The 72,089-nt window shown below is 39.5% G+C and overlaps 2 protein-coding genes and 1 long non-coding RNA gene across 12 annotated transcripts in view; 2 read left to right on the forward strand and 1 right to left on the reverse strand.

Moving 5' to 3' along the window:
- Positions 1-7,201: 7,201 nt before the first annotated feature.
- LOC148854146 (uncharacterized) lies at positions 7,202-12,459 on the reverse strand. 4 transcript variants are annotated; one of them, XR_016094995.1, is made up of 5 exons: positions 12,375-12,459; positions 12,177-12,252; positions 11,485-11,935; positions 9,446-9,617; positions 8,718-9,289 (listed from the first exon to the last, which is right to left on the reverse strand). It is a non-coding gene; the product is annotated as an uncharacterized LOC148854146 (long non-coding RNA). The 4 variants fall into 4 exon arrangements; XR_016094997.1 differs by lacking the exons at positions 12,177-12,252; positions 12,375-12,459 and adding an exon at positions 7,202-7,503 and having other exon boundaries at positions 8,859-9,289; positions 11,485-11,955; XR_016094996.1 differs by lacking the exons at positions 12,177-12,252; positions 12,375-12,459 and adding an exon at positions 8,087-8,500 and having other exon boundaries at positions 8,859-9,289; positions 11,485-11,955.
- A 1,713-nt stretch (positions 12,460-14,172) lies between these two features.
- Positions 14,173-46,448, forward strand: LOC148854147 (protein CLP1 homolog). Of its 2 annotated transcripts, XM_088941793.1 has the most exons (10): positions 14,173-14,765; positions 17,846-17,914; positions 18,043-18,138; positions 18,704-18,945; positions 19,113-19,251; positions 19,361-19,417; positions 33,800-33,934; positions 35,061-35,296; positions 45,972-46,016; positions 46,089-46,448. In XM_088941793.1, the coding sequence occupies exons 1-10, from the start codon at positions 14,538-14,540 to the stop codon at positions 46,174-46,176; spliced, it is 1,335 nt and encodes a 444-aa protein (XP_088797919.1). In that variant the 5' UTR covers positions 14,173-14,537; the 3' UTR covers positions 46,177-46,448. The 2 variants fall into 2 exon arrangements, with proteins under 2 accessions (XP_088797919.1, XP_088797920.1); XM_088941794.1 differs by lacking the exon at positions 19,361-19,417 and having other exon boundaries at positions 14,286-14,765.
- An 18,489-nt stretch (positions 46,449-64,937) lies between these two features.
- Positions 64,938-72,089, forward strand: part of LOC148854148 (serine/threonine-protein kinase PBL34-like) — a 13,266-nt gene continuing 6,114 nt past the window's right edge. For 2 of the 6 annotated variants that reach the window (XM_088986522.1, XM_088986523.1), the window contains exons 1-3: positions 66,300-66,457; positions 66,801-67,138; positions 67,252-67,387. In XM_088986522.1, the coding sequence (XP_088842648.1) occupies positions 66,352-66,457; positions 66,801-67,138; positions 67,252-67,387 (580 nt within the window). In that variant the 5' untranslated portion in view covers positions 66,300-66,351. Of the gene's footprint in view, positions 66,211-66,299; positions 66,458-66,800; positions 67,139-67,251; positions 67,388-72,089 lie in introns of those variants that run through there. The other 4 variants (XM_088986521.1, XM_088986518.1, XM_088986519.1 and 1 more) reach the window with 4 other exon arrangements.

Consider the following 72,089-nt stretch of genomic DNA (forward strand, 5'->3'; position numbering starts at 1 on the left):
AGGAAATAGGCTGGCCTCTCTCGGTCTCTCTCCAATAGCAGACACCTCCTCCCCCAACCTAAATGCTCAGTTTGAAAAGAGTACAAATACTATGTAAAATCTTATATTTTTTATTCTTTTGTATATATTTATAATGTATATATTTGCATTTGCATTCCTTCCAAACTGAACCAAAGTGTCTAAAAATATTAGCAAATTAATTTGGGAAAATCTTAATATTTTGCGTATTAGTTTCACTTGAGATTTTAGGCTTGAAAACAGAATGAATAAAATAAATATGATTTAGTAAAATGATAAATTATGATAAATAAATATGATTTCTATCCTTCTAATAGAAATTAAATTAGCAGATATCGTCAGGGGTGCTCATAAACAACCAAAAAAATCATGCCAAACAAAAAAAATGCAATTAACCGAATCTATCAGTTTAGTATTTTTGAAAAATTGAAGGACTGTTTCAATTTTTTATTAACCTAAAAAAATCTAACAGTTAACCAAACTGACCGATATATATGTTATAAATACAAAAAAAAAAAAAAAAAAAAACTGTATCGGTCAACCAGTAGAACTGGTTCGATTTGATTTGGGAAATTGCAAAAACTAGTAATATTGGTTCGGCTTCAAAAAGCAACTCATGGTTTAATTAACCGAACCATTAACACCCTAGGTATCCGTGCAATGCTTAGTGGAATGAGCCATGCGATTCTGAAAGAAAAAATAAAAAACACTGGTTTTTAACCATGCGATGGTCGATAATACTAATTAAGGTTGTATTTGAACCATGCAAGAACAAAGAGTATTTTGTTTAAGAAGAAGATGGTTTCGAAGGGCTATATCCCTTCCCCCAACCCAGGTGCAGGTGGAATTTGACCCCAAGTCTCCTGGTAGGAGACCTTACCAACCCACTGATTACTGATTGGCACCTTGCAATCAAGAAGAAGATGATGATGGAGAAAAAAAAGAACGAAAGGAGGGAGAGAGAGAATTGCTAATAGACAAGCAAGGTCAAGCCACGTGTTATGGATGAGAACAAGATAAATTGACTTGTCCCAGAAAAAAAGGGGATTTGCTGATTCTAGAAGCCTGGGATTATTGATTTCACAACCACCACAAGGAAAACCAGGTGCACCATTTTAGCATTTTTTTTTCAGTTGTGCTTGGTTTGAACTTCGAACTTTGAATGAAAATATGAGAAAAACGGATGCAACATTTTTTATCGGTTGCTTCTTCACTAGGGGTGAATTCGAGCCAAGCCAAGTCAAATACTTGGCTATTCAAGCTCGGCTCACATTAATAGTGTTAGGCTCAAGTTTGACTGCAAGCCAAGCTTTTTCTAGAAAATAAAAATAATAAATATAAATATTTTTTTTTTTATTTTACATGCAAAATATTGAGAATTATAAAAAACATTTATTATTATACATAAAAATATTACTACATATAATAAAAAGTATATATATTATTTATTTATTAATTATTATATATAATAAAATTTATTTATTTATTATACTATGCCCGAGCCCGACTCAAAACTTGATTTAAACCAAGTCAAACCAAGCTTGAATAGCTAATAAGAAGCTCAACTCATGACCACCCATATTCTTCACATCAAAAGAACTTTCAAATTTTCAGTACACCCTACAAACTACCATAGCTTAAGTAGACTTTCCACATAACGGTGGGTTCTTCCTAGGGGCCATTTATACATTGCATATTCGACCCTATAAGTCATGTTTGATTTGATAGAAAATAAGAGAGAGAATTAGAAAGTTAAGAGATTTTATATCAAACAAAACAAACATTTATTTGGGTAGGCAAACAAAACAGCTTTCTTTAGTGTTTGGAATTAGACTTTGGAGTCAGGTTTTTATAACCTTGAGGGAGAAATAATTTGATTTTGCAAAGCGTTTGAGAAAAAAAAAAAACTATTTGTCAGTTTTTGTCTCTTATTTTAAGAATAAGAGCCCGTTTGGGAGGGGAGTGTTCAGCATTAATTGAGCTGGAAGCTATCAAATAGCTTATTGAAAAATTGATTTCTAAGCTCATGTATCGAATATTTTCGACTTTCCATGTTTTTCTCCAAAAATGGTTTCACGGCTCTGTATGATGCCTACCTTTCGATTCCAAAACAATGCATTAAAACCCTCCAAAAAGGCATTAAAAAAATTCTATTGGATTCCCCTCACCCTGAGCTTTTGGTAGCAAGAATAAATCGATGAGATAGAGAACACGGGAAACCACTGGTCTCATTTCTTTCCATAACTCATTAGATTATGCTAGGTTTTCAGTAAAGAATAAGGGACATAGCATTGGTTTTGCCTTCTTAGAACGCATTCTGTTCTTCCCATTTTTCCACTACCTTGAATCAAGGATCAAAGTATAGATACAGTATCAGACTTTGTAACAGAATGTATATATATATAAACCTGTTTCAAAACTTTCATTATTTCATGTAGTATGTTGGTCTATTAATACAAGCCAATACATTACGAAATTTTTATTCTTAAGCCCAGTTTGGAAGGAATACTAATACAAATTTATAGGGTGCAAAACCTTGTATTTTAAATTATTTTGTATAAGGGACATAGCATTGGTTTTGCCTTCTTAGAACGCATTCTGTTCTTCCCATTTTTCCACTACCTTGAATCAAGGATCAAAGTATAGATACAGTATCAGACTTTGTAACAGAATGTATATATATATAAACCTGTTTCAAAACTTTCATTATTTCATGTAGTATGTTGGTCTATTAATACAAGCCAATACATTACAAAATTTTTATTCTTAAGCCCAGTTTGGAAGGAATACTAATACAAATTTATAGGGTGCAAAACCTTGTATTTTAAATTATTTTGTATATATTTGTACAGTATATATTCATATTTGTATTTCTTCCAATTTGAGCCTTAAAAACAAAGAGATGACCGTTGGGTTCGCATGGAGCCTTAGATTGCATTTATTGATTGAACAAGGGTTCAATCAGAAAAAGACCTTGCATTTGTTTCTGTATCATACTTCTTTACCATGGAAGTGAAGCCACATCAATGTAAAGCAGAAGAAACCACCGTGACTAAGCTACAAAGTAAACTGGGGCATAAACCCTTCTCAAGGACCCTTGTGTGGGCTTCTAGTTACACCTGCAACCCAAAATGTTTCCATCGACCTATTTTCAAATGATACCTTTCTCCTTTACATTTTCACATAGGTTTGGCAAATTCTCCCATATTTCCCCCCTTTTCTCCCCTTATATTATTCGGTAGCAAATGCTATGAAACTCGTCGTTGGTAGGTAAAGAAAGTGTTTATTTACTAAATATTTGTATTTGATTAATTCATAAAACTAAAAAATAATAATAATGAATCTACTTATTGACACTTAAATGCTATTAGGCACAACTAACCATTGAATAATGAGGATGTGACAGCGTTTATTCAATAAACGCCCATGATTTCAAACACTTAGGACATCAATACTATCGCATAGAGGCTTCGTACCTTCGTCTTGTTGTGCAAGGAATAATATAAAAAATATATAATTGTTTTTTCAAAATAATTAACAGTACAAACAAACTAATAATTATTTAGAGAGAGGCTGATTCACACATTGCAGAATAGCCGGATACAGGAAAAAAAATGGCATGAAAATACAAGAAATGGCACCACCATGAAAATACAGAGATAGATACATAACCCAGGTCGTATCTAGCAGAGATGAAAATCAAATGGTCGATGATGCAACAACACTCATCTCGTGAAAACCTCTAGTACCTTGTAGCAAACAGGGCATTAACATTCATTAGCTTCTACCTAATGAGACTAGAAACAGAAAGCTAAGCAAAGCCAAGGACCATGTCAAGCCCCATCCATTGACCGTGCGATCTGAATTCTGGACTTCTTAAATATCACACCCAGAAAATTTCAGCATGGTGAACGACCGAGGCTCAACGTGGTCCTAGGAACCGGCTTTGCCATCCCATCCATCCTCATCTATTTAGACTACGTCCAGGTCCAGGGGTGAAGCAGGTTGACGAATTTTTGCGCTCTCACTAACTTTCTGAGAAGACTCCAAGGATTTGTTGTTCTTATCATTAACAAAACTACTATTATTATTTCTACTATCCCGATAGATGAAAAAGAAGTAGAAGCCAGCGGCGCTGCTCAACGTTGCTAAAGCAAAAATAAAAGTAGAAGCAACGGGGAAGAGCAACGGAGCAAATCGGATGGCAAGGCCGAAGTTAAGGACCGTGGAGAGGACCCAAATGGCTAATTTTAATCGATTCTTTCTGGGGGATTCCTCATGAAAGGGCAAGCGATCGAAGGCCTTGAGACAGTAGAACAGAGACATAAATCCAAAGTAAATAAAGAGAACAAACGCAACCATGGAATAATCACGGTGATTGCAGGCACGCATCACCGCTACGACGCAGTTAAACGTTAAAAAACCCAAAGAAAGAGCGGGTAATAAGTTGCCGTCTTGGGAATTAGAGCAGCTCTTATTATTATCAGAAGCAACAACAGTTTGCTGCTTCTGCTGATGGGTGCTGTTCATTTTGCAATCCATTAGTTTTCTAAAAAAACTAAACAAAAAATGGAAAACAATGAAAAAGCCCTCTTGATTATTTCTTTTTTTTTCCTGCAAAGACCAGAAAAGAAGAGATACAACCTTAAAACAAAAGAAAAACAGAGGGGAATGAAATCGAAAAAAAAAAATACAGAGAAACGAAGAGATGCAACCCAAAAACGAAAGAAAAACAGAGGGGAATGAAATCGAAAAAAGCAGAGCAACAGAAACCACGCAGGCTACATGGATTGCACTAGCCCAAACAGATGGTGCACTGATGCACGAAAACAATTCAAACGTCTCTATATAAAACTAGGGGCAGGGATAGCGGTTTGTCTTTCCGTTGAAGAAAAAACAGTGCGGTATGAACACACGCAGAAATTTCTTGGGGGATGATGGACCATTTATACAACGACAAATGCAATCATGTGGAGTGTTCTACCAATCGAAGGGAAACTTCTTGGAAAGTTACGTGTAGTTTGATAAATATCAAGTCTGAAAAGTTAAAAAATATTAAAAGTGTATTTAAATCTAAAAAGAGACATAAATGTTTTTCTATTTTCTGCTTGTTTGTGTTGGACCAAAATTTTAATATTTAAAATTTCCTGATTTTATTATTTTATTTTTAAAATAGACTATTTGGTAACTTATAATAAATAAAATTTTAATAATTAATAAAAACACAAATAAAAATTAATAAAAATAGCTACACATTAATAAAAACACAACTAAAAAATAATTAATAATTAATAAAAATAACTAATAATTAATGAAAACAACTGATCATTAATCATTAAAAAAACACAAATAAAAATTAATAAAAACAATTAATAATTCTCAACCCATGTCTGTGCTTGATAAGTTTCAAATAAATTCTAGAAAAGTTTTTACAAAATTTCTCAACCTTGTTTCATAAGCAAATAAATTCTATAACTGGGTATTTTAAGAAATAATCTCTAGAAATAAACTCTATATTTCATAAGCAAATAATTGGGTATTTTAAGACAAATATGTGTGTGTGTTTCATTGTCGTCAAAGTCACATAAACTGTGGCCATAGAGTTTGAAAGCATGACGAAAACAATAGGGTCACAGCAAAGATTGAAACCACGACATTGATGGAGCAATTTCTGAGGAGGAAGAGAGGCGTTAGTTTTACACCGATTGAAAAGGTCGATAGGTTTTTACATCGACTTCTTTGATGTAATTTCCACATCAATTCTCGATGTAAAAGTACATTTAAATGGTCATTTATATTGATAATCGTTCTTAGCTTACATTCAAACCAAACATGTACAAAATTGACCTAAAATGTAAAACAACACCGAACTGAGTTTTACACCACAAACAAACACAGACCAGCCCATAAATTGAAAAATGCCGATTCTAGATCACCCAAAAAAAATTAATTAAAATATTAGCAAACGCCACTTAATCTTCCTTATTGCCTAACTTCTAAGTGGAAAATTACGGAATACTTTTAATAAAGGACGGAAATCGAACATTAACACGTTTTTATAAGAATAATGTAATTATTTAAAGCAAGATTTTATTTTTTTTGGATTTTGCTTCATAACAAGACGAGGGCACATTCGGATTGGGGTTATCCGATTTCCCAACTCGATACAATATTTAATGGTTGTGTAAAATACATATTCGAAATTGATTCTTTATCAATTGATTCAATTTGATTAGTGGAAGTTTAGTGTGACAACTTCCGAGGACGGAGATATTCAAAATGTGCGGCTCTAAGCGTACTAAGTGCAAACTACAATCTGAAGGAGTGAGGAAGAAGATGACGAAAACGGTGGTGGTGAACGAATGAGACCTCTCTCTCTCTCTCTCTCTGAACTCAACCCGAGAGGTGAGACCGCATTTCGCCACTTGATAAATTCTATTCCTTTATCTCACAGTGAGTAACAAGAAAAAATGTTGGGGCGTAAATTCTAATGAATAATTTTTCAATCAATCAGTCGTTAATCTACTTGGCCCTTTTACTAATCCTAAATGCTTATAAAAGGGGTGCTTTTCAACGTGGTTTGTTTTTATTTCTGTGAGTTCCAACAAGAATCAAAACCATCTCCTTTGAAAATATATTGATTCTTAAAACAAAAAATTTTTTGCTTCCAAAATTGAAACCAAAGACTGGTTCTTGAATTTTTGTCTTGAAAACATGTTTTCATCTGTTGGTCTGTTATGATGTTTTTACAAATCGAACGATATTTGTACTCCAATTCATCAAAAAATTGTTCTTCCAATAAGTCAAACAAAATCCTTATCTAGTGTAGCCTTTTTCTGTATTTCAAACCAAAAATGAGTGAGGAGAAAAAGGAACGATAACACCTGCACCCCTATTTTATGATTAGTAGCAAAGCCTACCACTAGTGACAGCCTAAGCACTTGATATAACTGCGATCCAGACCTACATCTTGATTTTGCTTGGCAAATAATACTTTGCCAAGCTTCTACATTATGTATATTTGCTAATCTGTCAAATAACAAGAACTGAATGAAATAGCAGACCATTAAAAATAGAAAAAGGGAAAAAAAAATTGGAGCCAAATTTGGGATATGGTCATACATCCAGCTGAGAACGCAAGCAGTTTGAAGGATTAGATGGGTGAAGGTGGTGAATCAGCAAACAATCACAATTATATTTTTCTATTTTATTTATTTATTTTGATAAACTGGGAAGACTTACAAATCACGAGGGGAGAACCTTCCCCAAGCATAATTGAAAAAGAATTACAATTATGCTTTCTGTAACACGGACTCTAATAGATGATAATGAAACCGATGATGAAAGAGAACCATGGATTATCTGCTTAGGAGTTGATTGAAAAACTGGTTTTTCAGACAAGAATTTCCTTTTTTAGGTTCCAGTTATTACAAGACAAGGGCAAGACAACCAGGTCACCAAGGGAGTTTGAAAGTTTCAAAACAACTGCATATTGTATGACTTGTATCAGTTGCAAGATGAACCACCACAAAGGAAAATGTCCTAAAATAGTTGCCATATATCAAGGTTGGAAATTTTTGCTAAGTATATCAAGGTTTTTGATACACTTAATTGCTGCTGTGAGTCAGATCTGTGTGTAAAGGAAAAATGTGCAATCGCAGGTGACAAGGCATCACAGCCCATATACAACCAAACAACACGTCAACACCCACTCCACACCAACACAAATCAAACAGAAATTCACACCAACAGAAAGCGCTCAATAACAAAAAAAAAAAAAAAAAAAGGAACAGTCAAGATCCCTAATTCCCAAACCCTACCATCACACAAACCCCAACAAAATAAACACTTATTCATAACCAAAAGCCAAAAATCAACACTTAATTAAAGACCCAACATCCCTGAAACTTTTTCAAAAGAGAAACTACACCCCACCCACCATTTCTTTTTAACAAGATATTCAACAGATCCTATGGAAATATCTCCTAACCACCCAACAACTCCAATGGACTCCCACCCATCTCCTTAACTATGTTACCCAGATACAGCAAGGACACGGCTGGAATAGTGTCGAATACAGAATTTACACTAAACAATTATGGAACCCTTGTACAGATATACAAGTATTATAGTTCTGTAAACAAACTCTCTCCCCCCTACTTGATGGATTCTGATTTATATGTAATATTTTTTTTCATTCTCTCATTTTTTTCTAATTCCAACTTTCTTGCATTTTCTCAACTCCTAGAAAGAAAAGTTCCAAATTCTTTCCCAAATCCCAACTCAACTTCTTTATCAACCACAATACTGATATGCACTCTTATCTCTCTTGTGTACTTTATCAGTCATTAATGAATCAATTCCAGTCTCCTCCACAACCTCCCTAACCAAATTATACTCATCTTTAATACAATCCTTACTAACATTAAATGAAAATAAGGACAACATAGAGCCTTGGACCTTCTTCTTCTTGGTGGGGATTCTAAATTCAAAAAATAAAATAAATGCAATAACAAGGAGCTCTTGTTAGAAAGTAAAAATGTAGGAGAATAGCATGAACTAAAGAAGCAACTAAAAATAAGGATGCCCAGAGTAGGGAGATGTAGGTTGGTAACGTAGTATCAAAAAAGGATTTTTTCAAAAACAAAAGGCTACAAAACTACCAGGAAGAAACAAAGAAAATAAAGAAAAAACAATCAAAGAAAATATAAAAGCACTTTCTAATTAACAGTAATGAAAGAAAATAGGTCTAATGCACATAGTGCAAAACTTTTATGTCAGGTATATGATAACAAAATGAAATTAATTTGGAGACAAATGATGAGAATGTTAATGCTTACCTCCATGGGTCCAAAAAAAGGTGCTGCCATGAAATATCACATTTCAAACTGCACACAGACATTGTGCTGCAAAACCTAGCATTATCCGCCCTGGTGATTTATATGCTATGACAACATAAAATGCCTCTAATGGGATCATCTGAGTTATCATCTGGGCCATGAGAATAAAAATAATCCCACGCATCAACTTGCTAGAATGTACTCTTGCACTTTCTGGAGAGATTCTTCAACGCACATCCAACATATTTGAGCATGGTGGTCTCTATTGTTTTTTGATCAATAGATGGTCTCTATTGTTGGGTCTGGCTTAATAATGATTGACACCAAGGAAATCTCTGATATGTTTAGTGTTTCAATGTCTCCATCAGAAGAAGGTACATGTAATTCCAGTTATCTGAAACTTGAAACATTTAGATCTTGAGCCATTTTTCCTATAAATAAAAAAGTACAAATTCTTGTAGTTAGCAGTTTAGCACAATTCATGAAAAAAGAATTGCAAATTGATATTAAACTCTTAAATCTGCATTTTCCGTTTTCAGTAAGAAAGCTTCTTCCTGAATAGAACATTTTCTGCGACAAAATAATACCTTCAAGTTTCTGTACCTCTTCTAAGGTCAACTGCTAATATAAACATCAGGAAGCAGATGTGTAAAGATCCCATGCAACACATCATAGAACGCTCAAACTGAGAAAACACCATAGTAGATAAAGTTTTTCTCCAATCCTCATAACCCTTCCTTCACCAATCCAAGAGACTGCCTGCAGGGAAAGGTGGAAAGATTATATATAAGTAGAACCAATGAACAACATTCACAAATCAACTTGTTGTTAATGCAAATAACTGACTGACAGATTGTTCTAAATCATAAGAACCAATAAGACAACTTCTCCACCACCCTGAGGTGGAAATCTACAATTCTCAATTTTCACTTCCAATCCATTCAAAGGAAACCTACAGCGCTTATGTACATGTGACGTAGTTGATTGGAAAGTATCCACAGAGAAATCATTTGTAATTCTTGTAAGCAAAACCATGAACTTTTCTTTAAACTAATCTTTTTGAAGAGATTAACAGGCAATGACGCAACGACAAAATGCGGCATAATAATTCCATATAACGGAGGTCTGGGTTTTTGTAGGATGAATTCATGAATAAGTACCTCTTTGGGAAACACATTTGGAGGCTTCTTAAATGACCCAGAAGCACTGTGGGTTAGGGTCGTTAAATCAAAACATCTAAAGAATCATTCTTTATTTTACTTAAAATTTTCAAGTAGCGCCTCCTTGTGGTGGAAACAAGTGGTGAGTATTGCTAGGGAATTAAAAGCCGATTTCATTTAGCAACCATAAAAGGGGGAGTCGGGTATTAATTGGGAAGGATCCTTGGTTTCCCTTAATAAATGGCGGTATACCATCATTTAGAGAAGGAGTTCATCAAGAGCAATCTGATCTGAGAGCTTCCAACCTATTAAACTCTGCAGGTACGTGGAATAATGTTATGCTGCATTCCCCTTTTGATGAGAAAGTAGCTGATAGAATAAAGCAGGTGATGTTCAACAGGATGTTGGATAGGGATCAACTGCTCTGGAGGAGATCTAGTTCTTTTGTATACTCAGTCAAGTCTGCTTATATGACCTTCCTCAGGTCTTTTCCAAGAACCTCAACCCAAATAATAAGGTGGCAAGCTATCTGGAAAGCCAGAATTCCACACACATTTCAAATTTTCATCTATAAGGTTTACTGGGATGGAATTCCTATAAAAGAAAAAAAAACCCAAGTTTTTTAAAAGGAGATATAATTTCTAGACTCTGCAATTCAGGACTTAAAACATTACTTCATTTATTTTACCACTATTCCTTTTCCTGAGCTATTTGGATGCAACTTCATGTTGGTCTAAATCCATATAGAATTGAAAATAAAATGATCAATGTCATATTAGAGGACTGGCAGGAGAATTCATTAGCCCACGCTGACAAATCCGTCTGCTTGGATCTTCTCAGCAAAGCTATAACTGCTGTCAGGTTAATACTGGGGTGCTCGCAACAGGAAGTTGCATGACAATGTAAAAGCAGACCCAAGGAAGCTTGTCTTTTTTTTTTTATCGACAGTTACCTCTTGACATATGCTTCTCAAAATGGGAAAAAAAAAACAATTTTCCGTGCAGAATGCCCCACGAATCTACAAAAGGTTGGTTTCAGTTTTTATATTGATGGTTCCTTTATGGCTCAACTGAACAGAGCAGCTACAGGTTTTGTTCTTATAGACAAACATGGCGGAGTGATAGCAGCAATAGGTCAACTTTGCAAAGCTCTTGGACAGGCTGAAGCTGTGTGGGAGGCTCTTATTTTGGGTCTGGAAGAGAATTAAAAAGGAAGATATAAGATAGTTTTTTGTGATGCAGAAAGACTACCTCGGCTAATTGAGATAGCTCATGGTCTAGCTTATAAGAAAAGAAAGGAATGCAGAACCTTCAACTTCAGTTATTAGGCTCAGGCTTGGATGTAAACAAAGAAACATCCGTACGAAACGAGTGCTGATTGGGAAGAAATTTGTGAGAAGAAACAAATGCATGCCAAACAAAAACCAAGTTGAAATATCAATAACAGAAATATAGAATAACTCGAACCTTTGAGCCTAATCGAAGAGGCTTCTTTCCGAACAATCCAAGCACTGTTAACGGCTACAATAAATACCCGGAACTCTAAGAAAAAGTTCTCCCTGTCCAGAATGCTTATCGGTTCCGCTGATCTCTACAACACCTTCATCGCTGATCTTCTCGATCAACCGAAGGAATGAGATCCCGTAAGAACGCATGCCATGCCGTATTGCCGTGTATCGTCGGGTCGAATGTCATCGACGATGACCGGGATGCATAATAGAGAGAGAAGGTGCCTAATCGCCGGCTCTTCTTTAGCCGCATATACGACGCTTTCACCATCTCCCTCTCTGAGTCGATTCCCGGGATCTTATGTGTTCGACTTCCTAGTTTTCCGCGGTTATCCCTCGTTGATATCCGAAGTAAAGCAGCTGAATGGTGAAAATTGAAAAAAGAAAAAGGGAAATTTTCTGATCGGTACCTGTAATTTGGGGTTGTGTCGAGTCAGTCACTTAATTTTAAAACGTGTCGTTTATAATACCCTTAATTCTCAAATTATGTCTAATATATCATTGTCTTAGTTGGCCATCATTCAACAGTGTCAATATTAAGTGTATATTAAATAATTTCAAAATAATAAAATTATTTTTATAATATTTTTTAACCATTTTATTCATTTTGTCTGAAAAGGAAAGGAGAATAAGGGTAATGAAACAGAACACCATCTAAGTGCGGGAACTGAAGAACATTAACGAACTTAATGATTCTTCGCCACAATCACCACGTCTGAGTGTTCCTCTGCCTCGAAACATTGTTCTTAGAATTAGATAAAGAAAGAAATAAGATAAACTAAAGATTAATGGAACCAAAGAAAATAAATGAAGTAAACCCACAAAGATAAACCATCAAACTAAGCGTACCCGCTGAAGAGGAACTAAACGCACCAATTGAATAAGCCATGAAAACTAAATGCACCAATTGAAGAACCCAAAACTCCTTCCGACAATAGAGTCAATCCTATAAAATTCCCTAAAATCTAAAATAGTATTTCTTAGAATCAAATAAGAAAATAACGAAAATAAAATATAATTGAGGGCATTCAATTTTCAAACGCCATGGTGTTAAACGCAAAAGGGTGTTACTTTGGGTTATTTCAGATTAATTTCCAACCCAAGGTTTCAAACGCGGATGGATATTAATTCCAATGCTGGTTAACAGTGAGATAGGGTTAAGGTTGTTCTGCAAAAAAAGGAATTAGGGGAAAGTTGGGGTTTCGATCGCCAAAGTTCCGGTGCCAATTAACGACAAGTTATGATTTGGGCTGTTATGCAAAGAAGGATTTGGGAGTCCATTGTTCTGCCGGATGAGAGAGGAGAGGGGCTAAGAGCAGGAAAAAAGTGATAAACACAAATAGAAATAAGAATCCAGTTGCAACCTATGGATCTAGGACTTTCCGATGAGGAGAGCAAGGGAGGGAGATAGAAAGTTTTTTCCGGAAAAGAGAGAGGGGGTAGGGGGTAGGGGGTGGGGAGGCAGGAAGAGAAACTAGACTGAGAAGGGGGTAGAGGAGGTTTCCTGTTGCAAGATGGTATATCACGTGCATAAACAATGAATATTCTCACATGCATACTTTACGATTCACTCGTGGGGATGTCGTTTACTAAAAGCTGGTGCTGCCATGAATCACCATTTTCTAATAATATATATATCTATATAATATTATTTTTAATTTCAAAATTAATAAACGTTAATGACAAGAAGATTTTAAACAGTTGTCAAAAGATTTACGGGTATTTTAAAACAACAGTAGTTAGTTGATTAACTACACCTATAAGGGTGAAAAAGTACGGATTTGCCCAGATTTACATTGCAAGCGCTATAAACATTAAAATGGACTCATACCCACACTTTATCCATCCACGCCTGTCCGTGAATTAACCCGACCGTACATTAAACTTTGCATCAATTGTGACACTAGGGGTATTGGTCATTCTCTCGCCAAAATACAAGAAATATAAATGGGAGGGAGATGCAAAAATGTCTTGGATGAAGGGTTTATTTTTTGTAGTACCCTGTTGTTCGAACTACTTTCAGGAGGTGGTTGATGATTTAGAGGCCGAAGTATAAGGTTTTTGCTGGATGAGAACTTGGATGCCGAGTTAGGGGTAGATTGTGTGTCAAGTTAAGTTGATTGTTGAACTGAGCAACTTTTTAGATAAACCTACAAGGAATCAATGTTAGAGAACCCCCGGGTGATTAATCCGGTGACATTGCTCCAATTATTAAGTTAGTATTCTCGTAGTAGATCGCAAGCTAAAAAATCATAGCGTATGAGAACTATAATGTGCTTACTCGCCTCCTCCTATATCATTGGGGTTGGTACTTTTTATATAGGCATTGTTTGGTTTGGAGATATTCGAAAGTAACCGCCATGCATGTTGACCATCCCTCGGAACATTTGATACGTGGGTCAACTTTTGAGAAACCTAGGAGTGTTAGGATATGCATTCCAAACTTGTCGGTGATCACATATCACAATTTAAGTTATGGTCAAGGTCACTATGTTAACGTAAAAGCAAGTCACCAAGCTGGCGGTGAAGATAGGTCGCCAAGTCGGCGGTAAAGGCAGATCGTAGGTCAGAGTAAACACGATCCTCAATTTGAGACTCCAACTCATCACTTACGTGATATCTAATTATCATCTAACTATTTTGAAATATCATGTGTGAGAATGTCGAGGGCCAAATCCGCCTCATCACTATTCGTGGCGGAAATGCTCGCTCCTCCGTTGCGCGGATCTCCAATTCCAAATACACGGCGATTGTGCACGGTGGGCAGGGATCTGTGAAGAGGTTGTGGGTAGGAGATCACGACTCTTTGTTATTGCAATCCAACCGTGTTTGGCTCTTCGCCTCTTCCTTCCCGCTTTTCCTTCCTTCGTAAAGTCTCCTCTCTTTCCACTGGGTTTGCTACCCTCTAACAGTACACATCTAGGCCTCTAACAATACTTGTAAAAGAGGAAAAGTTGATTGAATTTGGCACTATAACTACATACAAGCAAGAGATTGAGGGAACTTGGAAGGATGGCATACTCAGGTATGGCCGGTGCACCAGGACTAGTAGGGATATCGACGCCGGCAACGTCAACAACAACCAGGCAGGTGAAGCTGGACAAAGAGAGCGAACTTAGGATCGAAGTCGGTATGGAAATTCCTCTCCGCCTCCGCCTCCTCACTGGCACTGCTGAAATTTTTGGCACTGAACTTCCTCCTGAAATTTGGCTCTCTTTCCCTCCAAGACACAAGTTCGCGGTAAGTAATCCCAGATCATGTTTTCTTGCTGTCCCATTGTCTCTCATGAAAGCAACCGGTAATCAGCGATGTCATTTGGTGACTGAATATGCTTTAATTTTATGAAAAGAAAGTGTTATAATCCGCATTTTCATAAATCCCTTTCAAGATATTGCAAATAATGTCAATACAGTCCTCGATAGCTGACTATGGTTCAGAATGGAAAGTGCTGAATTGTGTTTGTTGCTCAGAAAGATGAGAATGTGGGAAGCCTCGCTGAACATATGCACTCTCGCTTTCTCACTCTCTGCTTTTAACCCTGACGATTTAACTTTAAGGATTGTTATACTTACAGATCACTCTTCTAGTACTGGGAGACAACTGTTTCCGTTAACTTACCTTTTCTTTTAATCTTCATTTTCTCAACATTGAATATGGAGCGGGTTTAAACCAAAAACTCTTCTTTTTTTTTTTTTTTGGTTTAAACCAAAAACTAGGGTTACGTTCTTGTCGATAATATTAAAGCTATTCTTTTGTTGGAATTTTTTAATGCACACTATATATTATCCATGGCTAACTTTACATTCGAAAAGGGCGTTTCTGATTTTGCCTTTCATATACAAATTCATAGATGACATTTTAGGCGAATAAGCGAATGTAAAAATAACATCTTAGCTGCATGAGGTACGATCCTAGAGGAATTTTTTGAATCACAATTAAATCTTTAGGTTAAACTTTATTATGGCGAGAAAAAGAAAAGAGGAAGAATGACAAAAAATAGGCGATCGTTTTCGTATTCAACGTAGAAGTTTTTATTTTATTATTATTATTTTTTTTTTTTTATTTTTTTTTTATCGGTTCAATATAGAAGGACTTTATATTATCCAACTCTTCAATCATGCTCGTTTTGCTAGGTAGCTAGTGTTGTTTTGTTAAAATGCCCCACCCCGGGTAAAGAGTTTTCTTTTTATTGTTTTGAGGGCAAAGAATATCTATACTACTATTGCAAGCAATAACCCTTATAATTAGCTTTCTTTACCCTACCGTCCATGTTTTAAACCTCCTCAACAGGATTCTCATTAATCCAAAATGTTTCTTATAAAAGATGTTTTCCAATAGAGTTATCAGTTATGTAATATAGCTTTACAGTTTCATTCATTTCACCACAAACATCCTTATTTTCCTGAGGCTACAGTCTAATGCCTCCCTCATGCCCCCCAAAGCCGCTTCAATCTCATTTAAGAGTATTGAGCTAGGGGTCAACACCTATGGTAATCAGTGTTTTCAATCCATTGTTGACCTGGCTGGTTGGACTGACGATTCAGGTCAACATTTAACCTGCAAAGTTACAACATATTGACCCTGATGGTTGAACCGTTGACCCATCTGACCCATTAGCGGGTTACTGTTTTTATGCATTATTTTTTTTTGAATTTCTTTTTTATATTGATGGCATCACGAGTTGATCTGTTGATGGTTGAATTGCTGGCTATTGACCGGAGAAAAAATGGTTCAACCTCCAGGTTAGGTTTTAAAGCACTGTTGGCAATATTAGTGATGCCTTTCTATTAAGGCTGTTCATAAGAAGGCCCAACCCGACCAACCCAGACCGACCCAACCCAAGTCGGCCGGGTTTTCATTAGCATCGATCGGTTTCGGGTTGTACAAATTCATAAACCGATGGTTCAGGTTGGTTCCGGTTTTCTTGTGTGAAAACCGAAGCCGACCCGACCCGACCCGCCTTAGTTCCTACTTAACTAAGTTGCCTCTATCATAATTCCTAATTACAACCTAACCTAGTCTTCTAGTTCCTACTTGGATAGGCAATGGAGTTGTCTTTCTATGGTTCTCACTTTGACTTCTTCCCACTTGGATAGGCAATCCAAACTTGCACCACACAGGCACATGGGCCATGGGGGGCATGGATGAACTTAGAGCTGAAACCGACCCAACCCGACCCAACCCGATTCAAACCGACCAGGTCGGTTTGTCTTAGACTGGGTCGGTTTCGGTTTCCATCTCAGGTAACCCGACCAGGTCGGTTCAGTTGGAAAAATCCCAGTAAACTGACCCAACCCGACCCATGAACAGCCCTACTTTCTATATAGTCTATGGTCCCCAGGAATTCTCCACAACTGTAACCTACTTGTCAGAAAACCATCTTGGTTACATGGACATGGACTGAGTTGGAAGCATGGAATCTACCCGCATCCAAGAGTTTGACTTGGCAAGATGAGAAATAATAGATTCATGGACATGTATATGGAAAAGTATATACTATTAAAGAGTTCATATATATATATATATAATTCTAGCAAAGTATACCTGCAAAACTGGTCTTAAATGTTGCCTTTGTTACCAAGTAATGTTTTGTATGAAAATGGCTTTTATCTTGTACATTTGCTGTTCATTATGTCAAATAACCTAGGTGATAAAAAGAAAATGTTATATAGAAGTGTTCTCAAGAATATGTGGAGTATTGAACTCTGATGTGTGTCTGAGATGGACACATCATCCATTTAGGAGAGTCTGTGCAACACTGCTTCATCAATATCAGTCTGCATGCATGGACCAACTAAATTGAATGTCCCATTTCTCAGATCATTTGGGCTGGGTGAATAATTTTGGATTACTAATTTTCCCTGGTTAATGGTTATAGATGTCCACTTATTCAGTTTATTGATTTGGCTGATTCTTGAGTACCTCTTCTTTTCCTTTTATTTTTTCCCTGATCTGCAGATGGTAAATAAATGTACAGTTATCCATATTCCCAAGTTCTTCTTTTCTTTTTCCCTGCACCAAAGTGTTGTTTGTCCAATATGTGTTCCTACATCATAACTTTTTAAGAGGTTTCTTTTTCTGCATCTTCAACTTGCAGGCTCATTCTGGGCTCATTGAACTATTGAAGTCTTCTGAACACACTGTCCAACTAAGTTGATCTTAGCTTCCTTTTGTTGTGGTGCTAGAAAATTTGGTTAACTGTACTTTGTACAATAACCAGTTACAAAGCAATGCTTTAGGCGCTGAACCTTCATTATGAGTTTGATATTATATCTTACTTCTTGTTGATGTGAGTTTAACCTTCAAATATCTTGTACCAGGTTTTTACTTGGTATGGTGCCACAATCGAAATGGACGGGATTACTGAAACTGATTACACTGCAGATGAGGTATGTTCTAAATGTTCTTAAGTCTTCTAGGAATTGGTGTTAGGCTTTTGCTTCAAAACTGGTAAGTTATCAAGTGAAAAAGGGTTGTTTTTTTATGATGAATAATTTTCCAATAATCTTTGATTTAGACACCTATGGTGAGCTATGTAAATGTTCATGCTGTACTGGAGGGGAGAAGAAATCGTGCTAAAGCATCTTCATCCACCGATCCTGATTCTTCTCAGGTATCATTGTATGTTTGTCTTTAATAATTCTGCTATCAAGTTTTTCTATCACCATACAGATTACCAACCACTGAAGGTGTTGTGGAAAACAACGGAGACGCTTTGATCATTATGGTTGGTATATTTTTTTGGGACTATCAATTCATGCTTCAAAGCTGATTCTTTGGAGTGACCACATGTTAATTTTTGGGCCTTATCCTAGCATTTGCAGCCTATGATTTTTGTTTTTTTTTTTTCCATTTTTTTTGGAGGGGGGAGTATGAGATATAAAATTCCCATAAAAGAGGACTTTTTGCCATGTGATGGAAGGCTATAGGGGGTTGAGCCACATTTAGGGAGGGTGATGCTGCACAGAACCCTTCTGAGATGCTACCTTATCTGCCCTGATTAAGTTTCTAATAATCCAATCTCTTTTCTTCAGAATGAGCAAATCTGTTCCTGCATTGTGTTTCGACATATATACACACACACACACACACACACACATATATATATATATATAAGCTATGTTTGCTTGTGTTTTTGGTTTTTGTGTCTCAAACTTGTAATGCTTTTAGTGATACAGGGCCCCAGGGTGATAGTTGTAGGACCTACAGATTCTGGAAAGAGTACATTGTCAAAGATGCTTCTTAGCTGGGCAGCTAAGCAGGGATGGAAACCTACTTTTGTGGATTTAGATATTGGTCAGGGATCTATAACCATTCCTGGTTGTATTGCTGCAACTCCAATTGAAATGCCAATAGATCCAGTAGAAGGAATTCCTCTTGAAATGCCCCTTGTTTACTTTTTTGGGCACACAACACCCAGGTAACACTTATGCATACTAATTTAGGAAAAAAAATTCTTGACCAATCACTGCAGTTATAGATTAGCTACTCTATTTGGTTTTTTGCATGCTTAATCACTATTTTCTGCAACCTGAAATGTATAGTGTTTTATCCAATTCTGAACTGTTTGAAAGTGTTACTTCACAGTTTAAATGTAGATTTGTACAAAGTGCTTGTCAAGGAGCTTTCTCAGATCATAGAGAGACAATTTGCTGGCAATTCTGAATCTCGAGCTGCAGGCATGGTGATAAATACCATGGGATGGATAGAAGGTGTTGGTTATGAGGTATTTGTTCTTTTATCAATGCCATGTGATAAATGTCAGACATTTAGTTTGTCAATACCATGTTTCAGATGTTTTAATGTTCTTTTCTGCATTTGTGTTTTGATTACAGTTGCTTCTTCATGCGATTGATACATTAAATGCCAATGTAGTTTTGGTTTTGGGTCAGGTAATTCATTTTACAGTAATTTTTGTAAATCATTCAAATGCCAAGGCACCACTCCCATTGAAATTATCTTTGATTTCATCGGTTAAAGTTGATGGGGTTCTATGCTTGAGTCTTATAGTCCACGAGTCCATGTAGAATTTGAATGTATATCATGCATGTGATGGTCCATAACTCATACCTAGTATTTGATGCACCTCCTTGTAGTTTTCCTGCTCCTGGGTCAAAATCAACAAAGATGAATCAACAGTGGTACCTCATCACTATAATTTTCTGATTAGCCCTTTTCAGATGCTTCAATATAATAATTAACAAATGGATAAAAAAACCGGGTTGATCTCTGGGTTGGTTTTGAAGCATTGGTTCTACCTGAGGTGGAAACAATTTTTTTATTGGTTTGAATGATTGGTTAACAATGACTTGGAATCAGAGAAAGTGTCAATTTAAGCAAGTTGGTTGGTTTGTCAAAGATTGGCACCCTAGCAATAAGGCTGTCAGCAAGCTGAGTTTTTTCTCAGGTGTCCTTGATCTTGGTTCAGGCTTATGGCAATCCTAAGGTGTTCAGGCTTGTACTAAATTCTGTCATGCTCTTTAAAATGTGGTTTATGTAGGCAGTAGAAATCTGCAGAAATTAAAATCTGTAGAAAAAGATGAAGAAAAGAAGAGATATTGTGAGAAGAGAGAAGAATAGAGAAAAGAATGAGAGAGCAATCAAATCTGGCCGCCCTCTCCCATTGGTATTTATACTTTAAGTAAAAAATAAGTACAATGACTAATATGCCCTTATAGGGTGGATAACACATAAAACTGCATAAAAAACTTGAAAACATCACTCCAAAGGGTCCTAACAAGAGTGTTGTGGTCCCCACTTCCTATCTAAACAAATAATAAACAAAAACAATTACCAAATCTACACAAAATCCTCAACACTCCCCTCAAGTTGGGAGTAAATGTCACACATTCCCAACTTGCAAAGGTCGTGCTGAACTTGATTGTGGGCAATATTGACTGCAGCTTGGTTGTCACAATATAACGCCATGGGCTCCTTTGCATCTATCCCAATCTCACTCAGCAAGGATCCAACCCAAAGTAATTCTGAAACACCATGGGCTATAGATCTATATTTGGCCTTTGCACTTGACCTAGCCATCGCTGATTGCTTTTCATTCTTCTATGAAACTAGATTTCCTCCTACAAAGGTGCATATCCCTCATGTGAATCTCCTGTCATCTAGACAATCTGCTTAATTTGCATTTTTATAGGACTCCAATTTCAAATTCTCATGATCTGAGAATAGAATTCCTCTGCCCGGATGCTTCTTCAAGTATGCAAGTATTCAATGGCTTCCCATTGCTGAACCCGAGGAGCATGCATATATTGACCAACAACACTAACAACATAGTAAATGTTTGAGCGTGTTATACATAAATATAGTAGCTGGCCTACCATCCTTTGATATCTCCCAACATCCTTAACCAATTCACCATCCAAAGCACTAATCTCGTGGTTCAGGTCAATAGGAGTATCGGTTAGTTTCACTCCTAGCTTCCCAGTTTCTTGCAATAGGTCCACTACATACTTCCTCTGAGAGATGAATATTCCATGCTTGGATTTTGCAACTTCAATCCCCCAAAAATATTTTAGTTCACTTAAATCTTTAATTTCAAATTCCTATTGCAGTGACTTCTTGAGTGCATCAATCTCCCTAAGATTATTCCCTGTAACAACTATATCATCCACATACACAATTAGTATTGACACAAGTGCTTCTCTCCTCTCCTCTTCACAAAGAGAGTATGATCTGATCGGGTTTGTGTGTATATCCAAAACGGATCAATGCCCCCCTGAACTTGTCAAACCTTGCCTTAGGTGATTGTTTTAAACCATATAATGACTTTTTTAGCTTGCAAACTTTTCCCTTATTAGCATTCTCATAGAAGTTGAAAGAGTGGCCATGAATACATAGATGCTAGAGACAAGAGTATCCGAACTGAGCTTATCTTAGCTATTGGTGCAAACGTCTCTAGATAATCTATACCATAGGTTTGTGTATATCATTTTGTAACTAACATTGCCTTGTACCTCTATATGCTGCCATTAGCCTTGTACTTCATAGTGAACACCCATCTACATCTAACTGTCTCTTATTTTATAGGAAGATCAACTATCTCCCATGTTTGGTTCTAATCAAATTCTCCATTTCTTCTATCATAGTTGTTCTCCACTTAGGTTTAGAGAAAGCTTCACTAACATTTTTGGGTATAGACACATAATCTAGGGAAGAAAGGAAGACACAGTAGAAAGGTGATAAGGCACTATAAGAGAGATGGTGTGAAATGCAATGGGCTATACACTTTTTCTTTCCCTTGTGGAGTGCAATGGGAAGATCGAGATCAACTGTAACATTCGTCTAAGGTATAGAAGCATCATCAATGGGATCGGAGGCAATAATAAGCTCAAGGGAAAAACCTGGCACTGTATCAATCAAACTTGGAATCTCAGATGGATCGACTACGAGTGGTGCGAGTTCTTCCATTGGAGCATGTGTGGACTCAACCCTCTTGCGCTGGCACTAAAAGAACTCCGAGGCAGGCTGTGGGAATGGAGTTGATGGTGGAGCAACAGGTGAATTGTAGGAGCTGATGAACCAGATGAAGGAACAAGAAGATGAACAGGTTGTGAGCTCTCCTCCCCAAAACACTCCCCCTGAGGAGAACCACTAGAGAAAAAGAATGCAAACTCAAAGAAGGTAACATCCATACTGACAAACCTGTTTCTCAACACTAGATCATAACAACAATATCCCTTCTAGTTTTGAACATATTCGGAAAAAAAAAAAAACATTACTTGGCCTTAGGATCCCACTTCCTACAATGAGGAATAAGAATGTGAGCAAAACAAACACATTTAAAAACTTTCAAAGGTATATAAAAGATCTCCCCATTTAGAAAAAGAAGATTGAATGGCACCTTAAACCTTGGGATGTGAGAAGCTACACGGTTAATTGGGTACACAGCCGCGAGAATTACATCCCCCCAAAAACGAACTAGAATTGAAGCACACACCATAAGTTCTTGCCACCTCCACAATGTGTCTATTTTTCCTCTTTGCTAACCCATTCTACTATGGTGTATAAGCACAACTATTGAATGGCCCCATGCTCCAAAAAATATGTGGCCAAATCCTTATCAAAATTTTCTCTAACGTTGTTTGATTTGAAAATTTTAGTCATCACCCCAAATTGTGTGAAAACCATCTGGTAGAATTGTTGCACTAAAATAGGTACCTCATCACGTGATCTCGTCAAATGTACCCAAGAATACCAAGTATAATCATCCACAAACAAAAGAAAGTAATGGTATGCACTCATGGAAGAAATATGATAAGGTGCTCACACATCAGTGTGAACAAGAACTTTTTTATTACTTGGTTTAAAAGAATGTCTACAATGCTTTCCAAACTGACAACTTTCACACTACTAAATAGCTAAACAAACTCAAACAACTTGGGAAACTAACATCTCAATGAACTGAAAGAAAGATGACCCAACCGATTATTCTAGAGCATAATCTGACTTACCGACTCTGATTCACTACTATTGCTACTAACATGGTGGCTCTGATGTCTTGGAATTAGATCTGTAAAATAGACTCCATTCATCTCACGACCACCCTCTATCGTTCTCTTTGACTTTAGGGCCTTGTTCGTTTGTAACAGTGTAGCTTACTGGGTAAGTGCTTACCCAGGTAATATTTACGTGGGTAAGTGCACTTACCCATGCTCTTTTGATTTTTAAGATTCCCAAGTAAATAATAAAATGACATTTTTACCCACAAAAAGTAACTATTAAAATGGGTAAAATGGTCCCATCATGTTTTGTAAAAATTTCTCCTAGCCAAGGTTCAAAGTATCGGAAACGCCAAGTGTATCGGAAAGGCAATTTTAAGAGACGTATCGGGATACGCCTTGGATAAGCATGCGTATCGGAGAAAAACTAAGATACGCATAGATACACTTGAAAACACTATAAATAGTTCAATAAATCATAAAGATACATCAACAACACTAAATATAAGGCCTCAATGAGGTGTATATACATTAAATTAATATATTTTAATGGTTTTATGAAGAAATATATTATAGCTAATTATAACTTCATTAAAAATCCAAATCTTAACTATAATTTTTAAATTATAATTCTTAAGTTTTAATGTTTTATGGGATGAGAAAAACCCAACTCTCTTATCCAACCATAAAACATGCATTGGCACAACTTCTATTTGAAAATATAATTAATAATTATTATTTATTATTCATTTCCAAAAATTATAAAAAATAAATAAACATTATATAATTTATTCAAAAAATAGTTGTTAAAGAAGAAATTTCAATTGCTTTGTGGATATGATATATCATCCATAGAATTATAATATATTCAATCATTGTGATCAAATGATAAAATATAATTAATTAATTAATTATTTTTTTATTCTAAAAATATAAAATATAAAATAATTATTAAATAAGAAATTTAATTGGTATGTGGATATGATAGATCAATTATGGGATTATAATATATTCAATTGTTGTGATCAAATGATAAAATATAATTATTTATTATTTATTTTTTAATTCTAAAAATATAAAAAGTCAAAAAAATTAAAGAAGAAATTTCAATTGATCTATGGATATATATGATAAATAAATCCATAGATCTAGAGCATATTTAGTCCTTATAGGTAGAGAAAAAATTATATTTTCAATTTTTTTGTTAATTTATATTTTCCCCAAGTATCTTCATGAAACTTACACAAATCTACTGATAACACAAAAAAAAAAATTGTGATTTTGAATGTAAGAAATGTAGATCAACATAAATTTAAACATTCAAGAAAAAAAAGAAATCACAAGATATTATAAAAGATTGAAAAATTTACTTATTTTTGCCATATTTTTTCAAAATTTGAAAAATCTTTAGAAAAAATAATGATTCACACTTGTTTCTTGCAAACTTTTGCAAATCTAGCACTCTAGGAATGAAGTTTGGAGTTTTAGAGTCATTTGGGGGTGAAAGAAGGCTTACTTCGGGGAAAAAGAAGCTTGCTTTCCCCCTTAATTTTTTTTTTTTAGTTTTTAGTTGTATCTTTTTTGTCGATACGCTACCAATACGCCCCAATATGGGTCCGATATGCATGGAAAAGGATGAAACGTTCAATTTCCATGCGTATCTTGTATCGGCTTTTCAAAGATATGATACGATACGCCCCGTATCGGGTGTATCGTATCGAAATTTTAAACCTTGCTTCCAGCTGGGAAAGTTACTTACCCACCTGGGAGATGGGTAAGTTAACCCAGGAGGCCCATTGCTTAATGCAAAAAGAACATAAGAAAGTTGGTCAATGGGAAAAAGTTACCCATTGATCAACTTTCCCATGCATATTTACCTGCAAACGAATGGGGTCTAGATCTTGCACAATACAATTACCAGGAAGGAAAGTTAGTGAATAGTTCAAATTTTTTGCCAGACTACTCATAGAAAGAAGATTTGTATGAAGTTTGGGAACATGTAAGACAGAGAACAATGTAATACCATTAGTCACCCTAACTGTCCCTTGCCCAACAATGGGAATATGAGAACCATTTGATGTAGAGACTCGATTTCTACCAAAACACAACTGGTGAGAACTGAAAAGGGTAAACATACTGGTCATGTGCTTAGATGCTCTTGAGTCTATAATACAGGGAGGTTCCTCCTTACCTGAGGTGGAGGCATAATGTGCAACTACATGTGAACTACTTGTATGAGCAAAGGAAGTAGTGTGACTAGCCCCTGCACTTAGTTGTCTACTTAAAGAACCAAAACCATCCGAATCCAAACTTTTCCGATTCAGTTCTGAGTTATGACTGTTTCCATTGCAATGAATTTCAAATTGGCTTGAGTAAGAGTAGGGATACAAACGGATTGGATCGGGTTCGAATCAAGGTATATTCGAATCCGATCCAACATTGTTCATGTTGGATCTGATAGAATCCGAATCCTATCAATAAGTCGAGTCTTCAAATCTGATCCAATCCGACTTGTTTTCTGTAAAAATTAATAAATTGCTAATAGAAAAATAAAATATACTAATTTAAATAAAGTAAAAACAAAAAATACAAGTATTTTTAACTATTTTCATCATATATATACATGCTTTTTTTATAAAAAATAATATAACAATTTTATAAAAATATAATATAAAAAATACATTTATAAATAAATAAATAACATATGTATGTGTATTATATACATCAGATTGGATGGGGGATTTGAATCCGATCCGATCCGAAGATCCGAACAGGGGTGATCCAAATTTGACCAAATAGGATCAAATCATGGTCCGATCAATTTGCACCCCTAAGTAAGAGGTCCTAGAGAGTCTCCATTAACTGTCACATTTACATTTTCTTGTTCTCAACCCGAACTGGTATGAGATGTGGGTGGAGCTTCCAACAAGTGTCTTTAGTATGCTTAGTCTTATTGTAGTAGTCATACACCAAGTCCTTATCCTCTCTCCTGATTTCACTGCTCCCCCTATTTGGCTTGGGTTTGACTGTACTAACCATAACTGATTGGTCAACTACAAACAATTTCAGCATGACATTCCTCCTACTCTCCTCTCCAAACACAAAGGCATAAGCCTGAGAAAGAATCACACACTCTCTGGAAAGGATGTGTTTCCTAGCAATATCAAATTCAAGGTTCAGTCCAACCAAGAACTCAAAGACCCTATTCTTCTCTACCAACTTTTGATAGGTTGTTGCATCCTTCGTACTCTCCCAAACAGTAATTTAAAAGGTGCGCCTAGGCACACAGGTGAGACACATTTTAGGGTAGGTGCCTAGCCTAGGTCCTAGGTGTAGCCCATTCAAAAGGCGCATGCCTGGTGCGCATTGCGTACTGACTGGTCAACTACAAATAGTTTCAGCATGACATTCCTCCTACTCTCCTCTCCAAACGCAAAGGCATAAGCCTGAGAAAGAATCACACTCTCTTTGGAAAGGATGTGTTTCCTAGCAATATCAAATTCAAGGTTCAGTCCAACCAAGAACTCAAAGACCCTATTCTTCTCTACCAACTTTTGATTAGCCCATTCAAAAGGCACACGCCTGGTGCGCATTGCACCTTAGCCAAGGTGTGCGCCTTTTGAATATTTGACGCTTTTTCCATTCAAAAGGTGCACCCCCGTGCCACGCACCGAAGCTTTGAGAACCTCCTATTTGGTAATGTTGTCCGTTCATTCATCCTAATAAAATATCTTCTTAAAAGCAATTAAAACTATAAATTATTTGTTTGTGTGAAAACTTAGAATTTAAGACCTTAACATGGACATATTTGGGCTGGCCTCGAGGGGCGTGGCACAAAGGTGGCTTGTAGAATTAGGAATGTAATATGTCACATTAGTCTACTTGATTTAATTGGGAAAAAGAGATTGTGGGTTTTATATGCTTGAAAATGTTTTATATGTTTGATTTCATTTTTAAATTCTCATTTGAATATGCTTTACATATTATGTTTATGAATTTTAATTTTAGATAATAGTTTTTGTAAAACATTTATTTTTAAATTTAAGTTTATATTTTTATTAATATTATGTTTTATATTTTTAAAATTTTGGCATTTTTTGACTTTTTTTTTTAAATTGTGCGCCTTGCCTCAAAAAGGTGTGCGCCTCGCCTTGCGCCTCAGGCGCAAAATGGCCCTTGCGCCTTTCGCTTTTAAAACGTTTCTCCCAAACCACAGTCTCTAAATGATCTATCTCTTGCTAAAGTGTTTTTAGCATGATGAAATACATAGCAGGGGGCCTATCTCCTTGTTTCTTATTAATCACCGTACTCCCCAATTGATAGGCTCTGGCTGGAAGTGGTGTGGGAAGGCTAAGCGAGGCGGTCTCCTTGAAGGACGAAGGAAGGCTAGGAGATTCTATCGATAGAGTCATGTGTTCGTTATGATTCATGCCTCCTTTTATAGGGAGGGATCTTGAGGTCCTGAAGGGAAGGAGCCAAAAGGATTTGATTCCTATTTGGAAAGGGGATCTTTGATTGGGTGTCGGTTGTCAGGGGGACACTACTGCTTAGGGTTCGCCATGTGTCTTGTGAGATTTCTCTAGGACGAAGTTTCCTTTCGTCTGAGGATTCTCATAATACACATGTGCTACTTCCTATACTGACGTGGCGTGGATAATGTCAGTGCTAGTCTGACGTGTCCTACTTAATCCTATTGGGTGTATTGTCACAAGCGATGTTGGCTGGTCATTGTATTTTCTTTCATTGCCAATTTGTGATGGCTTTGAGCTCATTGCAGGCTCACGATAGCTTTAAGCTCATCGCAGGTCCATGGTGACCTTGAATTTGTCATAGGTATGTTGTGGTTTTGAGTTCATCGCAAGTTCGTGCTGAGTTGTGAACTCGTCGTGGGTGTCTCTATAGCATTGATTTAGTACTTTCGTTGCCATTGCGGTCATGGTGAACAATGTGTACCTACATTGGCTACATTCTGTTTTTGGGAATAGGTTTTAGTCACTCCTTCCCAAATCTCCTTTGCTGTATTGGCCTAGAAAAAATTCTTGCCAATATGAAGTAACATTGAATTACACAACCAAGACATCACCATCTTATACCAAGAGGAATTTATATTAGGTTTCTTCTCATCCCCAGTAAGGTATCCCAGTTTGCCATGTGCTCCAATAGCCATCTTGTCTGATTGTGCCCACTCTCAATAGTTTGTATCTGTAACTTAATTGTAGTAATAATCCCAGGTCCAAAATATTCTCCGAAGCTTGCTCCATCCAATCCCATGTCACTGGTTGAACTCTTCTCATTGCTCCAGCCCTCCATAGTTCTTAGAATAGATTAGAAAAACAACTATAGGTGAGAAATAAAAATCAATTTATCTCCTTCGGAGGCCTCAACCACCCTTTTGGTACACAGGAACCTCCTCCCACCAAGATTCCTATCTTTGTGGGAGCCGGTAGAAACAAGAGAAAAGGCTGCCACTCTCTCCAAAGACCTCAGAAATCATTGTAACTTGAACCACCCTCTTGTGCCCCTTCCTAGGTCAAAATTGAAGAGTCTTACTGCAATCAGGATCTTCCCCTCTTCTCCAGATCTTCTTGATTTTGGTGATCAACCTTAGATTTGCTACAAGGGGTTCTAGATCCACCAAAAAATCCAAAAACTAGGCACTTTTGAGGTCTTTGATCAGCCCTCTAACTCATCATGTAGTTGGCTGATCTATGGCTGCGTGATGGGAGCACAAAAAAAGCTCAAATCCTGTTCTGATACCAAGTAGATATCTGCAAAAGTAAAAATATGTAGAAAAAGATGAAGAAACAAAGAGATTCTGTGAGAAGAGGGAAGAAGAAGAGAAAGAATAGAGAAAAGAATGAGAAAGCAATCAGATCTGGCTGCCCTCTCCCATTGGTATTTATACTTTAAGTAAAAAAAAAAGTATAATGACTAATTTCCTTTATAGGGCGCTAACACATAAAACTGCATAAAAAACTTAAAAACATCACTCCAAAGGGTCCAACAAGAGTGCTGTGGTCCCCAATTCCTATCTAAACAACTAATAAACAAAAACAACTACCAAATCTGCACAAAATCCTCAACATAGGCTCTCTATGTTTTGGGCTTACAAAACTCATACCTGAGGCAATGAGGCCAACTGCCTGTAAATATTGCATGTTTCTTATAATTAACCTTTTTTGATGAATTATTTCTTATATTAACTTCAAGGTTATGGAATATAATAATCAAAGTGATCTATTTGTGGAAAGATGATGGGGATGTCAATGGGTCGGGTTCAGCACAGGTTTGCCTCTACCCTAGCCTGACCTTCCAATGACTATGGTTGAACCTGCTCCACCCCAAAGATAACAAGACATGATTCTCAAACCCGCCCTAACCCTATATGGTTGAACCCAAAACTGTCCCAACCCGACCCTCTAATGTCTCCAAAATGCAAGTTAGAGACCTAACTCTTCTTCCTTTTTCACCCTTTTGTTTGTTTTCTTCTTTTCCTAAGACAAAAATAGAGGTTCAGCTCCTATATTTTCTGATACTTTTCTTTCTTCCATTTTTTTCATGAATATGTTGATTTTTTTTTTGAATGAAGCTTATACATTTTTTTATGCAAATTATAGACAATTAATAGGAAAGATGGTTGTTGCTTGCTATGGAACTTAAAGAATTATCCGCAAGGTGCCAACCAGCTGGTTGGTAAGGTCACCTGGGTTGGAGGTTGGGCTACCCCCATTGTGTAGCCCTTCAAAAGAAATAAAAAAAAACTTGAGTACTCTAGAATTCATGGTTTTTATTCAAAAACCCATCACCTAGGCAACTAGGCAACAATTAATAGTGAAAACATGGGTTTTATTCAAAAAAAAAAAGAGAACTATAACCTAGTCTCGCCTCAACACGTTGAAAACTACGCCTCTAGGGTCCATTGTCTTGCTTTGACAATCAATAAATACAAAGATAGTTTAACATGTGGAGCAATGAGTTTGCATGGTCACAACATTTTCTTTTGACCCTCCAATAAAACATTACATGTTATCAACTAAATCACCCAATGAGTGTTTGCCTTGACAAATTGGTTTTGATGTGTTCACATGGTCATAACACTTGTAATCCTCTAATAAAACACAAACATGCTATTAATCAAACGAAAAAGCAAATTATCCAGTGAGTGTATCCTGCTGTTGCCTCTAGGGTCTACTACCTTACTCTAACAACTAAATATCAAGATAGCTAACATGTTGAGTGATTAGTTTAAACAACCATGACATTTTCATGCAACCAAATCACCCAGTTAGTGCATGCCTAGGTGATTAGGTTTCGATGAGTTTACATGGTCACAACACTTCTATAAAACACAGAGATGCTAACAATCAAATGAAAATCATATCATCCGGTGAGTGCATGTTTTTTTCCTACCCAAAATGATGCAAAAACAACCTGCTAGCATATGAAAAAAAAAAAAAAAATAGAGACTACCTCTAAAGTCTACTACTTTAATATGACAATCAAGAATTGCCAAGGTAGCTAATATTTGTTGTGATGTGTTCACATGGTCACAATACTTTCTTGTGACTCTCCAATAACGCACTAACTTTTTTTTTTGATCAATAACTCATAAAAAAGATTTCATTGAGCTAATTAAGGCAGCACAATAAGAAGTTGTGAAGGATACAATTTGACACCGAGTGTCTAAACTCCCCAAATATACAACTGAGCCCAAAACGTAGATTGCCTTTGTATCCTTTGTTTAGCTAAACCATCTGCAAAACTGTTGGTCGATCTTCTAACCCAGTTAACTTGAATAAACATGTCCCTGGAGAGCCATTTGAATCTCCTGAGATATCATTCCTTTGGTACTAGGAAACTCCTTCCCCCCCCCCCCCCCCCTTTTTTTGTTGCCACATCACTTTGCCCAGCTGCGCCTGAGAAGAAGGCACATATATTACCTTCCTCATCGCTGATAACCCCTCGAATTCCAGAGGGGCCTGGATTGGCCACACTACTCCCATTGAAATTCAGTCTCAACCAGCTACAAGGCGGAGGAGACCAGACCACTGATGCTATCTGTTTTCTAGAAGATTAGGCAGCTATAGCCCCCCAAGTTCTGAAGACATCATCAATCTTAAAGTCTGAGAACAGATTCAAGGTCTTAACCCAATGTGCCACTCATAGGGTTATGACCTCAAGCAATGCTTCTTTATTCCTTTCCTTTCCCCCCAAAATTCTAGAGTTTCTTTCCTCCCAGACTGTCCAAATCACTGCTGCCCTTGTACAGTTCCACATCAGTCTGCCCCTTTTAGTAGAACAACTACAAACAGAAGGGTTAAACAACCCTCCCAAGCTAACGGGAGAGAGCCACTTGCAACCAAAAAGTGAAGCAAACCGCTCCAACAAAAGGACAGAAGATTAAGAGATGAACTGCAGTCTCACCATTAAGCTTGCATAAGCTGCACCAATTGGGGGACAAGCACCAGTTTGGCCTCTTCCTTTGAAGCTTATCACAAGTTTTAAAACCCAAATCATCAATCAAAAGAAAAACCCAATCACCTAGTGAATGCATGCTTGGATGATTTGATTTTGATGAGTTCACATGAACACAACACTTTCTTGTGATCCTCTAATAAGTCATGGACATGCTAATAAATCACCTTGTGAGTGCATGGCTGGGTGGTTTGGCTTCAATTAGTTTACATGGTTGCAACATTTTCTTGTGACCTTTGAATAAAACACAACATTCTATCAATCAAATGAAATGCCAAATTACACAATGAATGCATGCCTTTTGTTGCTACCCCAAGTGATACATGAACTAACAACCACTATCATATGAAAAAATAGAGATAATTTGTAGGCTCCATTACCTTACTAGGAATATCAAGAAATACGAAGGAATCCTAATATGTAGAGTGATGAGTTTACATTAATCATAACACTTTCTTATAGCCTCCGAAAAAACATGAACATGCTATAAATCAAAGGATAAACCAAATCACCCAATGAATGCATGCCTAGGTGATTTTCTTTTGATGAGTTTACATAGTCACAACGATTTCTTGCAATCTTCCAATAAAACATAAAAATGCTGCTACCAATCAAATGAAAAACCAAATAATCTAGTGAAGACATGTCTGCTATTGTTACACCAAATGGTACGAGAACAACCCATTGTCATATTAAAAGTAGAGGTTACCTTAAGGATATACTACCTAACTATGACAATCAGGTGTAGAGATAGTGAAGGTTAATGTGTAATTTTAGCTTTAATTTTTTGATGAATTTGTAATTTTACCTTTGTTTGTACACACTCTTTCTATTCTTTTCTTGTATCTTTTTATTCTTTGTAACTTTTTTTTTGATAATTGAAAATGATTTATTAATCAAGAGAAATAAGATTTTACAAGAATCCCTTGGAGAGGCACGAGATGCAACCTCCCCTAAACATTACAAGAGATCAGAAATAAAATTACAATGCTGCTCAAAATAACTGATCCCTAGTAGACCCCTGTTTAGCAAGATAATCAGCGAAGGCATTTGCGTCCCTACCTACCCACTGATATCTACGTGTTATGTGCCTTGTTAAACATTTAACTTTTTTGATGAGATCCCTATAACTCCAAACAACTGAGTCTGGATTTGACAGCCAGCCCACAATCACCTTAGAATCCCCTTCAATTAATAGGTTCTCCACTCCTAGTTGATTAGCAATCTGAATTTCTTGTACTGCAGCCAATATCTCAGCTCTTGTAAAGTCCCCTATCCCTATTAGGCCCGAGAATAAGGATATGATGTTGCCATTCTCATTCATCAATACTCCTCCAATGCCAGACGGTCCTGGGTTGCCCTTACTGCTTCCGTCAAAATTCAGTTTAAAAAATCTTTTTGGAGGAGTTACCCAAACTGTAGTGTGTGCAACTGTGGCCAATTCCTCCAGATGTTGTCAAATGAAAAAGAGCTGAAAGAAGCCAAGGATTTCAGCCAATGGATAGCCCTGGTCAAGATACATTCCTTACATCCAGTCTCAAAGAGCTGCAGCAAAGGAACAAGAAACTAGTAAGTGGTAACAGTCCCCTGTGAGAATTGCACAGTACACACCAGTTTGGGGACAAACAAATGAAAGGTTTTTTCTTTTGTAAGAATTACACTGACATGGTATCAGAGCAGGCTCAGTCCTATTGATCTCAGCTATCATTCACATTTCACAGTTCAGCAAATTGAAATCCCTACCTAGTATTAACACCCAAAAAAAGAGAAAAAAAAATCCCTACTTAGTGTTGAATAGCTGGAATGGAGTCCACCAAATTGGTTGCTTTTTCTGCAAATCAGTGGTCGTTTTTATGCAAATCATTATCAGTAAATTCAGAACTTTGGAATTAGCAAATTTGGTGCTTTAATTGCTTCACTTCAACTCTACACTGCCACCCTACTCTATAGTCGCTAAAGTTTGGACAGACCCTTATGTAACTGTAATATCAACAGAATTTACATATGTTTACTGGTATTCTTATCAAATATCAATGGACGTTCTCATAAAACTCATGCATGCATGGTATTCTTATTGATTCAATGAGGTTCTTACAAAACTCATACAAGTGTATAGTTTCCCTGATTGGTTAATTATGGCTCTTGTGGAATATGCAGCCTTCTTTCTCAATTTAACAGATACAATAGTTGATGCTGTATTCATATCCTGGTCCTTGTCTTTGGGTTACTCCTGGGGTTTGATTTCTCTGAAATGACTTATGGAGTAAAGATGGGTGAAAATCTCACAGAAGGTACCATGGGATTATCTACTGTTAACTTTGTGCTTTAATGGATTCTATGCAGGAAAAACTTTGCAGCATGCTTAAAGACGTACTTAAAAACAAGCCTAATGTGGATGTTGTGAAGCTTCAAAAGTCAGGTGGTGTTGTATCCAGGAATACAAAGTTCCGTCAGAAGACCAGGAGCTACAGGATAAGGGTAAGGTTCTGGCTCTAGACTGGTTGGTCTTAGATGGAGATTTGATTTCTGTTACTATTTATTAGAGATGCTTGATTTAATACAATCTACATTCTTATGCAAGGTCTCTGCCAAAAAAGAAAAAGATGGAAAAAATCAAAGAAACCCCCTGATCAATTTTGATTCATAAAGATAATTAAATGCCACCCCCAAACAATGAAAAAAAAAGAGAGGATTGGGGTTCTGTTAATTGGGTCACATGGAGAACTCTAATCATTGGGGATCCATCCTCTGTATTCTGCTTGCCACCTTTATGTTCACTTTCAGCAAAAAGAAAGAAGTCCTAGACTCCTACTCACTTTGTTCATGCACTTGTCTCAGGCTCTAGTAAATTCCTTGTGCTTCCTGCTTTTTAAAACACTAGTTTAAGTCCAAGGTGGACTGCAGATTGAACACATTGTCAATACGGAAGGTCCTATAGGGAACGGTTTAGCTTCCCATTGTCTCCACGATTGCATTGTTTCAATAACATTTCTACTTTACAATATAACCCTTGGTCGTTTAAAGTGATTTGCATTTGCCTGCTTTTTCATGTTTTTAATTGTTAGTTAAGTATAATGGTGTCTATTGATCAGGGAAAAAGGGTAAAGTGCAGAGAACTTTCACTTGCGACAAATGCCCCCATCCTGACCTTTCAGATTCCAACATTCCCTCCGCCCGTGTTAACTGGTTGACGGAAGATAAAATACCCTTTGAAGATATTTGTATGGGCAGGAGGACATTTCAAAATAACAAAAATGGGCAGGACAAAGGGTTTATACAAATATGTAAGAGAAAGGACAAAATGGTCCCAAAAATTAAGGAATGGGTGGTTTGGGGATTTAGACATGTTTAGCACTCACATGACAGTGAGACGAGTATCTTTTTCAAAGTTAACTGATGGTATGCTAGTGTTGGGGCAAAGTTTTGGAATCTGAAAGTTCAGGGGGGTTTTGTTGCAAATGAAAGTTGAGGGGGCTAGTGTCACTACCCCCAAAGTGCAGGGCTGTAATTTGTAATTTACCCAAAAAAATATTTGTCTGAGCTCATATACTTCATTCCAGTTAGAATGATGAGATTGCTTCATGCTGATTTTGGCTTCTTTCAGGAATATTTTTATGGCCTTGCAAATGATCTTTCCCCACATTCAAACATTGCAAATTTCAGTGATTTGTTTGTCTATAAGATTGGTGGTGGGCCCCAGGCACCACGTTCAGCTCTTCCAATTGGTGCAGAGCCTGCAGCAGACCCTACACGATTAGTTTTGGTGAATATCAACCGTGACCTGCTACATTTAGTTCTTGCTGTCTCATTTGCCAAAGAACCTGATCAAATAATCTCCAGGTAATGGCATGGCACTTGCAATGGTGTCCAACATTTTTATATTTGCAATGGTGCCTTTTTGAGTGTTATACTGGTAGAAACATCTATAATGGAGTTTAGTGGACATAGGGTAGTAAGGAAACACCTTTGGATAATAGTGTCCAAAAGCTTACACCGCATTCAACATGCTCAAATGATAACAATAATCCAATTTACATATTTACTACTTTAGGATTACTGGAATAAATAGGGTTTTCTGGACTTCCAACCAGAACTGTTATGCTCATTTGCATATGACATTGGATGGTGCCTATCATCTATTCATGTAGATACTTGGCCTAATTCTGCTAAGCATGACTTGTCAAATGCAAGTTAACCTTTTGACTAGGGCTTCTAGGCACCATGTAATTGTCAACATGTAAAGTGCAGAGAAAGAAATAACAACTAGAAATATAGAGCAGAAAATTATCCAGAGGGGCATCTGATATCCCAATGTGAGGCGCGAGGTGCAACCTCACTCTTTAACAAAAAAATATAACAGATTTACAAATGGGCCCAGTACATCTGATCCCTAGTTACCCCTTGCTTAGCTAGAGAATCAGCCAAGGTATTGGCCTCCCTTCCCACCCATTGTATAGTTAACACCATCTGTTGTGTTAGCTGTTTGAACTTCTTCATTTCATTTCTGTAATACCAAATCACTGAATCTGGGTCCTTTAGCCAACCCATCACCACCTTGGAGTTCTCTTCTGTCATCAATTCCTCCATGCCTAATTCTTTTGCAACCTGAATGCCTTGTAGGGCTGCATATATAGTTCTGCCTTTAAAGAGTCTCCATTTCCCATAGGTCCTGAAAAGATGGCTCTTAAATTTCCTTCCTTATCTCTTACAGCCCTTCCTTGTCTCTTAAATTTCCTAAATGGTCTCTTACAGCTCTTAAATTTCAGAATTCTTCTTTCAGAACCTATTTCAGCATTTATCAAATTGTCATTGACGACTTAGATTGCTTTGAATGGGTTCCAAACCAGACCAATATTTAAACTGCATTTCCTTTGAATTTTAACAAAATTTGCATTTCGTAGCTCCCCTACCAATTTATGTTTGATGATGTTGATAATAAGGACAAATGATGCATAATGATGATAATAGAATTTGTAGTTCCCAAAGAATACCTTTGGTGCTGATTATATGCCAGGACTAGGACTTACATTCCATAGATTTGACACTTCAGATTATCCATTGTAACAATCTTAACCATAGTAAATGTTTGCTACTACTTGATCTTAGATCTTTTCAAGTTGAAGCCATACATAGCTTCTATGACCATGCAAAAGTATGATAATGATTTAGAAAGAGATCCTGAAGGATTTGGGTAGGCAACTGAATGAGCTTGTTAGAGATGAAGAAATTGGGGCTCTGTTGAATGGGAGGTGTTAACAGCTGTTATTTTTTCCTATGTATAGTACCGCAGGGGTACTATTGTACTTTTACTCCTTTTTATTTTAGTTGCTGTCGCCCTAGTATATATATTAAAATGGCTGCACCGCCAGCAGTATCTTTTTGCTCTCAGTTCTCTCTTCTCTCTCTTTTCTCTATTCTTCGATTCTTCTCTCTTGCATAACATGGTATCAGAGTAGGACTATCAGATCTGAAAGGATAAGTCGAGTGAGCAGTTATTTTTTCTTCTTCGCACCAGATTTCCAGATTTGCCACCCTCATCTGCTGTTCGGCTGATTGAAGATCTCACACACTGAAGTAACTTTCCTCTCTCTCTCTTACCTTTTCTTTTTCTGGTCGTGTGCCAGGGCAGAACCTGTACTAGGTCTGCCGATTGGATTGAGGTGATCAACACCTCTTTCTTTCCTTTTTTGTGGGGTCGACCGATCCCTGTGAAACTGTAGGTCGTAGGTCGTGAGGTCCTTTTTGTGTGCAACAACAGCAGCTTTTATGGGGAACTGTGGGTCAGAAAGTGATCAGTACCTCTTGTGTACTGCAACAACAGCTTTTATGGTGAACTGAAGGTCAGAAAGTGACCAGTACTTGCTGTAACAATAGTCCCGTTGATGTGTAGGTCAAGAGATGACCTGTATGTAGTGAGGCAACACATGTGTTGTGCTTGTAAGTCAAGGGGTGACCTGTTAGAGTTGTAACAACACCTGTAACAACACTTTAAGGCTGTGTACCCCATTTAAGAGTTGTTTTTTAATATAAAATCATGAGTGGTGAAGATTCTGCTACATCCGGTGTTTCCTCGATGCTGAATGGAATGAGTGGGGGTGTGGACCTATCTTTTCCCATGGCTGTTATTCCTCTTGATGGTTTAAATTATTTAGAGTGGTCAAGAGGGATCAAGCTGTACATCACTGCAAGGGGAAAGATGGGTTATATTAATGGGAAAATAGAAAAACCACATTTTGGGAGTGCTAAATATGACAGATGGAACCAGGAAAACAGCATGGTCATGTCTTGGCTTTTAGTTTCTATGCAACCTCAAAAAAGAAGGAATTTCATGTGGGCTGAAATGACAAATGAGATCTGGGAACAAGCAAAATCAACATATTCAGAACTGTGACACTATGCAAAAATCTACCAGCTATAGGCAGAATCGTTTACTTGTAAACAGGGGGAGAGGTGTCTATCTGTGTACTACTCAGACGACCTCTGTCTGGAAGGAGTTAGATCATTATCAGAGTGTGGACTGGAAGTGTGACGAAGATGCAAAACTATACAAAAAACTCGTTTCCCAGCAGAGAGTGCTTGTTTTCTTATATGATTTGAACCCTACATATGAATCTATCAGAGTCCAGATCCTAGGTAGCAAAGATCTTCCATCAGTTCAGGAAGTTTATGCTCTTGTACAATTAGAAGAAAGCAAAAGGAATTTGATGAACAGTTCTGGAGGAGATGCAGTTGTGTTGGTAGCGAAAGGGAGTGTTACTACTAGTAGGGGAAAGACTTATAGGAAGGGGGATCTTTAGAAAAAGATGGATGACAAGGACAAATTGTGGTGTACTTATTGCTAGAAACCCCGACACACCCGAGACACATGCTGGGATCTTCATGGGAAGCCGAAATGGGCTCAAGATCTGAATAAGAAGCAAGGTTCAGATGTGAATAAAAAGTAGTCAGGACAACAAGGTACAAGAAAACACACTATGGCAAACATGGCTACTCAAGAGAATCGGTCCCCCATTCATACTGTGACTCAGACACATTCATCTGGATCTGACCTAAGGGAGGATATTATAAATTCCTTCCGCGACCATTTAGAGCTCTATGGTAGAGCAATTCGTCAGATGGATGCTCCTCCCTCAACTTCAATTGCGTCTACATCAGGTAACTCTGCCACAACTTTCCATGTTGCTTATCATAACCCTGACACTCCCTGGATCATTGATTCTAGAGCGTCAAAACACATGACTGGTACGTCCTCTTACTTTCAAACCTATCACCTTCTTTCTGGAAGAGAAAAGGTGAGACTAGCTGATGGATCATATACTACCATAGCTGGTCAAGGAACCATTTCTCTCCCTCTCGGCTTTACCCTCTTTGATGTTTTACATGTTCTGAAATTTCTCATTAATTTGTTCTCTGTTAGTAGTATTACTAATTCCTTAAACTGCTCAGTGACCTTTTTCCCTTTTTACTGTGTGATCCAGGATCTGGCCTCAAGGAGGACGATTGGTAGAGAATGTATGGTTGATAGACTTTACATGCTGGGGAATAAGGCTAGTCTTCAAGTCAGAGAGTCTAAGAGTCAGTCCTGTAAGAGTCAAGTTTATTTATGGCATTGTCGTCTTGGTCATTTATCTTTTGAGTCTTTGAAAGTGGTGTTTCCAGAATTGTTTAAGTTAGTGTTTGTTTCAGATTTCTCTTGTCAAACTTGTTAGTTGAGTAAGCAGTGTAGAACTCATTTTCTTTCAAAAAATAATAAATCTGAATTTCCTTTTCAGATTGTTCATTTTGATGTGTGGGGCCCTATTACTTTACCATATGAGAGTGGCTACAAGTATTTTATTACCATTATTGATGATTATTCTAGATATACATGGGTATATCCCATGCGGACCAGGGATGAAGTACCAAAAATTATCCAAGATTTTCAGCGGATGGTCTTCACCCAATTTCAAACTGAAATCCAAAATTTTCAGTCAGATAATGCTAAAGAGTATTTTCATAGTGATCTCACGAGATTTTTTGCGTCACGTGGTTCACTTCAACGTAGCTCTTGTGCCCGAACACCACAACAAAATGGTGTTGCTGAAAGAAAGAACCGACACTTCCTTGAAGTGGCTTGGGGTTTACTACTCCATATGAATGTCCCAAAATGCTTTTGGCTTGAGGTTGTCCTTTGTGCTACCTACCTCATCAACCGTATGCCCTCTCGTTGGTTAGAGTGCAAAGCCCCACATCAGCTTTTCTTTCCTAAGGCCCCCCTTCTTCCCATTCCTCGTGTGTTTGGTTGTCGTTGCTTTGTCCAAAATTTGCCCCCACTCGTGGAAAATTGGATCATCGTGCTATTCCTTGCATATTCCTGGGGTATTCCTTCACTCAGAAGAGATACCGTTGTTTTGATCCAGTTTCTCGGAAATTCTATGTTTCCATGGATGTCTCTTTCTTTGAGAGTGAGCTTTTTTTTCCCTATTTCTCCTCAGGGGGAGAGTAGGAATGAGGAGAAACCGATTCAACTCCCTCTTCCTTTTTGTGTTTCTTCCGTCGTCACAAAGGCCAACCAAATTCAAGAGTTGTGGAGAATATAGAAGCTGTACCTCCAATGCCATTAAACTCTTCGGGGGTGGATGATACTCGCTCATGTATCTTGGTTCCCATTGATGTCCCTGACCCCATTACAATTGATACCTCTGTTGCTAATGACCTTGACCTTCCTATTGCTCACAGGAAAGGTGTTAGATCGTGCACCACTAAACACCCCATTTCCCACTTTGTTTCCTATGAAAACATTTCACCCTCTTTTTGAGCCTTTCTCATATCCATTGATAGTGTCCCTATCCCTAATAATGCGGCAGAAGTTCTTTCAGTACCTGAATGGACAGATGCTATGAAGGAAGAAATTCATGCCCTTCATAAAAATGGCACATGGGAACTTATAGATCTTCCAAAGGGAAATGATCCAATTGGATGTAAATGGGTGTTCACAGTCAAACATAGGGCTGATGGCACGGTGGAGAGGTATAAAACTCGTTTAGTGGCAAAGGGGTTTACACAAATGTACGGAGTTGATTATGCAGAGACTTTTGCACCCATTGCCAAGATGAACTCCATTAGAGTTCTATTCTCTCTTGTTGCTAATCTTGACTGGGATCTACATTAACTTGATATCAAGAATGCAATTTTGAATGGTGACCTTGAAGAGGAAGTTTACATGATACAACCCCTTGGTTTTCAGGCTCAAGACAATGAACGAAAGGTGTGCAGGTTGAAGAAGTCTTTATACGGGCTAAAACAATCACCGAGAGCCTGATTTAGCAGATTCCATGCAGCGGTTCAGCAGAAAGGATACAAGCAATGTCAATCTGATCACACATTGTTTGTGAAAAGATGAGGGTAAAATTGCTGCTTTGATATTATATGTTGATGATATAATTATCACTGGCGATTGGAAGGATGAAATCCAAAAGTTGAAGAGTTTTCTTGCCACACAGTTTGAAGTAAAGGATCTAGGTCCTCTAAGATACTTCCTAGGAATTGAAGTTGCCCGCTCAAAAAGGGGTATCTTCATTTCCCAAAGGAAGTATGTCCTAGGTTTACTCCAAGATACAGGAAAAATGGGAGTGAAGCCAGTTGATTCCCCTATTGATCCCAACCATAAATTAGGTGACAGCCAAGGTGAACCTATCAAGGATGTGAAACAGTTTCAGAGACTTATAGGGAGATTGTTATATCTTTCTATGACCTACCCAGACATTGCTTATGCAGTTAGTGTCCTTAGCCAGTTCATGCATGCCCCTATGACCACTCATCTTGAAGCAGCAGAAAGAATTCTCCGATACCTTAAAAGGTTTCCAGGTGCTGGCTTGTTGTTTCAAAGGCACAAACATTTGAAAGTTGAAGTGTATACTAATGCAGATTAGGCAGGATCCCTAAATGACAGAAAGTCAACTAGTGGCTATTGTACCTTCATAAGAGGAAATCTAGTTACTTGGAGAAGCAAAAAGCAAAGTGTGCTATGACTCTATTCTGTGATAACAAAGTAGCCATAAACATTGCTGCTAACCCTGTGCTACATGATAGAACTAAACACATCGAAGTTGACAAGCATTTTATCAAAGAGAAGGTTATCACAGGGGAAGTGTGTACTCCCTATTTCAGCTCTGAGGATCAACTTGCAGACATTTTTACAAAAGGACTACACCACTCACGACATCACGATTTATGTTACAAGTTGAGCATGATTGGCATCTATATCCCAACTTGAGGGGGAGTGTTAACAGCTGTTATTTTTTCCTATGTATAGTACCGCAGGGGTACTATTATACTTTTACTCCTTTTTATTTTAGTTGCTGTCACCCTAGTATATATATTAAAAAGGCTGCGCCGCCAGCAGTATCTTTTTGCTCTCAGTTCTCTCTTCTCTCTTCTTCTCTCTCTTTTCTCTCTTCTTCCATTCTTCTCTCCTGCATAACAGGAAGAAATTTAAAGGTTCAAACAAAGGTAATCTAGTGCATGTGACCAAAGCTTTTTGTGTTTGGAGGGGGTAATTAGTGCAGGTCCTCGCAACATATTCCAAAGGATCTATAAGAGATTGGGGGTGGGAGTTAAAGTGAGAAATAAAAGGATTGCAGAAAACAAAGTCTTCAGGTAAAGGAAATCCATGGTAGGCATGAAGGAATTGGGGGAAATTCAAGAGAACCAGGTGGTGGAAGATGAAATTAGTTTAGAAGACTTGGAGATTCAATAGGAGGCAGAAATTTCGGTTGATCAAGCAAGGCTGGATGAGAGAAGAGTGGTCAATTTGGAAAAAGTTGTTGATGTGGAGATTCAAGTTAGCAAGACAGTGGAAAACGAGGAAGTGGAATTCGAAGAAGTGGTGATTGTTTGAGGTGTTGTTTTCAAGCTGATAGTCATGGTTTAAGGGGTTATTCTGGATTTTAGGCTATTTTTTTTATCAGTAACAGTGAAATTTTATTAATGATAAAACAGGATTACAAAGAGATGGAGCTAAAAAGTCTTAACTCCATCTACCCAAGAAACTTTCTGATCGTGTAGTGACTACAAAACAGCCCAGAATAATGTGTCTCTATTTACCCCTTGCCTAGCTAGACCGTCAACCAATGCATTTACACTTCTCTTAATCCAATTACATTGAATTTCCATGTCCTTGGTTAACCACTTATACTTCCTCTTTTCATTGCTGTATTTTCACATCATAGCACTGTCCTCTGTTAGCCATTTCACCACCATTTCGGAATCACCTTCTATAAACACCTTTTTGATCTTCATTTCCTTGACCCTTTGAATCCCTTCAATAGCTCCAAAAATCTCAGCCATCAATGAGTCTCCCACCCCAATCAGCCCAGAGTACATGGCTAACAGGTTTCCTGTTCCATCCCTTATCACACCTCCAATTCCAAAAGGCCCTGGGTTGCCTATGCTGCTGCCATCAAAATTCAGTTTGGTGAATCCAGTAGGTGGAGTCCAGCAAGCTTTTGCTAACTTTCTACATAAGCCTGAATCTGCAATCTCCTTCCAATTCCTTAACAGTTCATCAACTGAAAACACTTTGAACAGCCCCAATGTTTTCAACCATTGTATCAGTCTAATGTGTATGATCTCCAAGATTTCTTCCACACCTCTCTCTTTACTTGAGAAGATCCTTGAGTTCCTCTCCTCCCACACTATCCAACAGACTGCAGCTCTACCACACCTCCACATGATTTTAGCCCTTTTAGTTGGCCAACTAGGAATGGAAGAAAACAAGCTTGGAACATTCAAAGGGGGAGTCCACCTGCATCCAAACAAAGAAGTAAACCATACCCAAATAGTTTTAACAAACTGACAAGATATTAGTAAGTGATATCCGGACAGACTTGCAGAGAACACACCAGTTAGGAGACAAGCAGTTGTTGGGTCTTTTCCTTTGGAGTAGATCCCCTGTATTAACTCTTCCCAGGAATGCTTCCCAACAAAAACTCCCAACCTTAGGAGGTATAGGTCGACACAACACTTTTTTAATAGGGAAGGAAAAGCCAGCGGGATGAGAGGGTAACAATGCTTTGAAAAAGGAGGCACAAGTATAGGAACCCGAGGGGGTGAGTGTCCAGATTCTGCTATTTGCTTTAGATGGCTCAATAAATACCCCTTCAAGGATAGATAGTAAGGCTATAGTATAAGCAAATTCTGTGTCCCTAACACCTCTTCTCAAACTTAGATTCCAACCAAACCCAGAAGGTGAATTGGATGGAACAAGAAAGGAAGAAATTGGTTCATTCTTGAGGGAAGACAAAGCAAAAAGGCCTGGAAATTGATCTTTCAGAGGGGAGTCCCCAACCCAAACTTGTTCCCAGGATTTGATAAGGTTACCAGAGTGCAAGTCATACCTAATCCATGGAGAGAATAAAGGCAAGATGGCTTGAATGGCTCTCCAAGGGGTAGCTCTTGTAGCCCTTGCTAGATTTCCTGAATCCCATCCATTATCTACCAGTCCATGTATACTTCCTACCACCTTAGCCCACAACCTATTTTTCTCCAGTGAGAATCTCTATAACCATTTTCCTAGTAGTGCCAGATTCCTAGTCCTAATATTACCAATATCGAACCCTCCCTCCTCTTTACCTCTACAGACCGCCTCCCATTTGACCCTATGGTCCCTCTTCTCCTCCCCTGGTTCCCACAGAAAATCCCTCATTAGCTTTTCCAATCTATTAGCAACCTTCACCGGTATCCTAAAAATTGACATAAAGTATATAGGAAGGTTAGCCAACGTAGACCTAATTAAGGTGATTCTCCCTCCAAGAGACAAATAATTTCTTTTCTAGTCGGCCAACCTCTTTTCAAATCTCTCCACAACAGGGGCCAAAAAATCATCTCTCTAAGGATTATCTCCCAAAGGTAAGCCCAGGTAGTTTAATGGCCATTTAGACACTGCACATCCCAAAATATCTGCATACTCCCCCATCTCCCCTTCCCCCATATTGACTCCAACTATACAACTTTTTTCAAAGTTCACCTTATGATTTGACATCTATTCAAAGAGCTGTATAGAGAGTTTCAAATTTTTAATCCAAATGACATCCCCACCTTCACAAAATAGAATTGTATCATCTGCAAATTGTAGATGTGTAAGTGGTACATTATCCCTTCCAACTCTCTACCCTCTTATAAGCTCCATGGAGTTTGCTTTAGATATCAAACCCCCCAGCCCTTCAGCTACCAATGTAAACAAAAAGGGGGATAGAGGGTCTCCTTGTCTAATCCCCCTCAAAGCTGGGAAATAATCCACCACTGTCTCGTTCACCAAGATAGAATAATGACAATCCTTAATGCATCCCATCACCCAATTGCACTAGATACCTCCGAACCCAAAATTCATCATCACCTCCAATAGAAAGGACCAATCAACCATATCATAAGCCCTTTCCAGATCTAGTTTGCAGACCACTCCTCTTCTCCTGGATCTCTTGTAATCCTCTAAACTCTTATTTGCTACAAGTATCTGGTTTGTTATTTGTCTCCCCCTCACGAAGGCTCCTTGATTGTTCGAGATGATAGATGTAGCAGTGTAGCACCTTTCTGATTCTAATTGACAGCACCTTCGTGATGATCTTATAGAGGCTGTTAACTAGACTGATCGGCTTGTAGTCCTTTGGGTGCTTGCCTCACTTTTCTTGGGAACTAAAGCAATGAATGTGGAATTCAGCCCTGGGTTAATCACTCATCTTTTATGGAATTCATCAAATTCCAACAGTATATCCTCTTTTAGAATCTCCCAACAATCTTGGTAGAAAGCCATCGTAAAACCATCTGGGCCCGGTGCCTTTGATCTATCCATCGAAAATACTGCCTCTTTTATTTCTTCCAACTTAAATTTCTTCGCCAACCAATCCCTCTCTTCTCTCTTCAAAGTTGGCCAATCCAAGCCCTCCAACCATACCTTTCAGTGGCCTTCTATATATGCTCCTAAAGTGACCTGCAAATGTTCCCACTATTTCTCTCTGGCTTGTGAGTATTTCCTCTATACAAAGTTTGTAAAGGTAGGGGAAGGAAGGGAAAGATATCAAAAACCTATACAAAGTTTTTAAAGGTTTCCTTGCCTTTCCTTTCCTTTCCCTACTCTTTCCTTCAAACCAAACATAGCCTTAGAATGCATGTTTTGCTGTGGTTCTTGAAGGCATGTCCTGGGTCTGGTGTTATTCAGATGTTGTATTTGTTATTTTGTTCGGGGGAGGGGGTGCTTGGTTGTCCTCAAGGGGGTTGATTGGTTTTGGTTTGTTATTTTGCTGGGTGATATCTTATAACCTTGTAATGTTTTTTCTTTTTTAATAAATTTCCTTTTTATTATAAAAAAAAAAGTATGATAAAAAGAATATGGTTACCATCCATTCAGATCAATTTTGCTCTCTTGAGCCTGCATGAAAGCTATGTATACGGTTATACACACACCTGTATTGTAGTGGTTTGTAAACTTTGCTTTTTCATTTTGCGACTCTGATGACAACTGTGCTTCTGTCCAATGCAGTAATGTTGCTGGCTTTATCTATATCACAGATATTGACATCCAGAGGTATGAGCTTTTGCCACTTTCTTGGTTGCATTTATAATGTATTTGCTGTAACTTAATAATGATTATGTGCAGGAAAAAAATTACGTACCTTGCACCATCTGCTGGGGAACTACCGAGTAGATTCTTGATAGTTGGTAGTTTGACATGGCTGGAGACCTAAAATTTCTGGGAATGGCAAAACCAATTTTTCAGCTACGACCTTGGTGTCAATTGTTCACTATTAATTGATCTCTTCTTGTGCTAGGCAGCTGGTACCCCCTTTCCTCTGCTTTATGACAGTATTTTTGATCGTGTAGTGAGACTTCAACCATGAAAGGCTTTAGCCAGTGTAAGCTGGACTTGTTTTTGGTTGCTTGGCGGTTCATCTTTGGCTTGTATCTATAGACTGATTTTACTAACTAATATCCAAGGTATCTGTAAATATTTTTCTGATATGGTATTTGCTTTCCCTGCTATCATTTTTCTTTCGGGTTCGACTATGATATACCGGAAAGACATGATACTGGAAAAGTTTAGAGCCAATCATCCGGTGTCATAAAAGAGGTGGCCAATCAAGCGCTATTCGTGACAATTCACGGGGGTGCATTGATTGGTCAAACCTCTTCATGTCTTTCCGGTATCGTAGCTTTTTCCTTTTTCTATATCTATATATACTTGCAAAGTTTTCATTCATACCAATATACAAAAAGCAGGCAAAATGAATTCATGTATTTCAGATTGTTAATAATTTGGTTCATATGTTTAGAATCCACCACCTAGGGGTGTCTAGGCGCCCCGTGATCGCCTGGTCTCGCCTTGGCACTTTGAAAACTATGCAATCAGTTATGATTGTATGTCACATTCATGACTTAAAAAATCACTTATTCTTAGTAGGGGCTGACGTGCTGATAATCGAATTCCAGTTCTACATGTTAAAAGTTTAATTACTTAAAATGGAAAAGCTTTTCTGGATAGATATTTTTGCCGGTTTGCCTACAGCAGCAGCAGCAGAACATGAAACAGAAACAAGGGTAAGTGGAAAACTGGGATGATTGTTAAATAATCCACATCGCATGGGATTTGATTCGAGGACTGTTTCCGTCGTTTAGTGTTTTTTGACCAAGCCTGTTTGGCATGATTGTTGTTTGCCAAGCTAACTTTTGAAAAAAATGCTTTTTTAAGGAATAAGGGGTGCCATTTTGAACTGTCATGTGTCATCCCCACTTTTTCTTGTTTCAATATATAAGCCTGAAGGAGAAGTATTTCCGAGAGAATCACTTTATAACCACAACCAAAAAAAAAAAAGTAGATTTTCAATTTCCATAGCTTGTTTGGGCATCACGTGAAATAGAATTCTTTCACCTTCGCATAGTATTTGAATTTTGAACTTTGTTCTTCCTCTCTTCACTTGTGTATAATTAACTGTGTGCATCTTTCTCTCTCTCTCTGAGAACCCAAAAGTTAAAAAAAGGGTCCACTTGTCGAAACCCTAAAATGCATCATTCTAAATTTTGTAATACATTGTTTGTTTTAATCAGTTTTCAAATTTCTATTTAATTTAATTAGATGGACCTAACACGTGCAAGGTGGAATGACTAAACGGGGAAGAATGCAAAAAAGATCTCTCTAGACTCTAGCAGTCATCCAATATTATTAAAAAGGGGAAAAAAATAAACGATAATCTCAAACTTCTCAAGAGGGTAATGAAACTTGGAATTGAAAACAAAGTACAAAACATAAGGGTCCACCAGTAATAGTGTAATACAAATATTGAAACATACATGGCGCAATTATGTGGGGGCCATCAACTAAAGTTTTACAATTTGAAGCGAAATTATATTATTTCGTTTCATCAGAGGATAGGGGTGGAGCTAATATTGTTTAATCACAAGTTTACAACAAAAGGATGATTGATGAGTCACTTATTAAAATATATAAGAGAGAGTAGAGTGACAATCACAATCTTGTGTGGAATAACAAGCCTAAACGTGCTTGTCAATCACTGGCTCCCATTTTGACAATATCAAAATCTTTTATTAGACTCTGAATTTTTTTTTGAGCCAATAGGAGAGAAATAAATCATGGGTCATATGATGTATTCAATAGACTGGGGCCCCATGACTTACCATCCCTCACATTATCGAAAGCTGGATCCAGCAATCATTAGGGAGATGCACGAACTGAAGAAATTTTTTTTTTCAACATTACTGTATTTCTGTGTGCTTTTTAATAATCTAGCATTGTCTTGTAGTGAAAAATAAAAAACGTTATTGCCTTTGAAAGTTCTTCGTTAGGGTGGTGTTCATTACTTTATTATCTCTATAATTCATCTTACTTTAGAAAACGCCATGGTGTATGGATGTTTTTTTTTAATTGTTTTCTGTTTTACAACACACACAAAAGAGTTTGGATTTTCTCCTCACACCAATCTCACAAAACTTTGGAGTCACACATTCAGAACATTACCGTACTTATAAGATTTCAGTTTTAGGGAGATATTCCCAATGCATGGCTGTAATATACTGTGAGACACGCCCTGCGGGGAGTATATCAGAATTCCAAACAATAGGAGAGGGGGTTGCCAATGTGAATGGTTTTGCTTACAAGCCACCCCACAACATGCAGCAAACCACCATGGTGTTGTGACTTGTGAGTTTCATAACACAGTTTCAAGCCAACAATGGTAGGGCCCAGTGGTTTGAAATACACCACACCTTTTTTAAGACCAAGGTACAAAACACTTTTTAAGTTTTCAAGCTCATTTAGGCTGTATTTGCAACCATTGTCGTTTTTTCCTGAAACATTTGGGATTCATCAATACATACTGGCAAGAAATATGAATAGTCCTGTCCCATAGGGAGTCGATTCAACTAAAAAATGTATGTGGGGGACAGATCATTGCCGTTTAGAGTTGAAATGTCAAATTTGACAGTTCAAGTATAAACAACAATTTGTATTCATCCACCCAAAACATTTTTATGGAGAAAACGTCTCGGAAATTTGTATTAGCCGACCCCAAACATGTCAGGTAGAAATGACAGTGGTACCAAACACAATCTTAGTGTAAAAATTGGATGATGACAATATTAGAGTAGACAATGGCTCACCTTGCCTCAACATTTAGTCTTTTTCCCATGGTTTTCAAAACCGGACCGCACTGAAAAACCGGGAACCGGTCAGGTGATCGGTTTCATTTTTTTTTCAAAACCAGATTTTTACCAAAAAACATTGCTTTGGTCAGCAAACCATTGATCCGAGTGGTTGAACCATTCAAACCGTTCAACGGTTTTGACCTTTCTTTTTATTTTTTTGTCAAAACGGGCCAACCGTTCGACCTAGGAACCGAACCCCTTATCAGTTCATTCTCCAGGTCGGTTTTAAAAACATTGCTTTTTTCCCCTTTTTCATCGTCTATAACTTTGCATTAATAACTAGTTTAGGTCTGTTCACAGACCGGGCTTCAGGCCAAACCCCATTCAAATTTTAGCAAAAGCCAAACCCAAACCTGACCCATGAACAGATCTAAACCAGTTGTAAGGAGGCTTTTGCAATGAACACCATTTTCTTACATTACGTCTTAATTCAATTCATCATATCACATGTCATGCCTTCATTTTGAGAAACCAACATATCCATCTATTGATCTATATCTATGTACCGCATGATGAAGATTTGCCTTGGTTTTGATGCAGATTATAGAATTTAAATTACTGTATCATTTCATATAAGGCTAACATTTATATTTTTACCATTTTAATTTTTTTCTTGCATATGTGTATTGCCTGTGCCTTTTATATTAGTTTTCTTTTTTAGATTTTATTTATAATTGTAAAAAAGAAAAAAACTATGATATAAGAAAAGACATGGTATCGGAAGAGTTTAGGCCAATCAAAGCACCCCCTGTGAGTTTTGATGAATACAACTTAATTGGTCATCTCTTTTATTATACACTTTTATTGGCTGTAAGTTTTTCTAATATCACGTCTTTTCATATCATAGTCAAACCTTTATAAAATGTGAAAAATAATTATACTAGTTTTATCAAAATTTTCTTCACCAAAAAAGTTTTATCAACTTTTTAGTTTTTCTTTCTCCATCATTTCTCCTTGGTTTATTTATTGAGCTATCATGGCCTCTATAATGAATTATCTTGAAAACATGCCCCACTTATTTTATTTTATTTTATTTGGTATTAACCCCACTTAATTCTAAACATGCTTGTGCATTCATTACATAAAATGTAAAGTGGCCTCTTCCCATTGATTATACCAGCCTACCAGGGAGTAAGGGTGTTAATGGACTGGTTTTGGATTGGATTCCATCCAGTCCAAAATCATTTTGGACGGATTTGACAGACTAACAAGACATATTGGATTAGATCGATTCGGTCCAAAATATTTATTAGATTGGATTGGACCTGGTCCATACGTAATAAATTTATATTGGTTTGGGTTGGATTAAGCCAATATCTACTCCATTGATATAAAATAAGAATAAATGTGTTTATAGACTGGGTTTGTGTTAAAGCCAATCTAAATCAAAATAATTTAAACAGATTAGACAGTTCAGACATTGAATTGGACCGACCTAAATTTGTCCAAAACATTCATTAGACTGGATTAGACCTGATCCATTTATAATGGACTCACATTAGACTGAATCGGATTGGACCAAATCCAATCCAATTGACACCCCTACCAGGGAGAGGGCCACTCTGAAATAAATGATCTATTCAGCTTTTGAAATTCTTCAATAAGGTTAAATTATTATATCAGGAAAGACTATTTTATAACTGGTATCTTGAAAGTGGCAATGAATTATGTGGTATTCATAAAAATTGCTTGGAGGGTTTTGATTGGTCAAAGATATTTCGGTATCATACCTTTTTGCCATCATAGAATGAAAATACATGATAAAAATACTGAAAAACCATTTCAACTCAATTGAAGTAACGAGGGGGTGTGGATAAACTTGGATCCTGTAACCATTGACCAAGTATCCTACTGCATTAGCCATTGTTAAATGGACACATGACTGTTATAGCCTATAGGGGTGTTTGTTGCAATTCTCCAATAACAGTAAACTACCACCACACATACACACATATATATATATATATATATATATATATATGCCCATACTTCATTTACAAGGTGGACCACAGATGCTATTTTGGTCAGTGGTCAGATGGGCTCTCAGCATCAATCTAATAACTGTCTAAGAATTATCTAGATTCTTTTTAAAATTATAATTTTAAATTACAAAAACATCCTTATATGATTCTAGTTTAGCTTTTTTTTTCATGAAAAATAGTTTAACTTATTTTTTATGCATGGACAACTAGACCTGTTAACGGGCTGGACTTTGGACCCAATTTTACACTGTTTTGGGTTCGGGCTTTAAACTAGGCTCATTAGAATTTTGACAAAAGCTAAGCTCGAACCCGACCCATAAATAGGTTTATGGACAACAAATAAAATTGCAAATAAAGTTAGAAAGAAATTAAAGAAGAGAGAGGACGGGAAGAAATGAACTTATGAATTTAGCATCAACTTGGCATTTTTCTAAAAGACGAGTCATGGGATCTAACCTGTACATGCCCAGTTCTCACCCCACGAGCTCCCCCTATAATGTGTTATGTAATACTGAACAAATAGAGAGATTCTAGGAAGGTTATTTTGGTCAAACAACTATACAAATTAGATATATTTTTCAATACTCTACTACTTTGGACAAAATGGGAATGTTAGCCTGGCATGCAATTAATGTATGCCATTGTCATCATCTCAGCTTCGTCCTAACTATATGGGGCCATCTCTATGGTCTGATAACATTATTCAGTAAAGGATGAGGCTATCCCATATCCCCATTTGGTGGTGCAATACTCTGTGTTGCATAAATACAAAAACAACATCTATTATCTTGTGTACTACACCAAATGCATAACATTGCTTTGTTGTTTAGTGAGCATTTGATACGTACATGGTATGTTGGAGCGTAGGATTTGATTCACTAAGGGAGCGTTTTACAGCATGAATGTTTTTATTTTCATTTGTTTTTGATATTGCCACGTCAACAAAAAAATATAAAAACATGTTCTTTAAATCCGTTTTTGATTTTAAAGGAAAAAATAAACTGGTTTTGTTTCAAAAAATAATGCATGCTTTTAAAACCAATAAAGCATTGTGATGAAAGAAGATTTGGCCTGACCTCTTCATTATGTGACATGTGGCAGAAACGACAGCTCGGCAGAAGGGGCCAAGTCTAGGCGGGGACAAGGGGACACACCGCCGAACTGACCCACCTTGTAACAGCTCGGGATAGACTTCGCCGAACTGACCTTGTAACAGCTCGGGATAGACATCGCCGAACTGACCCACCTTGTAATAGCTCGGGATAGACTTCGCCGAACTGACCCACTTTGTAACAGCTCGAGATAGATATCGCCGAACTGACCCACCTTGTAATAGCTCGGGATACACTTCGCCGAACTGACCCTTATAACAGCTCGGGACACTTCGCCGAACTGACCCACCTTGTAACAGCTCGGGACACTTCATCGAACTGACCCACCTTGTAAGTCCGGGATACCTCCGAGCCCAAGACCGCCTCGCTCAGCACTTCGCATCATCTTCTAGGCGCCAAAGCCAAACAAGTCGTACCATGCCTGACACCAGGGAAGTCCATGCCCGAGGACGCCACGCCTGACTGACTTGGGATCTGACGTTTGGCAGCAACACTCTAAACGGCCACCTGCCACCGCCACTGACGCCGCCATCTCCAGTTAGACGGTTAGGCAGTGACGGTTCTATCTCAACAGAAGGGACGACGGCCAAGTTGACAAGCGCAAGGGTAATCATACCCGATCTGACAAGGGCCTCGGGACGAGTACACGAAATGACTATAAGAGCCCTGCCCCCCGACAACGGAGGTATGCAAACTTTGCACTATCTGGTATTACCTTGCTTTTGAAGGATTCTAACTTGAGCTTCGGAGCCTCTACACCGGGTTCCCCCGGAGCTTTCCCATCTCTTTCGTTTCAGGTCCCCTGCTACCCCGAATTCAGAAGCAAGGCAGCGGACAGCTAAGACTAGCCGGATCGTGCTCCATCAATTGGCGCCGTCTGTGGGAAAACGCTTCAAAAAGCCTCCCTCCAAACTTCGATACCCCCTTTCTTCAAAAAACCCAACACTCAAGGCCTCCTCCAGCAACACCGGACGCGGCACAGAGACAAATGCCACCGGGGAGCAACTTCAGGTCCCCGTAGTGTGCGTTGGACAGTTCACCATCCCCCTTTCGACGAATGGGATCCCCATCCTGAACACGCCACAAGCAGTGGCACCCGTAAACCCTCCTACCACAAACGTCCCCTTTCCCCTCCCCATTGAGACAACTTTCACTGAACCAACTGTCGTCCCCCTGGCAGCTAGCCAAGACCGATTGGAGGACCTGATGCAGTGCATGCGGGCAATGCAAGCCCAAATGCAACAGTTCCAGCAACACCGGCTTCACCAGCACCAAGTGCTACACAACATCTCCCAGTATCACTATCAACAGCAGTTCCCCCAACTGCCATTGAACCAACCACTACTTCCACCTCGCCACCCCGCCCCGAGGCCGGTCAAGGCCTCCCCACAGGATGGGCGCCCCCGCCTGGCGAAGGCCTCCAGGCCCCAAAACCACCCCAACAGCCAGGCCTCGTCCCCAGGCCGAAGAGAGAAAAATGTCATCCCCACCTCGCAACCCGCGGGTGGGTCGAGAACCTTGCCCGCGAGGTCGGCATCCCGGCGCTCCAAGCCCAAGCTCCCGCTCACTGAAAATCGATTCAGCGCCCTGGCGGCGGACTACCAGCATTCCGGGCCCATCGAGCTCGGTAACACGGAGGCCAGCACAAGGCCCGCTCAACGGCAAAGGCGCCGGCGAAGTCGCCAAACCACCACCCGCGCCTTGTCGGAACTCAGAGGCAAAGCCACGAGCTCAGACGAGGTAGGGGCTACCCCGGCTCTCTCCGTTCCCCCCTCGCATCGGAACTCCTGGCGATCCCCTTACCCAGAGACTTCAAACTCCCACCTCTGGACAAATACGACGGGTCCTTCGACCCCAACGACCACGTTGACGCCTTTCAGTCGCAAATGCACCTCGCCAGGGCTAGCGAATCGTGCATGTGCGTGGCCTTTACCACCACCCTCACGGGGGTAGCCCGCACTTGGTACAGGAACCTGGCCCCCGGGTCGATAAAGTGCTGGGCCCAGTTCGTGCAAGTCTTCACCACACACTTCGTCACTAGCCGGCGATGCCCCAGAACAGAGAAAAGCATCTTCGGAGTGGTCCAAAGAGAAGGAGAATCTATTCAGGGCTACATCAAGCGGTTCAACAAGGCATGCTTGCAAATACCGTGGTTGGACCCCGCAGTGCAGCTCGCGGTGGCCAAAAGAGGGGTGACGCACAAAGAGTTCAAATGGCACATGGTGGCCAACCAGCCCGCGACCGTGGCCGAATTCCTCAAACTCACGGATAAGTTCATGAGGACAGAGGAAGAGATCAACCAACGAACCGAAGGCGGGAACGAGAAAAGAAAGAGAGAAGGCGAGCTCTCCAACCCGGTGAGTAGAAAAAACCCGACCCGGGAGCCGAAGCCGAACCAGTCCTTCCGGGCCCCCTAGCAGTTCGGACGGACTACACGTCGTTGAACACGAGGCGGACAAAGATCTTAATGACGATCAAAGACGCTCCGTACGTTAAGTGGCCACCTCGCCTGAAGGGAAATCCAAACGATAGAAACAAGAATTTGTATTGTAGTTTCCATAGAGACCATGGTCATAGCATCGAACAGTGTAATAACCTCCGGGACGAGATAGAAGGACTCATCCGTCGCGGATACTTGAGAAACTTTGTACAGCACAACAATAATAAAACAGGTCGGCAAGGGGAGCGCGAAAGGGATGCACCCGAGTCTAGCAACAGACCTGCCGAACCGTTGCAGAAGCAGCCTCCGGAAGAGAGGCCAGTTCGGGGAACCATCCATGTAATAGTGGGAGGATCGGTGGTAGCGGGGTGTACCTCGGCAGCAGCCCGGACTTTAGTTCGTGAAGCGGCCCTCGAAGAAAGGAACCCCCCAAAGAGACCAAAGACCGAAGAGCCAATCTTTTTCACGGAGGACGACGCGCGAGGAGTCCACTACCCCCATGATGACGCGCTTGTCATTAAGCTAAGGATCAGCGATTTCGAGGTCAGGTGCGTACTCGTAGATTTGGGCAGCTCAGCGGACGTCCTCTTCAAATCGGCATTTGACCAGTTGCAGTTAAAGAGGAGCGAGCTGAAGCCCGCGAACACTCCCCTAATAGGTTTCAGCGGAGAGGAAGTTAGGCCCCTTGGGAAAATAACTGTCCCTGTGGAAGTCGGCACATGGCCTTGTGCGGTCAGACTCAACCATGATTTCCTGGTAGTCGCGACCCCCTCCCCATACAATGCCATAATAGGGCGGCCGATCACGCATGTCCTACGGGCGGCGGTCTCCACCTACTATTTGGCCATGAAGTTCCCTACGGACTTCGGTATAGGGGTAGCGCGGGGCGACCAGCTCGAGTCCCGCAAGTGCTACGTTGCCGCCCTAAAGGGAAAAACCAAGGCGGCCGACGACCTCGAGCTAGAGCGGCCGGCGGAGCAAGGTGAGGAGCGCGCTTCGCCCACGGAGGAAACAGTCGCAATCCCGACTTCAGCTATGGACCCAGCTCGCACACTAAGCATCGGAGCTTCCATCGAAGACCCCCTACGAGCCGAACTGGTGAGTTTTTTACTTCAAAATTTAGATATTTTTGCCTGGTCCGCGGCCGACATGCCCGGCATTAGCCCCGGACTGATAACTCACAAACTTAATACTGACCCTGTAGTCAGACCCGTTAGACAGAAGAAACGCAACTTAGCCCCAGAACGCTGGAGAGCGGTCGACGAGGAGGTTGAGAAGCTCCTCGCAGCAAACTTCATAAGGGAAGTCCAGTACCTGAGCTGGGTGGCCAACCCGGTGTTGGTAAAAAAGGCAAGCGGCAAGTGGCGCATGTGCGTCGACTATACCGACCTGAACCGAGCCTGCCCGAAAGATTGCTTCCCCCTCCCCATAATTGACCGCCTAGTGGACGCGACCTCGGGAAACGAGTTGCTAAGCTTCCTGGACGCCTACTCGGGCTACAACCAAGTTAGGATGGACCCATCCGATGAGGAAAAAACCAGCTTCATAACCGAGTTCAGCCTGTATTGCTACAAAGTCATGCCCTTTGGACTAAAAAACGCCGGGGCAACTTTCCAAAGACTTGTAAATAAGCTATTTCGGCCCTTCATTGGTACGAAGATAGAGTGCTATGTAGATGACATGGTCGTCAAAACTCAGTTTTCACAAGAGTTGATACAAGACTTAGATTCTGTTTTCCAAATCCTACGTCACTTTAGCATGAAGTTGAATCCCAACAATTGTGTCTTCGGCGTCACCTCGGGCAAGTTCCTAGGCTACATTGTCAATCGGCGCGGTATTGAGGCCAACCCGGACAAAATAAAAGCCATTCTAGATATGAAACCACCTCGGAAAGTAAAAGAGGTTCAGAGGCTAAACGACCGCATAGCCGCTCTAAGTCGCTTCTTATCTAAGTCAATAGACCGCTGCCTACCCTTCTTCAAGGCAGTCAAAGGCAAAGGGTTCGAATGGACCCAGGACTGCCAGTTCACGTTCGACGAACTAAAAGGTTACCTCGCTAGTATACCAACCTTAGCCCGGCCCGAGGTGGGCGAGGTCTTACAACTATACCTCTCGACGAGCGACGAGGCGGTCAGTTCGGTACTAATAAAGGAAACAGACCGGGTCCAACGACCCATATATTATGTTAGTAAAATTTTGTAGGGAGCAGAGGCAAGGTACCCAGAGATAGAAAAACTAGCATACGCCCTAGTAATAGCAGCTCGGAAACTCCGCCCGTACTTCCAGGCTCACACCGTCATCGTCCTAACTGACAAACCTCTTAGACAAGTTTTACTCAAACCCGAAGTCTCCGGGCGACTAACGAAATGGGCCATCGAACTCAGCGAGTACGACCTCCAGTACAAACCGAGAACCGCTATCAAGGCCCAAGCTTTGGCAGATTTTTTCACCGAGTGCACTTTCAGCCATGAAGTTCCACAGGTCGAGCCCGAGGTCCCCATTTGTGGCGAACCCGGAGCTCCTGAGCCCATAGAGTTCGAACCCCGTGAAGTAGCACCCAGTGTGGCCTCTCTCCTGATTAGGCGAAGAGCAAATTGGGATGAGGAGCCCTGGATCCTTCACGTGGATGGTTCCTCAAACTGGAAGGGCAGCGGAGCTGGAATAGTCTTGTGCGGCCCGAGTGGCACAAAAGTAGAGTACGCACTACGTTTTGAGTTCACGGCATCCAACAATGAGGCAGAGTACGAAGCACTGATCGCCGGGCTGGACCTAGCGCGAAAGGTTAAGGCAAAGCACTTGGTCATCTGCAGCGATTCTCAGCTCGTGGTAAACCAAGTTACCGGCGAATACGAGGCACGCGATCTCTCCATGATCGCATATTTGGCCAAAGTAAAAAAAGCCCTGCTCAACTTCCGGTCACACATCATTAGGCAAATCCCGAGGTCCGAAAACACTGAGGCCGATGCCCTGTCCCGGTTAGCCAGCACGACTCACAACAATATGAGAACTGTGTACATAGAGGACTTACCTCGGCCTAGTATTCTCGGGGGACAGAGGAGGTCGCTCCCATCTTAGAAGCAGAGCCGAGCTGGATCGATCCACTGGCGAGCTTCCTGATAGACGGAACCCTCCCTGTAGAACGCAATGTTGCCAAGAGGGTGCAGCGCCAGGCGGCCAAATATGTCATAATAGACGAACGGTTATACCGACGGTCGTACACACTCCCCTATTTGCGGTGCCTGCGACCTACCGAAGCCGAGTTTGTACTCCGCGACACTCATGAAGGCTTGTGCGGCGGACACTTGGGGGGCAGAGCACTCGCCCAAAAGGCACTTCGACAAGGATACTACTGGCCAACGATGAAGGCAGAAGCTGTCGAGCTCGTCAGAAAATGTGACAAGTGTCAGAAGCACGCTAACATCCACCATCAACCTGCCTCCGACCTCAAATACCTCGCCAGCCCGTGGCCCTTTGCACAATGGGGCATCGACCTCCTTGGGCCATTCCCACCAGCAACAGGCGGAAGAAAATTCTTAGTTGTTGCGGTAGATTATTTTACGAAGTGGATAGAAGCCGAACCTCTGGCAACTGTTACGGCCCGAAACATACAGAACTTCTTTTGGAAGAACATAGTATGTCGGTTCGGATTACCTCGGGTTCTAATTTCTGACAACGGCAAACAGTTCAAGGATATCAAGTTCCAGGAGTGGTGCCAGGACATGGGGATTCGGCAAAATTTCACGTCAGTCGCGCACCCATAGGCAAACGGTCAGACGGAAGTAATGAACAGAGCCATCCTGCGCGGGCTGAAAGCACGTCTGGATCAAGCTAAGGGATTGTGGGCCGAAGAGCTACCAAGTGTCTTATGGGCTCACCGAACGACCGAAAAAGCAGCCACGGGAGAAACCCCCTTCAACCTCACCTATGGCACTGAAGCGGTGATCTCAGCGGAAATCGAAATACCAACGTTGCGATTAGAAACATACGACGATCGGACAAACGGAGATGAGTTACGCACCAACCTCGACCTACTGGACGAGGTAAGGGACCTCGTGCACATCCGAACAGCGGCATACCAGCAGCAAGTAGCTCGCTACTACAATAGTAGAGTAAAGCGACAAAGCTTCCGAGTCGGCGACCTGGTCCTCCGGAAGATTATGGTGCCTGAACCCGGCGTCGGCAAGCTTGAACCTAATTGGGAAGGGCCCTATAAAGTAAAAACAGCGCTCGGGGGCGCATACGAACTCGAAACCTTGGAAGGCAAATGAGTACCTCGAACGTGGAACATTGTGAACTTGAGGCGATACTACCTATAAACCACCTAGCGAAGTGGACGAAATCAGGCCCTATGTGCCACAAGGCAAGCCGAGGAACTTCGGCGTAGACAGCACATTATCAGCTCGGCAAAAAATCAGTTCGTGGCATAAAAGACCACGGAAATTTAAAAACCCGGCAAAGAAACAGCTCGGGGAAGATGAGCAAGGGGAAAAAGACTCCATTGCAAGAAACAGTACACTTAAAAAAAATTTACATGCCCAGAGCCACTTCTTCGCCATCGGAGGGCACTTCAACAACACCCGAAGACCCTGCCTCTCCTTCAGAGTCCGGCTCGCCATCGGCAGCATTGGTCATCTCCTGAGTTATGCGCGAAGTGGTTATGGCACTTACATCGAGGTCGGAGTATGTATTCCGGATCATCCACCGGCTCAACTTGAACCCCCTCCTGTAAGAGTCCACCATCAGATCGTCAAAACGCGGGGAGGCAATGTAGTCTTCAACTGCCTTCTTTTTGGCGTCTTCAATGCCTTGGGAAAAAATCTGTGTTTCTCCGTAATGTCCTCCTGAAGATACTCGACTTGATGCTGCAAATCCAACTTCAAGTCCGCCATGTGCTTGACAACTACCCCCAAGGCCTCGGCGTCACGCTAAGACCTTGCCTGTCTGGCCATCGCGACGCGAGCAGCCTTTTCAGCAGCATAAGCAGCCGCCTCAGCAGCCCGGGTATTTGCCTCTGCAGCACGGAAGGCTTCTTCAGTAGCATGAGCAGCAGCCTCAGCAGCTCGCGCCTGTCGCGAGCTCCTCTCCACTTGGGCCGCCAAGGCATGAATCGAAGAATTCACCTACCAAAAGAAACAAGTGAGCAAAAAGACAACAGAAGCAACGGAATTAAATAAGACAGAATCTTACTTACCACCATGGCATGTGTTACGGCGCGACAAGCGACCTGATTCAAGGGAAGATCGGTCCACGCCGCGACCTCCTCGGGGAAAGTAGCGTCCCTACTCTTATGAAGAGCGTAGTTCGGCATCAACACGCTCCTAAACTCCCCTTGAGCTCCCGAGCCTGAGGGCCCAGCCCGTGTATGAGCAGACTCGGAGTGAGGAGCACTTGAGTACGCAGGAGCGCCCGTATGAGTGGTTTCAGCGAAAGGCGCCCCGACAGTCTTCTGCACCGGTGGAGTCACTTCGGGCTCCCTGGGCAGATCCTCTGTCGTATGGTCTGGGGCTTGGGGCTCCTCATCCAGGGGCAGCTCGTTACGAGTTCGCTTGACGACCCGCTTCCTCCTCTTCATACCTTGGAACAAACGCCCGCCGCGAGTTCTCTCCGCATCCATCACACCTACAGAAACGAGTTCGACATCAAAAAAAAAAAAAAGCCGCATAGCCAGAAACCTACCCGAACTCAGGCCGGGTGCAAAAAGCTTAGCCTCCGTTAAGTAGTGGTGGCACTTTAAGCCTTGCCATGCCCACTGTCGGAGACCCTTCACTGTCTCTTTATCAAGAGTTACGCCCAAGTCGGGAGCGGCCTCACCCCACCCCGTCTGAAAGGGCCATCCTTGTGCGCTTCGCACGCCGAAGTAGTCCCGCTTCCACGCCGGGACCTTGTTAGGAATATCGTGCAGAAGCTTAAAACCCTGGCGAGGAGTAAGGTAATACACCTGTCTCCCCCCAGGAAGAGGACCCGCCTGTCTCTTGAGCATCAAGATAGAGGAGAATATCTCTAAGTCCAAGGGGAAGTTCTGCTCGCAAAAAAGGGATATTATCCCCACCAGGTTCCGAATAGAGTTCAGATGAAGCTGGCCAATGGTGACACCGAAGTGGTTTATGACTTCGACGAGAAGGGGATGGAAAGGAAGTCGCAACCCTGCAGTGAGCTGCTCTCGAAAAATCACGACCAAGGAAAGCTACCCGAAGGAATGAAATATGTGTACCCCCCAGGAAGATTGTAGGACAGAAGTATGGATTGAAGCCCCTCAGGCGTCATGGTCGAAGGACCAAACCTGCCTAGCATCCGACCTCGGCGGGAGGTAGACGCCAAACTGCCCGAAGCAACTCGGCCCACTGGTTCATAGTCTTCAAGCTCCACCTCAGGATCATTGAGGCAGTCTGGGGACACGGCTCGGTTGGTGGAACCTACATCGGCCCTACTCGAAGAATCGTCTGAGCTATCAAAGCTAGACATTGGGGGAAAGATAGATTCAAGAAAGTACTCACCGGAAAGTTTGAAGAACAAGCCAAAGAACCGTGAAGACTGTATAACCAGCCTTGACGCGAGCTGGAAAATATTTGGACGCGAGTTGAAAGGTTGGACGCGAACTCAGTAGACAAACCGCAGAAGTGACAAACCAACCGGGGTCCCCCACTATTTATAGCTACAGTAACCAAGAATCGACCGTGGAGACTGAAGACGATCCGACGGCCCACGTTCTTACCGACCGCACAACCCTTAAAGTCGAGACGTGATTGGCGCACGTCTTTCCGAAAAAAGTGAAATGTCAGCACGTCTTTTTGAAACCGTCGTGGCTTTGATACGCGTCTTTTCGAAGCTGACGCGCCGCACGTCTCCCTGACAGTCGACGGCGCATGTACAGCAGTGGCGTGCCTTTTTGAAATGACCCGCTGTCACGTCCCAGCGGCGCGAGTTGGTTTGAAATTTAAAACGCGTGGTCACAACCACCAGCGTTCTTGAGTAAGCACGTTCCCAGCCTCCTCGGAAACCGAAAGAACCCTAGCAAAAGCGTCTCGTACAGTAATGGTTTGAAGGACGGGACAAATCCACCAGCTACCTCGCGAAAACTCCCCGCACCGTGGCAAGACCCTCGGCGCAAGGAGTGGGGGGCAATTGATGAAGGAAGATTTGGCCTGACCTCTTCATTATGTGACACATGGCAGAAACGACAAATCGGCAGAAGGGGCCAAGCTTAGGCGGGGACAAGGGGACACACCGCCGAACTGACCACCCACCTTGTAACAGCTCGGGATAGACTTCGCCAAACTGACCTTGTAACAGCTCGGGATAGACATCGCCGAATTGACCCACCTTGTAACAGCTCGGGATAGACTTCGCCGAACTGACCCACTTTGTAACAGCTCGGGATAGACATCGCCAAACTGACCCACCTTGTAATAGCTCAGGATACACTTCGCCGAACTGACCCTTGTAACAGCTTGGGACACTTCACCGAGTTGACCCACCTTGTAACAGCTCGGGACACTTCGCCGAACTGACCCACCTTGTAACAGCTTGAGACACTTCGCCGAACTGACCTTGTAATAGCTCGGGACACTTCGCCGAACTGACCCACCTTGTAACAGCTCGGGACACTTCGCCGAACTGACCCACCTTGTAAGTCCGGGATACCTCCGAGCCCAAGACCGCCTCGCTCAGCACTTCGCATCATCTTCTTGGCGCCAAAGCCAAACAAGTCGTACCATGCCTGACACCAGGGAAGTCTGTGCCCGAGGACGCCACGCCTGACTGACTTGGGATCTAACGTTTGGCAGCAGCACTCTAAACGGCCACCTGCCACCGCCACTGACGCCGCCATCTCCAGTTAGACGGTTAGGCAGTGACGGCTCTGTCTCAATAGAAGGGACGACGGCCGAGTTGACAAGCGCAAGGGTAATCATACCCGATCTGACAAGGGCCTCGGGACGAGTACACGAAGTGACTATAAGAGCCCCCCGCCCCCCGACAACGGAGGTATGCAAACTTTGCACTATCTGGTATTACCTTGCTTTTGAAGGATTCTAACTTGAGCTTCGGAGCCTCTACACCGGGTTCCCCCCGGAGCTTTCCCATCTCTTTCGTTTCAGGTCCCCTGCTACCCCGAATTCAGAAGCAAGGCAGCGGACAGCTAAGACTAGCCGGATCGCGCTCCATCACATTGGTTTTTAAAACAAAAACTAATTTCCTAGTATAGAAATTATATGATTTTACAGCATGATGTTGAATAGTCAAATAACATGTTTTTGAAACCAGATTCAATAACATGCCTTTTGTGTTTTTGTTTTAAGAAACAATCTAATTTCAAACAAGATAGTTTTGATTTGTTTTTGGTAGGGGTGTCAATGTATGGACCAGTTTTGGATTGGACCCCGTCCAAATAAAAATCAATTTTGACAAATTGGATAGACCAACAAGACATATTGAATTGGATTAGTCCATACTTAATGGTCTAAAGTATTTATTGAATTGGACTGGACCTGATCCATCGGTAATGAATTTATATTGGATTGGGTTGGATTGAGCCAATCTCTGATCCATTGATAGAAGATAGGAATATAGGTGTCAATCGACCATGTTTGCAGTGGACTTACATTAGACTGGATCGGATTGGACCAAATCCAGTCCAATTGACATGCCTGCCTAGTTTTCGGAACGGGCAACAAGGAAAACTATCCACATTATAAAGTGCCCCTTAAATGGTCAATTTTGAGGCAGTGTTTTAGAATCTCGTTAGAAAGGTTGAACTATCTTTCTTCTTAGGTAGATGGAGGGTTTTTTTTTTTTTTTTTTGATGAAACGGTTTATGAAGCATTGATTTAGCAGATGTTTGGCAATGCGAATGATCTGTTTTCTAAAATAAACAATTGTTACATGGGCAAAATGTATTGTTTTTGTTGATATGGCAGTTATTTATTTATTTGACAAAAAACAAAAAAGCAGTTTCATTAAATGATACAGTTGCTTTGTTTTAAAAAGCAAATCCATTCACATTAAAAACACCTTTTCATTCCTCAAATACCCCATACATAAAAATTAAAACATTTTCAAGTTTTTAATGTTTATTTAATAAATAGTGAAATCAAATAGCATTTTTTCAATAAACGCCTAGAGAACCAAACATCACCTAAATGGCACACCATCTGAGTTAACAAATTCATTGACCAAATCAACCATTTTTTTTCTTGGCAAAAACGGTTCCGAAGTTGATGGGACCCATAATTGCAACCAGGTCACTGGTCCAATCGATCAGGTTGATAACAGCTTAAAAGCATTGGCTGTGAAGCTGTTTGATAGTGGCTGAAATGGATGAATTAAAGAACTTCGTTATGTTATTTCCTCTGCTGATTTGTCCTATCTGCTTGTTTTGCTGTTTGGTTAATAAAATTGTTATTTATCATAACAACAATAATAATAATTATAATATATTCATTGTTTTCTCTCTTAATTATTATATAAGCCCAATTGTTTTATTATATAATAATTAATTAATTAATTATCATTATTATTATTTACTAAAACACAAAAGTAATAAGCCCCATTCAGTACAATCACATCAACCATGTTCCCCTGTTTCTACCACATAATCTAAATTGTTCATTACCCAAATGGCTCTCAAAATAATCCATTTCATTATCACGCTCAGCTGAGTTTCGTTTGGGCCATCTAATTTTTGACAAACTAACCACTGAGATCACAGGGGTTTAATAGGGTTATCCAAACACCTCACAGGGGTGCAGACAATCTCCTGGAACAAGTCAATCTCTGATCCATTGATGATGGTTAAAATGCTAGAGAAGGCGAGTTAACTCCTCAGGAGTCGGGACTACGAAAGATATCGTGCTCCCTGTTGTTCCGAGTAAATCCTGTGCTATTTGTTGTACTACTAGTTGCCATATTTGCACAAACCCACTTTTCCTTCAATAACAAGACGACAGACCTTAAATAGGGGTATTTGTGAAAATATACGGAATTAGGGGGTGATTATTTTTATTCTTTTGCTTTTAAAGGCACAGAACCAGCCCAACACGTGGGGCTAAAACCCCTAAAAACTGTTACTTTATTTATTGTTTGAGCACAGTCCTTAAATTAATAAGGACAAAATGTAAATAGGGGCATTACCCAAAATTCGTGGTGTTTGTTCTGTTCTGAAGCCATTGGGTTGACACGTGTCCATTCAAATGGGTGTTTACGTAATTTGATAGGGTGTTTAGTAAATTATTTTACCTGCACACATGGAAAAGCATTGCATATTTGCATTGGTGAATGGTGAGTCTGAGAGAGCAGGAATTTTTCCGGAAAATATTTGTTTTTTTAGGCTTTAGGAGTAATTTAATGGAAAATAGAATAAAAAAAAGAGGGAAAAAAATCTCGGAAAAAGAACGTTTGTGTCCGGAACATGCTTGTCACTGTTGCAAAGGCGAGGCATTAACGATGAGAAGTTGAGAACGGCCAACCCCGGTTGGCTAAATTCCTCTCTCTCTCTCTCTCTGTTGCCCGAGCTGCCCGCGTTTTCCGCTTCCACCTGTGCCCGAGGCCCGAGCTGCCCGTTCTTTTGCTCCTTTTCCCTCTTTCTCATTCATCGGCCCTTTCTCTCCCTGGTTCTTAGTCTCTATATCTCTTTTTGGACGCACACTTATTCTCTTTCATGCTGCTTTTCTCTCATCCTTCAGTGGCTGCGAAAGCTACCTGTACGATCGACCCTCCATTTTTTGTTGTTTCGGGCAGGTAAACTCGTCTGCCCGTTTTCTTCGGGCAACTCGATTTGCTTTTGTAATCCGTAGTCTTCAGTAGACTGGGGAAAATTCTGATAAGAGATAATTGGAGTAGTTTTTTTTATCTTTTGCTCTGAACTGGTCAGCTTCTATTTATTACTTCATTTTTTAGGGTTTTCGGAGTTCTCAGTGAACTTTTTTTTGGCGGGTTTCGAGCTGATTCATCCAGTGTTAGCCAGACAATTCGCATGCTTCTGAGTTTTGGTTGGGAGGGATAGTTCGTGATCTGCGTTTATTTGGGGTTCTGCCTGATAGATTTCTCTACTGGGTTTGACTGGTTTTGGGCTGGTATCAAACGGAAGGATCTGAAAAGGAACGATTTTTATTTCCAGCGGACTTTGCATGTTGTGATCTTTGTTGCTTTTTGGCATCTGAGACTTCCATTTTGACTCCCTGAAGTGCCTGTCAAAGAGGACTTATTGTTTTAGCTTTTGAGGTGGTTTCCTAGTTTCCGCCAGTGGGTTTGGATATCTGAGCTTGCAAAGGCTGATTAGGAACGGGCGTTGTTCGATAGGTTTGTTGTAGCCGAGATATGAACTGTTGATTTAAAACTTCATAACGATGGGAGAGGGTCCTGATGCTATTCAGGCGGAGTCTTGGGATGTGGGGAAATCAAAGGGAAAGAAGAAGAAGAAAGAAGGTAAAGCCGAGGAACCTAGTTGTTGGTTTAAGCTCAGGCTTATGGGTTCTTGCATCTCTTCAAGATCCAAAGTGGATACCTCCATAAGTGGTGCTAGTACTCATTATGGTAATCATTTCTGTTTATGGAAAAATTTCTATTTCGACAATGTTCTGGAAATTCTTTGGCATTTTAGGCGTATTTCTTTACTTGGATACTTAAGTTCTTATTAAATTGTACTGAACTTATGAAGAACTTTGGTCTTACTGCATGCTTAATAGGCGCTGTTTCTGTTATGCCTTTGTCGATGTTTGTTGGCATAATTTGTTGATTACAACCATTCTGTCCCCTTTCCCAGTATTCCCTGTTCTTTTCAGTAAGAAAGATCTTGCGCTTCTAGGAATTTCATTACTTGGCATCATTCATCTTTTGTCGGGGAATGTTTGAATATAAAAATATAAAATTATAAAAAGAGAGGTTTTCCTCAGTGGGTTTGAAGCTGGGATATTTTGATTATTTTCCATTGTGGTTCTTTCTAAAAATTGTCTTTTATTAATTTTCTCATGATGCTCCTTTGCTAACTCCGGTTCACAAATGGCATTTGCTACAATTTCTCATGGTTCAACATATATGAAGTGTTTATCTTCAGTGATTAGCAGAGTTAGATAAGCTTGTTTTATTGCAATTTATTTATTGCTTTAATCCTGTCCTTGGATCAGCGGAAAGTAAATCCACAAATGATACTAGCAGAGATCAACCAGTTGCTCCAGTAGTCTCCTCTTCAACCACTAGCAATGGTGAGAGTATTCCATCCACTCCCAAAATGGGCGAGGATCTGAAAGTTGCTTCCCAGCTTCGAAGGTTTACCTTCAATGAGCTTAAGGCTGCAACAAGAAATTTTAGACCAGAGAGTCTTCTTGGTGAGGGTGGATTTGGTTGTGTTTTCAAGGGATGGATTGAGGAGAATGGAACTGCTCCTGTAAAACCTGGCACAGGGCTAACTGTTGCAGTTAAAACCCTTAATCATGATGGACTTCAGGGCCATAAAGAGTGGCTGGTAAAGTCATTCTTATCCTTCATACTCTCTCTTGAATAATAGGTTGCATATTGTGCTTCCCTGATTTTTGATTTTCCTGTAATGGATATTTTCACATCTCTTCTATCTGGCAGGCTGAAGTCAATTTTCTTGGTGATCTTCTCCATCCTAATTTGGTTAAATTGATTGGTTACTGCATTGAAGATGATCAGAGGCTGCTGGTGTATGAGTTTATGCCTCGAGGAAGTCTGGAGAACCACCTATTTAGAAGTATGCAACAGTTATATTTTTTCTATTCCCCTTACAAGTTACAATTGGCTAAGTAGCTTGGCCTTAAATGTTGAAACTTTACAACTTGTTATTATTGAACTTTTGAATTTTGGAGCTAGGTATCACTTAATGTGCACATGTTATCAAAGCATAAAAGGGAGGAGGATCTACAGATCCTTTACACTTAATGATATAGTGTATGTAGTTAATATGGGCATTAATCGAGATTGAAATGGTTGTAAACATGAGAAGGATGGCCTATAATAATGCAAAGTTTGTCAATGTATTGTTGAGATATTGTACAGATTGTTAGAAGTTGTATGGCTTTTTGGAATTATTAATTGCCATCATAAGAAATGATTAAAAAAGCATAGTAGCATGCTGACAAAAAGTATTAAAGAAATATCATAAGAATTTACTATGTTTAAATAATATCTATTGAATCTCTACTGATCAAAAGAAGCACTTCTATTCTTCATGATACGTGCCCTTATCTTTACACATTCCTTGAGGGTTGGTAGCACCATTAATTGATACCTTTTTAAGCTTCATGGTGATTTGATGATTTGAAATTGGAGCCCAATGTTCAAGTGTACTGTGTTGGATAGGGAGGTTGGTAAGTGTATTATCCATGGTTGTCAAAATCCTACAATTTATTATATGATTCATGATCCAAATCATGAAACCAAAGGGTTTCGATTCAAATTTACGTCTAAATCCCAAAGAATTTTGGAGCCTCTGTTTTCCATTAGATTCTTCTTTGGCTCCTCCCTCTTCAATTTAAAAAAGGCGATTACCCAATATTGGTCCCAGCTATCTGGGGTCTTGGGAGGGGTAGACTGGATATGGACCTAGCCTTTGGCATTTTTTTTGCACAAAGTAACTGCTCTTAAGTGCATCTTCCTATTCAATTAGTGGGGTCTTAAGCTCTTGACTTCAAAATTCTTTGGGCTTGAGGGGGTCTTCCCTTTGGGTGATGGTGTCCTTCCTTTGTGTTGATTAATATGGAAAGAAAGAGATAGGATGTTTTTCAAAGGGTTTGAATAGCCCTTTTGATGTTCATATGCTGGCTCAGAAATATATTTTATTGAATTTATTGTCATTGGAGAATATTGCAAATGTCAATAGAACAGATTTCATTTGATTTTGTGTGCGGAAGGTGGTAAATGTGAAAGGCTTCTAGGGGGCTTTTGGTCCATCTTCTGTAGATCACAATATTATTATATTTTAATAAAAATCTTTTTGTTGTAGTCAATTAAAAAAGAATTCAGAGGTAGTTATAATCTAACATTCACATTTCATCATAAAAGAAGACCCACAAAAGCATATATTCCCACTGTATAGCTTCTCGGTATACATGGGCTGATGGAAAAACACTTTGTGCTTTTCCTACTGTATAGCTTCTCAGTATACAGTAATTTACTTTATAAAAAAAAGTAGAAGCACTTTGTGCTTAATAATAGCATTTTATGGAATTATTTTAATGTGAAGCGGTTCATGATGGTATTCATCTGCCATGGAATCAAAGTTTGGGAATAGCAGTTAAATGTTAGATATTTTAGGAAAGCATTTATTTTTAAAGGTTGTGAAAGCATTGCAAATTTTTTGGGATTCCTCAAAGCTATTTTAGGAAGCAACAAAAAATCGTAAATATGCACTTGTTATTACTTAGATACTACCCATTAAATGTCAGATATTAATCCCTTTCTGTTTATCTGCTAAGAAAGCTAATAAGTAACTTTGGGCTTTGAAATAAGCTTTTTTATGCTACTGCATTTGCTTATGCTTGTGGATATAATCAAATAATGAAAATGGTAAGCATAGGGTCTCCGGACAGTTAGAGATAGAGTGTTAGATATATCAGAAACATTGTCTAGGATGGTGTAGGGATCATGGAACCATTGTGAAATATTTGGAACTATTAACTGGTATTTTAGGAAATTATAAAAGAAGCATTAATGCACACTAGTAATTTAACTATAAATTACCTCAAGAAAAATAAGTAGTCAAGGTGGAGGGTGACTCAATTGTTGTTATTACTACTACTATTATTATTATTATTATTATTATTTTGAGATAGGTGTTCCACTTTGAGACATTCTATGGCAAAAGAGTCATGCATAGTTGTCATGGTGCTAGACAACTAGGTGTCCTTGGTCGGGTGCTTTGCTTAATGCCTTGACTTATAGAAACAAGGCACTTGTCTAGGTGACAAAAAACAAGGTGGGTGCCTTATTATAATATCATAGCAATGGCTATTATCTTGCTAATACGTGTGTCAATGCAATATATAATATACTATATTATCACTTATACTTTGTTGTAAAGTTTAAGCATTGGAATTTAAAAGATCCAAAGAATTTTTTCCCGATTGGCAACTATAACATTTTTTAAGACGTGTAAAAAAATAATGATTTAACTACAAGTTGTACAAAGAATGCCGGGCATTCCCCTAATCAGGCTGGCACCCACCCCTCCCCTTACAATTGGTTCCCTATTACAGAACACCCAAATACAGGGTTTTTGAAAGATCCTAGGGCTTTGAGGAGACCAAAAAAAACCCAAGGATAAAAAGGTTCTCTCTCTCTCTCTCTCTCTCTCTCTCTTTCTCTCTCGTATTAAACAAAACAGTGGTTCTACCCTTGTTCTTTTCTCATTTATTTGCCTTCAATCTTAAATTTTTATCATACCAGTGTAAAGGCACATGCTATGCACGCGTTAAAGGGTAAAGATATAAGTTAGCATTATATAATGAAATTTAACATTAATGATCTGCACCAAAATCAAGGCAAGTATCAACTTTATATGCTATTATGGATAAAACATTATCATATAAAATTATAGCCTTTTTAGTTGCTAATTTGATATAAAATTGCTCTATTAAATATTATATTATTATCTTTTGAAATATTAAAATTTAGATATTTAAAGTGTCGTGCTTTAAGAGGAAATTTAATGTTTTTAATAAAGATAATTGCTAACTTTTCAATTTATGCACATGCTGATTGGTGTATAAAACTAAAGAATTAACCAAAATATAGCTTTTTTTGTTCTATAAAATAAAAATCTTATTGCCTAGGTGACTAGGTCCCCACTAACACCCAAATGCCTTTTCAAAGATGGAGCCTTGGTTTATAGGGTTGAACATTTTGTCCATGGTGATGGGAGGAGTGAGTTGGTTTGTAAATGGCACTTTCATGGTGATCTTCTTGTTTTATGGGTCTCTTTCTTTTCTTCGCCTTTCTAATTTTGAAGGAGTGTGGGCTGCTTGTTGGAGGAATTGACTATTCTCTCTCCTCCTAGGTTGTTTCTGCTTGTATTTCCTCTCTCTCTCTCTCTCTCCCCTTAATAAATCTTTCTATTTATTGGTCAAAGTTGAATACTAGGTAAGTAGGCAAAGTATTTGCTAGTAATTATGATATAGATAAGACATTATAGGATCATATGTTGTTTTCCCTTTTATTTGTTTTATCAAGTACCAGTGTAGGGGCATGGGCCATGCACGTGTGCAAGTAAAGATTAAAGGGTAAAGATGTAAGTATTAACCTTATATGGTACAATGCTCTGATTTAACTTTTATGACCTGCACAGAAACCAAGGCAATTATCAGCATTATATGGTATAGATTATAGCTAATAAGGAACAATTGGGATTTTAAGTATTAACCTTATATGATATGATACCCTGATTTAACTTTTATGACCTGCACAGAAACCAAGGCAATTATTGGCATTATTTAGAATAGATTAAAGTTAGTAAGGAACAACTGAGATTTTAAGTATATGAAAATGTTTTTATTCTATGATATTTATTCGTTGGTCAACACTTGATACAACAAATATTTATAAAAAACACTTAATACAAAAAGCCTGCGTGGGAACAATGATTACTCAAAAATGTGAAATTGTACATTTTATATACTTTGTGTTGATATATTGCAAAGGCCTTAGTTATCAAAAAAATATTGCAAAGGTCATAGATGAACTGCAAAATGTTTTGAATTTGATGGCATTTTAAGAGATGATAAGAGAAGCATGATGTGAAGCAAGGTCCAACCAGCGGGTTGGTAAGGTCTCCTGCTGGTCATAGCGGAGACTTGGGATGGAATCCCACCTGCACCTGGGTTGGGGGATGCGCTACCCCCATTGTGTAGCCCTTCAAAAGAAACAAAAAAAAAAAAAGAAAAAGAAGCAGGATGTGAAAATCTAATTATTATTTGACTATATGTTACCGTGTCAAAAGTAGTTAACACCACATAAATAGGAAAGTATTTGCTACCGCATTGGTATAACATTCTAGATGTTAGATATTCTGTTTGTCATTCATTTTATTTCATGTTGAAGCCAATAAGAAATGATGGAACCTTTAAATATGGAAGATATTTGGCACACCTTGTTTTGATAAAAAGGGTACACCCCTGATTAATATAAATAAAGGAATTCTAATAAACAACGAATTTATGCAACTCTTGGGTACCTTATCCACATACATGATGGACCCATGCATGATTTATTTTTGCAGTGTATCTTTTCATGAGTCCCACCAGGTCTGTGGGGCAGGATATTCAAAGATTGCATTAACTTGTTGCTTACTAGAATTCCTCATGTAAATGGTATCATTTGTCTTTTCTCTTGGTATGTGCCTACTTAGAACTACTAGGCACCTATATCAATATCAGAAACTTTTTGTGCTACTATGTTTG

Source organism: Nelumbo lutea, chromosome 4, assembly GCF_056320005.1.
Source record: "Nelumbo lutea isolate HS-2025 chromosome 4, American lotus-T2T, whole genome shotgun sequence".
NCBI lineage: Eukaryota > Viridiplantae > Streptophyta > Magnoliopsida > Proteales > Nelumbonaceae > Nelumbo > Nelumbo lutea.

What these genes read in the sequence shown, in the direction of transcription:
- LOC148854147 (XM_088941793.1), top strand. Translation starts at nt 14,538, where the DNA reads ATGGCATACTCAGGTATGGCCGGTGCACCAGGACTAGTAGGGATATCG. An exon ending in CTCCAAGACACAAGTTCGCG is followed by an intron (nt 14,766 to 17,845) that starts GTAAGTAATCCC and finishes ATCTTGTACCAG; the next exon opens with GTTTTTACTTGGTATGGTGC. An exon ending in CCGATCCTGATTCTTCTCAG is followed by an intron (nt 18,139 to 18,703) that starts GTATCATTGTAT and finishes TTAGTGATACAG; the next exon opens with GGCCCCAGGGTGATAGTTGT.